At 41.8% G+C, this 72089-nt stretch overlaps 1 long non-coding RNA gene across 3 annotated transcripts; it reads right to left on the bottom strand.

Annotated features, from left to right (window-relative positions):
• Window positions 1–33136: 33136 nt before the first annotated feature.
• Window positions 33137–63108, bottom strand: LOC133803705 (uncharacterized). Of its 3 annotated transcripts, none has more exons than XR_009878109.1 (4): window positions 62793–63108; window positions 62592–62636; window positions 62304–62455; window positions 33137–33453 (listed from the first exon to the last, which is right to left on the bottom strand). It is a non-coding gene; the product is annotated as an uncharacterized LOC133803705 (long non-coding RNA). The 3 variants fall into 3 exon arrangements; XR_009878108.1 differs by lacking the exon at window positions 33137–33453 and adding an exon at window positions 55988–56314; XR_009878110.1 differs by lacking the exon at window positions 33137–33453 and having other exon boundaries at window positions 55987–62455.
• Window positions 63109–72089: the final 8981 nt, after the last annotated feature.

The following is a 72089-nucleotide window of genomic DNA, read 5'->3' as shown; positions in this document are numbered from 1 at the left end:
GATTGCTATGGATGAATCCCCCAGTAAGTTCAAGATGCCAACATTGCCAAACTTTGACGGGTACGGAGACCCGGTATCTCACGTTAATAAGTTTGAGATACAAATGGATATACAAAAAGTGTTGGAAGATGCCCGCTGCCGGATCTTCCCTACGACATTGTCTGACACTGCCCAGGAGTGGTTCTTCAAGTTCCCTCTTGCTAGTATAGTATCTTGGGAAATGTTCGTGATGGAATTTTACGGACAGTTCTACGCGGGTCGCGTACACCCCACAAAGGCCAACCTGTTGATTCCGGCAATTGCAAGTGGCAATTGATGCTCAGGTCCACTCAGGTGATAATGTCACCAAATAAGGCGTCGCCCAAAGCGAGGATAGAGACTTGGATCCTCGCTTTGGGGATTTTGAGGAAGAAATAGGACCCATCGAGGACCTTGAAGAGTTCCAACTCGATGAAGAAAATCCGACCAGGGTTGTGAAAGTCGGTAAAAACTTAGAGACAACAACAAAACAAGCACCGATGGAGTTTTTAAGGAGGAACTAGGAAGCCTTTGCCTGGTCACACAAAGACATGGTCAGAATAGACCCTGCAGTCATCAGCCATGTCCTGAACATCGATAAGAGTTTTCCACCGGTGCAACAAAAAAGAAGGCTTCTCGACAAAGATAGATCAAAGGCCTTAAAAGAAGAAGTTGAAAAGCTGAAGGAGAATGGATTCATCAGGGTGGTGTTTTATCCATTGTGGGTCTCTAATCTCGTGCTAGTTCCCAAGCCAAATGGCAAGTGGCGCACGTGCGTGGATTTCACAGACCTTAATAAAGCCTGCCCCAAAGATTGTTTCCCACTCCCAAGAATCGACCAGCTGGTCGATGCCACTACAGGGCATGAGATTCTCTCATTGATGGATGCATACTCTGGGTATAATCAGATTAGTATGCATCCCCCTGATGAGGATCACACTAGATTTCGGACTGATACAGGGTTTTACTGTTACAAAGTAATGCCTTTCGGTTTGAAAAACACTGGTGCGACTTACTAGTGACTAGTCAACCACACGTTTAAAGAACTGATCGGCACAAACATGGAGGTCTACGTCAACGACATGCTGGTCAAGTTGAAGAAGGTAGAAGGGCATATAAAGGATTTGCAGGAGTGCTTCAACGTCTTGAACAAATATCAGATGAAGTTGAATCCCCTTAAATGCTCCTTCAGAGTAGGATCAGGGAAGTTCTTGGGATTTATAGCTAACTCGAGAGGAATTGAATCCAATCTCGAGAAAATTAAAGCCCTGATCGATATGAAATCGCCAACAAAGATTAAGGATGTTCAAAGTTTAACCGAAAGAATTTCCCCTCTCAGTAGATTCATTTCGAAGTCAACGGACAAGTGCGTCCAATTTTTTAATCTACTTAGAGGCAACAAGAAATTTGAATGGACGGAGGAGTGCGAGCAAGATTTCCAAGCATTAAAGACTCACATGGCGTAACCACTCATCCTGTCAAAGTCGGTCGATAAGGAAACTTTGTTCATCTACCTGGAGATCACGGAATATGCTGCTAGTTCCGTTTTAGTAAGGGAGGAAGAAGGCATAGAGAAGGTTGTTTATTATGTATGCAAGAAGCTAATTGGAGCGGAGCTGCGGTACCCACCTATTGAAAAGTTAGCCTATTGCTTAATTTTGGCCTACAGGAAGCTGCGACCTTACTTTCAAGCTCACCCAATCCCGGTTTTGACCGACCAGCCTCTACGGCAAGTCCTGCAAAAACCAGAGGCTGCAGGTAGATTGTTAAAATGGGCATTCGAACTTGGACAGTTCGAAATATCTTACCTGCTGTGAGCAGCGATAAAAGGGTAGGCCCTGGCTGACTTCATTGCAGAGTTCACTGAACTTACCAATAGCGAGCAGACTGAAGAGCGTAATGAGCTTGAGTCTCAAAACCAAGCTCCCTCATGGAAATTATTTACAGATGGTTCTTCTAACGAGTGCCATGCCGGAGCAGGAGTGATATTCATAATTCCGGAAGGGCATCGATTTCACTGTGCAATCAGGTTTGACTTCACTGCTTCTAACAACGAAGCCGAGTATGAAGCATTACTCGCTGGGTTGCGGTTAGCTAGAGACATGAATATAAATGTGCTCGACATCTACAATGATTCTCAGCTGGTGGTGAATCAAGTCATGGGAGAATACTAGGCGCGAGGTTTAAAGATGGTTGCCTATTTAAACAAAACAAAAGATCTATTGGTTCAGTTCGACAAATACACCCTCCAGCAAGTACCTCGCGACCAGAATTCCAATGCAGATGCTTTGGCCAAGTTAGCAAGTGCGAAGGATACTGATACTCTGAATATAGTACCGGTTGAGCGGCTGTCTATGCCAAGCATCCGAGCAGAGGAGACCACTATGGTGATCCAGATGGCAGATACATGGATGGCACCATATATAGAATATCTGACGCAAGGCGTGTTACCAACGGACAGAAACAAAGCTAGGACCCTTCAGCGGCAAGTTGCTAGGTATATCCTGGTCGATGGAATCTTGTTCCAAAGGGGATACTCAATGCCACTCCTCAGATGAATTTCAAAATAGAAGGCCAAAGAATTGATGAAAGAGGTACATGAAGGCTTCTGTGGAGACCACGCTAGGGGGCAAAGCTTGTCAAAAAAGATCCCAAGGCAAGGATATTTCTGGCCCATGATGAATGAAGACTCGATGGAGTTTTTATGGAGGTACGACAAGTGCCAGAGGTTCTCCAAAATCCCACGAGCAGCCCCTAATGAGCTTAAACAGATGCAAATTCCGTGGCCGTTTGTAGTTTGGGGCATAGATCTAATCGGATCTTTGCCCACAGGAAAGGGCGGCGTCAAGTATGTTGTGGTTGCCGTCGACTACTTCACTAAATGGGCCGAAGCCAAGCAACTCACAACCATAACGACCAAATAGGTGCTGGATTTCGTGATCAAAAACATCATTTGTCGCTATGGATTACCAAGGAAAATCGTCTTGGATAATGGCACCCAGTTTGATAGTGATTTATTCACAGACTTTTGCGAACGGCATGGTATTATCAAGAGATTTTCTTCAGTCGCTCATCCCCAAGCAAATGGATAAGTCAAAGTAGTCAATAAAATGCTAAAGGATACTCTGAAGAAAAGACTAGAAGAAGCTAAGGGGGCATGGCCAGAGCAATTGCCTGAAGTCCTTTGGTCGTACAGAACTTCCCACCGAACAGCAACAGGCCATACTCCATTCTCTTTAGCTTATGGGTATGAGTCTATGTTGCCTGTTGAGTTAGATCCACCTTCGCATCACAGAATAACGTACGATCAAGGTTCGAACAGATAGCTATTGATGGAATCCCTGGACTCGATCGATGAGAAACGTAAACAAGCCCAACTCCAAGTAGTTGCGTACCAGCAAAAAGTTGCCCTGTATTTCAATTCTAAAGTGCGAGAAAGGAAATTCAATGTCGGAGATCTAGTACTTCGAAGAGTTTTCCTAAACACCCGCGACCAAGCTGCTGGAGTACTCGGACCTAATTGGGAAGGGCCTTACCAGATTGAAGAAGTCCTCCATCCAGGCACCTACAAACTTGCTCGCCTAAATGGAGATCTCATTCCTCACTATTGGAATGGAGAACACCTGTGCAAGTACTATCAATGAATAATCCTTCTTAAAGGATTGGCTTGTATTAATTTTACTTTTTACGAGTTATGAAAAAGGGTTAGTCATTTTATGTGACTAATCGCTTATAAGTGTAAGATCTTTTTTATCACTCGTACAGACACGTTTTGTCCATTTATTACGAGAAATATAAGGGACTGTGCACAGCCAGTCAATCTTGCAAATTATTGTATTTTATACAAGTATTTGCTCATTACGTGTGTTGTTTTGCTGTATTACAATTTTAATTATTTTGCTCCGAGCAGTATTGTTCGAACAGGTTTTGGTCAAGGCAAGTGACCAAGGACCTAAAGCTCCTCACTTGGGGGGAACATAAGGTATCTAGTAAGCAAAGCATATCGAACGGTATGTAAACACATGAGCAAAATAAGTGAAAGCATACTAGGGAACTTAGAGTATTTTTCAAAATTTTGTATTTTGTTAAATCAAACCAAAGTACTATGCTAAGTTCGGTCATGTGAACAGATGTTATAATAAGATGCAAATATATTATAATGTCAAAATGGATCCTTTTACACCACGAGCAGTCGCTGCTCGGATGTAATTGTTCAATTAAAAGTAAAAGGTGCCCGTGCAGCAATAAAAAGTCAACTAGAAAATAAAAGTGTCTTTACATCACGACCCGTAGGCCGTGTACTTAAAAAATTAAAGAGAAAGAAAAATAGCAGACTACAAGGCTGGAGGATCTTGAGGGGTGCCCTGGTCGACGACAGTTGTAGCTTCATTGTCCGCCTCGTCCACACCAGTTGCCAAGGAGATTTCCGACGAAACAGATACCCTTGTTCTCTCTTCTTTCGCCAATCGAGCAACGCAGCGGGCTATCTCAACATGTCTTGCGCACTCGGGAAGATAGCTGAAGTCAGCCTCTTGGTTGTGTTTCCAGAAGTCATAGAAACACTTAACCCTGGCGTTCTTGTACCTTTCCAAATTGATGGCATTAGCTTATTCAAGCTTCTCGATCCGGCCCTCCAATGTTGCAGTCTCCTGTATGCTCGCGGTCAAGTTCTCCTCGAGCTTTTTAGCCTCGCAGTAGTTGACGCGGTTAGACTCCTTGAAGATGTCTCTTTTCTCGACAGCCTTATCCAGAGCAGTCTGCTTCTCCCTTAACTCCTCAGCCAGTTTGTTCTTCTCCTCAAGCACTGCCTCAAGCTGTTCAGCGTATTTCGCTTCGGCAGCTTTGAGTTCATCAACGTTTCGTTGCTCCAAAGCCCTAGACTGCTCAGTAATAGCACCCAAGCGGAGCTGTCCGGCAGTAAGGGTCAGCATTGCCTGCGGTCAGAGCGAAAGTTAAACTGACTGTAGAGTATAAAAAGGGTTGTCTCCGCAGAAAAAGATAACTTACACTGGCAAACTCATTTAATGTGCGGGTTAAGATCTGATCGACGTCCATCGTCTCCGTCCCAGCCATCGCCTCTCAGCAACGTTCGTGCTTCAAAATTTTGGCCACCCTGTCTTTAACCGATCTTAAGGTACGACTCGATATGTCGCCCCCTGTAGAAGCAAGAGCAGCCTACTAAGTCTGTTCGATTGGGGTCGGTGGAGAAGGTGTCGACTAGACAGGAGCAGGAGGAGTTTGCTGATCGAGAGAAGAAGGAGGTGGTGTTACATTTGTTGAAGGTCCGTCTGTAGGAGGGCCTGTAGTACGGGTTTTCTTGGCCGGAGGCGCTTTACTGCTTTCCCCGAGATGCCGCTTACTCATTTTCTTCTTGTTCGAGGGAGCTTCAAGAGCCTCAGGGGCACTGTATATGTCGAACACATTCTCGGAGTCCATGTCTGTAAGAAAAGAAAACACACGAACAGTGAGATAGTATAAATGATTGAGTATGTTATGTCAGGAAAAGAAACAAAGAAAATTGTAAGTGAAATACTCGAGCTATCATTACTGGTCGCTACATTATATACTCTACTAGTGTTACACTCACTCTCTGTCATGAAGAAGTCTGAATCTAAATTGGGAGTGTACTTAAAGTTGTCGTCCCCATCAAATAAGTGACAGGGAATTGGCAAACTATCTAAGCGTGAGAGATCAGTACCGTTCTCATCTAAAGATTCGTCGAGGGGCTTGAGAGGTTCGATGGCTTTCTTTTTTCCTTTTCCCGTTGGGGCGGGGGGAGCAGCAACCCGTAGGGTACTGGAGGGTTCCCTAATTGTCACTCTAGTTGCCCTCCTCGAAGGGGGTTGTGGCACGTTTGGGTGCTGCCTGGGAACCTCTCCACTAGTGGCACTCCCCGCTGTTGACTCCCTCACATCCTGGTGAGGGGCCAAAAGGCCGACTAGTCTCAAATTGGCCTCTATGACCAGCTGTTTGACATTTTTCTCTATGTCGGTCATGCTGGCCAGGAGGGCTGATCGGATCTCCATGTATGGAGTAGGCTCTGGTCGCAACCATGGGCCTGAAACGCATTAAATTTCTAAGGGAAATGCAAAAAAAAATTGAAGAAAGATAAACGACCAATGGTACAAAGACTTTACCTCCTTGTGTGAAGGCCAAGTTGTTCGCGACCATGTCTGTGGTCAGAAAGTATTCCAAATGGTACTTCCCCACGTTCGAGATATAAGTGGTGTCAATCAGGAAAGTGCGACCTGTTTCCTGGTGACAGAAGTGGAAAAACCCCCGTATTTTCCTGGTTGGGGTTAGATTTTAGGTCGAACAGGTAGTTGACCTCATGTGGTGTGGGGGCGGGCCATTTCTTATGGCTATTGAGGATATAGAGTGCAGTAAGCATTCTATATTCGTTGGGAGTTATTTGAAAAGGGCCGACCCCGAAGTAATTGGCCACCCCTGGAAAAAAGGATGAAGAGGCAGGATCGCTCCTGCCTCGATGTGATATCTCGACCAGGCGCTGAAAGCGCCCCCAGGAAAGTTCGCCCATTGGTCTTTGGTGGGTTGGACTAGGGTCACCCCAGGAAGTCCGTATTTTTTAATGTAATTAGTGATCATCCTGATCATTACTCGACTAGAAGGGGCGATGTACCATTCAACATCTGGTTGAACGGCGTTTCGAAGCTAAGCACGAGTTTGAATGTTGGGGTCAGGGATATTTCTTTCCCGACCACTGGTCGAGGGAATTCCAGCCTGAGGAGCAGGCTGATTTAAAGGGTTGGAAGGTTTCTTTTTCTGGGCAGTGGATTTTACTCTACCCATGGTTGGAAGGTTTGACTGAGGTCTATTGGGTGGGGTTCGAGAAAAAGGAATTTCTGGTATCAACAGTGATGGTTGCTCCTTGTCTTCAAGTAATTGGGCAAGCAAGTCGTCATCGATAGGCCTTTCACCTCCCCACAGATCTTGCATGAAAAGCTGCGAACAGAGAAAGGGGGAGGTGAGAACGTAAAGCCTAAAAATCTGTGTCGAGAGTTAGAATAACGTTGCTCGAGTATAAAAGTTAAGCTTTTATACAGCCAGCAGCATTCTAGCAAAAACACTAAGTTTTATACGAGCAGTTTGAAAAACATATTGAAAAGCGGAAGTAAAAAGTTTTTTGGGGAAAAAGCTTTTTCGACTCTGAAGGGGCGGGAAAAACCCAGTTTTTCAACTAGCCTAAAAATTGAAACTTCGATTTTACGCCCTAAATCTACAATCTCGACTACCAAACTGGCTCCTAACTCCTACGAGACGTTACTTCACTACCCTATCAAGCATCTATTGATATACACACAATCCCCATAACAGTTTCAGCCAAGAGCATGCAAAGGTTCAGAGATAAAAATAAGTATGAAACAGTTTTGCATGGAAACTAAAACGTCTAAGAAGTTCGTGAAACTTATTTAGATGAAGCACGAAGTCTAAACACGAAAGCTTTCGAGCATCCGGATGTGAGTTCCTGGGAATTTCTAGGCTCTGAGGATGGAAGTTCTTCGAAGTTCTTGGAGAGGAGATGGCAAGTGAAAAGTAAAAAGTAAAAATTTGGATTTGGGGTATTACTTACAGTGGCTTCAACACGGTAGAAGAAGTAATCATGAATTACCTTTTTCAAAGCATGGGGAAGTGTAATAGCCGCCAGAAAAATTATTGGGAAACTAAAAAGACTTGATTGGACCTTATTGATCACTTTTTTCAAGAAAGCACGGGCGGCTCTGATAGATTTCATGGGGTATTCGAAGGGTCAGTTTCCTAAGTATACTTATTGCTGGTCACAATAAATAAACTTGGGGGGCAAATGTTTACCCAAAAAATGGTTGTTGATGATGTGGCAGGGATTTCTCACACGCGGTTAACATGTGGCAGATGTGTTGTTCGACTATCGACCAGAGGCACATCGCTTCGTCAGGGTTTAACTTTTAGATACGACTAGGTTGGTCGTATAATTTGATTTGTTTCATTCTAAAGTTGTAATCTTATAATAATTGCATTGAATATTTCCTCATTATTACCTTGATACGCGGTTATTAAGGATAGATATGGCCTGTTGGCCCGTGTAACCCTCCTTGAGCCTATAAATATGCATGAAATAGCTCAAGGAAGGGACTTTTGATCCCTGAATATTTTTGTTAAGATAGAGAGAGAAAGACAGCTATAGTGCAATTATCCATCGTTTCATTGTATTTCTTCCAAGGTTTGTGAAACTCAAGAATGCTAGTTCTTTGATCACGGCTTTGAGATTCAATATTAATAATAGCACTAAGTGGACGTAGGTCATTACCAATCTTTGGGGCCGAACCACTATACATCCTTGGTGTTTTCTTCTTTTCCATTGGATTAGATTCTTAATTGTCATCTTATCTTTTGTCGTATATTTGACTCCATGTCGTTGGCCAAATCAAGGGTCAACACCTATCAAGAATCCATGAATCTTTTTGTATAAATCAACGATCTTCCAATCCAGATTCTGAATGCTCACACCTTGATCTTCTAGACCAATTTTCAAACACACAAGGACGTGTGTGGGCACGTAGGATTCAAAATGTTGATTTAGAACTCTCTAGATGTAATGCCCTGAATAGCCAAGATCGTTACACTGTGTACTTATAAAGGTGCAAGACTCGCTAATCAAGTCATTATTTTAAAAACGTGTCACTAAACATGTAAGAACTAGGGTTGAAAAGGTTTTGGTCTCAAAAGACTCAGTTCATATATTTAAACTATTATAAACATGGGATCCCATAAGAAAATAGAGTTAAGATAAGTTTACAGACTCCCAAAAGTACATGAGTGATCGCTAGCCATATTAAGGAAAAACAGACAGTCTTCAGGTCTCGCGTCCCTGCCTACACCTCAACCGTGGCTGCTGGGCAGCTGGCTATGTACATTCAGCTCGCTGAGCTCTCCAATCAAGGCTGGTCTAATTTGCCCTTGCCTTTACATGCACCACATATGTAATGCCCCAAATTTACTAATAAGGTTTTAGACCTTGATTAGGAGGCCGGGAGGGCCATAATTGATTTATTATGCTACTCAATGATTAAATGCATGTTTATGTGAATTATATTATAATATAATGTTATATACATGCATGTGGGTCCACAAGTGTTTATTAAACTGTTTTGGCAATTTTGGCCATTTAGAGCATAATTGTGAATTTTGGTGCATTTTGTGATTTGTGAATGAGATCCCATCATTATGGAGATATGTTTGAGCTTTTCGGCATGAGACAATCATGAAATGCAAGTATTCGGTCTAGTCATAACGGGTTTAAGTTCGGGGCTCGGGGTGAGTCTTGGGGTGGTTTTAATGATTAGAGCATTACCGGGAATTAAAGGGTAATGGGATATGGACTATTGGTGTTTGAAAATAGTGGGAATTGGAGAGTGTTAATTATGATTAACGAAATAGGTGCGAAAGGACAGTTTTGCCCTTGGTGGCTGTTAAGGTTTTATTTTAGGCTTGAGGGCATTTAGGTCTTTTCCCCTAAAGGATTTATATAAACCATTAAGGCTATAGAAGAGAAGCAAAAATAGAGTATTCTTCTCCTTCTCTCCCGGTAGGTTTTCTCCTTCATTTCTCTTTGGATTTTCAAGCTTCTTTTGAGGAATTAAGCCAAGGAACCAAGCTTTGCCAAGCTAGGGTTATGCTCCACCATTGAAGAGGGTGTGTTGCTGAAATTGAGGTGAGTTTTTAACCATTAGAACTATAGCTTTTACTCTGTTTTCTGAGTTAAGTTCCAGCTGGTTTTTGAGTTGGAAAGTTGAGTTTCGATGGGTGTTTTGGCTAGGGTTCTTTGGGTTGTGATGCTTAGGGCATGTGAGGATGGTTTTTAGGTTCATTTGGGACTGAATTTGATGTTTGGAAGCTTTTGATTTGGGTTGGAAATGGCAGAATTGAAGGAGGAAATTTCTGGGCTGAAGCTGGCTGAAGGTAGCGCTACAGCGCCCAGTGTAGGGCGCTACAGCGCTACCTGCAGAGGAGGTTGGGCGGTTGTGATTCTGAGTAGAGCGCTGGGGCGCTAGGAGGGCAGCGTTGTAGCGCTACCCTGTTTCTTCAGAACCCTGTTTTAAGTGTTTTTAAGGGTTTTTGGCTCAGGGTTTCAATCCTTAAGGCCCGGGATCGAATCTACTCACCGTGTGGGCATGTTTCGAGGTCCCGAGAGTGGGGTTTAGACCAAGACCCTATCATTGTTGATTTTCATTAATTGGAGATTATATTTGGTTATGACTAGGTGACCACTAAGGGATTAAAGGATCGATCATTCTCAAGGGTCGTTCTCGCTCGAACCAGAGGTAAGAAAACTGCACCCCATGTGTGACATGCATAGTCATTCTTGATGCATGTTGGATGTTTAAATGTAAACATTGATAGCATATTGAATGCTTGGCAATCTTTCCCATTTGCATATGATTATTATTGAGGCATGCTGGATGATTAAGTGTGATGCATGTGATGCACGAGAAACATGTGATTAGGGCATGCCATGAATGATGAATATGAGATTGGTCAGAGCTTGAGCCTCTGTGTTTGTGCACGATCATGATTATGCTGGCAACTGTTAAGTAAGCATGTTGAATGCCCTACTCTTGGATAATTGGCATATGATACACATTGATAGCATTGCTTACTTGTGCATGGCACTGACTAATTAGTCAAATTTGGCAAAGGTGTTAGTATCAACTGTGAAGCTGTGACTCACTAGTCAAGTTCGGCAGTGGTACTGGGCACTGGTCACATTGTGCTGACTCACTAGTCAGGACGGCCTTAGCGTGTTTAACGCAAGCCATGTCGATTAGACCTAATCGACCTTCTGCATTGAATGACTCAAAGAGCATTAATGCAGGACCGACCTCAAGTTCGATGAATATAAACAAGCGCTTATCTAGCCAAAGGCTAGTCATTTAGAGCCAGGGCCAGCGAGCCCCGTGACTGTTAAGTCACATGGCTATGGGCACCGGCCCTCAGTGACATGCTTGTCAGTCACTCATTTGATAAGAGCCATTGCAGGAAAGCCTAGGTAACGGTGTCGTTACACGGCTATGGGCACTGAGGCCCTAGTGACTTGTTTGTCAGTCACTCAGTATGGTTTACCAGAACCTCAAGTGATATTCACTCATCTGATCAGAGCTATGAGCTCTGTATGATCATTTTGATCATCATATGCATGGCTTTGGGCACTGAGGCCCCTAGTGACTTGCTTGTAGGTCACTCAGCATGGTTTATTGGAACCTCAAGTGTTGCGACACTCATCTGATTAGGATTGACTTGATAGTCATTCAATCAGAAGGCCAGGATTTCTTATCTGAGCCCCTAGTGACTTGTTTGGCAGTCACTCATCTGATTAGGTGTGACTTTAGGGTCCTCCAATCAGAAGGGCACGATTTCTTATCCTGGATACCCCAGCATTGTTTGAAGTCATTTGCATGCTTGAATTAAGCTATGTTTGCTAGGCATGCCAGATATGATTTGATATCATGATATGACTATTTATGAGCATATGAGTTTTCTTGCTGGGCTTCGGCTCACGGGTGCTGTGTGGTGCAGGTAAAGGCAAAAGGAAGTTGGACCATCCTTGAGTTGGAGAACTTAGGTGATGATGTGTACATATGCAGCTGCTCGACCAATACTTGGGCGAGGTTTGAAAGAGGAACTAGGGTTAAACCCTGTTTTTTCGCTTAGAACGGCCTGTTGTAAATATTCTCTTGTAATAGACTCTGAAATTATATTTTTGGGATCCCAATGTATAAAGTAAACGTTCTAATGAAACGTTATATCATAACCAAGATTTTTAAATCCCTAAACCGCTAATCATACTTAGTTACACGTTTATGGCCAAATGACTCGATTAGTGGGTTTAGCACTGTTTGCAATGTGCACTGTAGCGGTCCCTGGAGTTGGAGTGTTACAACGTAGCACCCGTGAGCCAAGGCCCAGCTAGAAAACATCTTATACAACTCAATCAATGATAACAGACAGTTAATTCATTAAGCATGTGTTCCCATCAGATAATCCACAACAGGTATTCAGCACGTACATTCAGATTCAAGATACAATCAATCACATATTACACTCATATCACATAATATTCAAGGCCGACGACTTAGGCCGCACCCTCTGTTTAACCCACTAACTCCAGCCCGCTTAAACCGAGCTCAGTGCATAATAAGCTGTCCTCGGCTACCAGTGGCCGAGCCGCGCCCTGTGCGCTAGTGAAACCCTTGGCACCCTTAGACCGTTGGCTCACTAAATGGCTTGCATGGCATAATACCATCTTTTCAAGCGTTTACAATAGGGAGCCCTTAGTCCCGTCACATATATTCAACCAGGTGCAGTTTTCTTACCTTTAGTCTGTACGGTTATTGATTACGAGCCACGCCCCTCAAGCACAATCCGATCCCGAGCCTAAGCCTTTATCACCTAGTCACAACCAAAGTATAGGGTTCCATTAATACTCAAATATAGGTTTCCGGTTACAAAACTAACTCCCGGGAATCCAAATTCCACCAAGCATGGTGGTGAGACCAATCCCGAGCACACTAGACCACTTTCCCGTGCCTAAAACCCTCAAAAACTCATGTGCACACCCAAGGGCTACGGCCCTTGAAGCTTAGCCGCGGCCCTAGCCTCAAAACAGAACCAAGCCCATCCTGAACATAACACACGCCGCGGCCCTTGTTTTGGGCGCCGCGGCGCCCTCCCCTGGCCGAGCCTCCTTAGCCTTTATTCATCCTAGGGCCGCAGCACTCTAGAACAGAGCCGCGGCCCTCCCCTTCATGCCCAGAAAACCCATCATTTCTAAGCTTGAAACCTCACCTTAAACCATCCCAAAGCTCCCCAACACATAACCAATTAATCCCAACTCCTTTAGCATGACTTAAACAACATAATTCCACAGAAAACACAACCCAACACACACTAATCTTCTCTTTTCAATTTCTGAAACTCAAGAGCTATAAACACTCAAACCAGCCATTCAAATCCAATTCAAAACCTCTAAACCATGAGTTGAAACTTACCTCTTCTGTTGAACCACTTCACCAAGCCAAAGCCAAGCTAAGTCCCCAAGTTTCCTCCTCAATTCTGCCTTAAAACATCAAAACCATGTTTGCCTCAAAACTTAACCAAAACCCAGAATTTCCAACCACAGAAGAGAAGATTAAATTGCTTACCTTAACCCTGACTCAGGTCTTGATTAATCCCTGAGCTAAGCCTCCAAATCCCCACCTCAATCCTCAGAGATTCCAGCTTGATTCCCTTAAGATTTCTGTGTTTTCCTTCCCTTTGTTTTCCTTGAGAGTGAGAGAGAACTGAGGTAAAGAGTTTTAGTCGGTTTATCTTTTTTTCTAAAAGTTTCCTTAAGTCTATCTTATTACTAAGTCAATCACGAGGCTCGCAGTGCCGAAACCGTCCCCGAGGCCAAAACGGTAAAATCCCCCAATATTCTCGCCTAGACATCCTATCCTCAAATATATCTCCATATATTTATTTTCGTAACCCGATAGTCCAAATCACTACCCGATACCTAAAATACCCCTGACTTGCCCAAAATCATATCTTAAATCTCGTTGTGACTTTTCCCACTATCTGACCCTAGGATCGTCTCGAGTCGTGCTCTGCGAACCTGCCCACATAATAATGTGGTTCTCACATATATCACATATTTATTTCATATTATCACATAATATCATCAACTATCATATAATCAACATTAATCACATATTCACACATTTAAGTCAACAGTATCCACTCTAATCCCATTTATGCCCTCCGGGCATGCTAATCAAGGCCCTTGAGCCTTATTAGCAAATTTGGGTCGTTACACCCAAGTTCTATACCACCAGCCAAACCGAAAGCTACTACCCCACTACCTTTGCCTTCCCCAGTCACTGTAAATGACCCTACTCCTACCATCACCAAGCCCGCAACTAAGACAACACCCACCATACAAAAATCCAAAAGGCTAGTGAGAATCCCAGGAGCTCCATGCACATCATCAATAAATCTCCATCTGCAACTAGCTGCGCCTCACCCAAGCACCGAGTGATCCAGCTACGCATCCCTTGAGTAGAGCCTGGATATTCGTTGAATGAGCATTTTTTAAATCTACTCCCCAACTTGATTTTGTTTATGTCTGTTTCTTTGTATTCTCTGTTTTAGGTGTAGTTCTTACTTGTTGGCAATTTTTTTGTGTTGTGTTATATTTTGGTCTCAAGTGTTGATAATGAATTTTGTGTTTTGTGTACTGGGTGCTCTGTATTGTACTTAGTTATGTTTCTTTGGTGATTTTGTGTAGCGAGCACCGTAATTTGAGTCATTTGCCTTGTGTTTTGTTGCTAGGAAGGTACTTTGTTGGTATAGTTATCTTTGTTCTGTTTTTAGTTTGTCTTTGTCTTGTTGTGTTGTCGTTCTTTTGAGGTTAGTCTTTGCTTTTGTTAGTGTTTAACGAGGGGGCTTGATGACGACTTTGCAAACTTAAATATATATACATATAATCAATCTAAGTTGCAGCTTAATGTCTTTCTTTCTTAAATTTTAAACTAAATTCTTTGGGTGTGAATGTTGCTAGCAATTGGTTGATGAGAGTGTTTCTCTTTTTAGTATGTGCATAGCTTGATTAAATAATTTTGAGACCCTAGAAAGAGCTAGTTTCTTGGGAGAACTTAAGTTTCTAGAATTACTTAGTGATTTTCCTTGAGGCAAAATCCTAGACAATACCACACCGATTAAATGATTTAGGTTGTCTTTGGACCGTTTGAGCCTTTGAAGCTTACCTTGTATGCATTTTTATCCCTTGTCACCCCATTGAGCTTAAGTGTCATTTTTTCTTTCTTAGTCACTCATTAGCTTAGCTTAACATATATATAATCACCTCTTTTCACCACACCCTTTTAGCACCTTGATCTTTATAGGATTTAATCGTTGTGCATTTTGGGGGGTTGAGAGGGGTTGAGTGTGAGAGAGAAAATTGGGTGAGAGTTTTCCTTTTCTTCTTTTGCTTGTTTTCACCATTGGGGACAATGTTGATTTTAAGTTTGGGGGGAGAGTGTATTCTCATTTTTCTTGTTCTCTTGCCATCTAGTTGTTTATTTTCATTAAAAAAAATAGAGCATCAAAAAAGAAAAGAAAAAATTAAGAGTGCACTCCCTTGCATCAAAGCATCTAAAAAAAATCAGAAAAGAAAAAGAAAGCAAAAAGTATGTATGTTTGTAAATAAGTTTGGGGGTGTAACTCTTCAAATAAAGGAAAAGTTGTTTTAGTTTTTTTCTTTGTATGTTAGTAATAAAGGCTAGTGGCAAGATTTATATTGTGTTGTGGGGTTTTCTTTGGGGAAAATTAATGTGTGCATTTATGTGTGGTGCCACATTCACTGTGCAATGAGTGTGCCGCACCACACTATTAGGGCTCTCCCTAATTTTCTCATTTATTTGTTTAATCAATATTTAAGACAATATATTTATCCCAAAATAAATATCAGTTAATTCAAAATTACCTTTTACTTAAAATATTATTTTAAATAATTAAATATCTTATTATAAATAAGATAATTATTAATTTCTCTCTTTATATTAATCCAAACATGATTAATATTTATTTTAACATATAACTTTTCAACATAAAAACTATATAGTGAAATAATTAATTAAGTCATAATTAATCAATTGCGCATAATTATCACATAATTATTTCCTTGCCTTGGAAAATTAATTCATTTGCAATTAAGTCATTCTCTCAACAAATCTTTCTCTTGACATCCTTACCCTTGACAGTGTAGGACAAAGGTGAACTGAGGACCATGGACCTATATTACGAAGTTCCAATAAACTAGACTATTAATTAAACTCTTTAATCTATAATCTTATTTATTAATTCCATGATTACTCCACTATAAATATGGAATTTCACTCTAAGTATTTATAGAATTATATTTACAAAGTTTTCTTTTGTAGTCCATTGATATAATCAATAAATGTAGTCTTGTCCTCTATTTATTGGTTCGTTAATTAGAGCTGGTTAGATTGTCGTTTTACCCTTCTAATTATCTCTTGATCCTTAAGTACAATTAATTCACTAACGAATAATTAATCTATAATCAAATCATAGATTTGAGCTCAATAACTATTCAGTTCCAAAATTACCCTTAAGAAAACCAATATTCGATCTGTTAGGGAAGTATGGATTCCATTATTACAAATCACGTTCTCAGCACTTTGTGATATTTAATCTCCAAAACAAAAGTCATTAGCCTCATTATACTAAGAAACTTTAACGAGTGAATCAAAAGATCCAATAAACACAAACAGGAGTTCATGAATACTCATGATTTAGACTAAGCTACAAATGATCATCTATTATGATAAGAATTAAATATTTATGTCAAACGACAAGTTTATAAAGATAATTAATTATTACCAGTCACGTCTTATATAATATCTATTATATACAATACATTTACTAAGATGTCTATCCACATCAATAATTCGAATCTAGATCACTTGCATCCATTATGCTTAGTAAACTGCACTAGTATCCATTCATTAAAGATTCCTTACTTTAATATGTTACTGACTATTTTATTCATTATATATGATCTTAATTCTCTCGTACTAATACAAGATCATATTCTCATGAATGAATAAGGATTTTCTTGATAATATTATATAATTAATTCAAACAATAATTATAACATTCAAATATAATAAAATTACATTTTTATTTAAATCAATAAAATGTCTTTACATGCTTTTAGAGCATTAAACCTAATAGGTCTGCCTCGCCTAAAGTGTCCATTTGGCAAGGACCATTACTAAAATTAATTAAAGCATCAGTAAACAAATGAAACTTAAAGTTAACAAAAACAGTGAAATTTTTTAATTAGGAATAAGTTTAGGATTGAAGTATCTCATTCTCCTAATATGAGGATACCTCATAAACTAGCAGAATGCACTGGGACACATTTAGAGCTATAATTGAAAAAACTTGGTAATAGATATACATATATGGATTTTCTTTTTGGCTTCCTATACTTGGAGTTTTCATGTTTGTGAGTGTTTTGTGCAATGCTTTTGTTATCCAAAAAACAGGCACGGGTGACGTGGCAGGCATTTTTAAACACGTGGTTGACACCTGGCAGAGTTCTGTTCAAACATCGACCAGTAAGACCTTCCTGGCGTGGCAGTTGAGTTTTCCTTATGACCAGCATGATCGTACACTCCGCATATTTCAAGATGATCTTGTGGAGATCATAATCAATTCTGAGATTATCTCCAATGATTCCTGATTATCCGATTAGTTAGGAGAGAATATATGTAACAAATTCATGTAATCCTCCTTGAGCCTATAAATAGAGAAAGATAGCTCAAGGAAGGGACTTTTTGGCTTTTGGTTAATTGAAGTTATACACTTACAAAAGAATTAGAGCTATTGTATTACGATTATATTGCTTATCCCTCTCAGGTTTGTGAAACTCAGAGAACCCTAGTTCTTTGATCACTCCTTTGAGATCTCATATCAATAATAGCTTAAGTGGACGTAGGTCATTACCAATTCCTGGGGCCGAACCACTATAATTTCTTGTGTTCTTTACTGTTTTTGTCATTATATTCATTCCAACACATCTATCCACATCAAGCGTTTTGACTCCGTGTCAGTTGACCAAAACAAGGGTCAACATTCTGGTGCTTTCATTGAGAGCTTGATTCAAAATTGTTGAAGCAGTAATGGCGAAAACAACAAAGAAAATTGGGCAGACAGTTGGCGCTGCACCATCTCAACTGCCTCCTCCTCCAAACATGGCTGAAAATGAGCCACATTTGGAATTTGATGAGGAAGAACTGGATTCTGAGACGCTGAGAAATACCCTGGGGGTATTGCAGGATGAGTTGGCCAATCTGAGGGCCAGCCAAGAAAGTGCTGCGGAGATTATGGCGCGGCAGCAACAAGAGATAGAGCGACAGCGCTAGGAGCTAAGTGAAAGACAGGCGGAGATGGACTGTCGTCAGAGGGAGGCCATGGCAGCCCTCGAAGCAGCCCTGCAGTTGGCTAGGAATCAGGCTGCACCTACCTCACAGCCTGATCAACCCACAAATGGGCCACCCCAAAGGGATCCCAATCCTAGCCCGCCGATCCAGCCTTCGAGCCCCCAAAGGCCCGAGCAGCTGCCAATGCCTCAAGATGATGTCCCACTAAGAGATCCTGAAGCGCAGCCTCCATCCCAGGCTGGTCGAGGCAATCCCCCACAACCAAGGCAGAATAGGTCCGGGCAGCAGCCTCGTAGTCCTAGACGCCATAGAAGCGAATAGTCGAACCCACCGAGCAGGGGGCAACGTCCTTCTAGCAACAGAAGGAACTCAGAGATAAGCTCTACGGTCCGGGGGCCCCCACGGCATGATAATGCACGGGGACCTACCGACCAACGTAGGCCACCCTCTAACGCTCGGGAAGTTCCGGCCCAAGGAGGCAACCGAGGGGACAGTCGATCCCACCATAGCCAATCGAGGTTCAGAGATGGCCATGGTTACAATGAGGTTGACTTAGGTAGAGGAAATGCCGGTCGGAGAAATGAAGAGAGAGGTGGGGGCAGAAGCCCACCACCTAGGGAAGACCAACCCGAAAGACGTAACACTGGGGGGCAGCCCAGACAAAATAACGTTTTTAACCGGCTCGGAGCAAGCGAGCAACAGCGAAGAGACGAAGACTTAAGAGATGTACTCAAGGACCGCCGGGAACAGCATGATGAGTACATTCCCCCAGCAGCAGAGGCCCCGGCGATTCCTGACGTTGTGCAAGCCCAAATAGATGCCCTGAACCAGGCAGTACAACAGCTGGTCGGGGGAAGGACGTCTCATATCGAGTACGTCAGGAGAAGGGGCACTTCTTTCGTTCAAAGGATAGTTGTGGCAGAAACTCCCAGCAAGTTTAAGATGCCCACGCTTCCGAACTTTGATGGGTATGGTGACCCGGTATCTCATGTCAACAAGTTTGAGACACAGATGGACATCCAGAAAGTGTCCGAAGATGCTCGGTGTAGGATCTTTCCTGCAACACTTTCTGATGCTGCACAGGAGTGGTTTTTCAAATTCCCTCCTGCAAGTATTGTTTCTTGGGATATGTTCATAAAGGAATTTTACAGACAATTCTATGCAGGTCGTGTGCACCCAACTGAGGCGAATCAGCTGGTGGAGATACGCCAGCAAGAAGGAGAGCCACTGAAGGATTACGTCCAGCGCTTTATGCGAGCAACGGCTAGAGCTTAAATAGTGGGAGATGAGGGCAAGATGATGGCCCTAATTGCAGGAGTTAGGTGTCGCACGCCTTTGTGGAGTAGCCTTAGAAAGCATGGAGTTAAGACTACTCAAGAATTCTTGGATCGAACTGATCGGTACATCAAGCTCGAGGATGCCATCACCAGCGAGGGAAAGCACCCAGGCAAAGATAAGGGGACTGCCGAGCCCGCCAAAGCCGCCAATGAGTCAAAACCCAATGGGAACGACAAGGGAAACGGGAACGGCAATGGCAAGAATGGGGGGAAGCGGTCTCATAATAAACCTTCCACCTTTGAAAACAAACGTGCTAAGAGCAATCGTTATGAACCGCGGTTCACTAACTACACTGCCCTTGTCGAGTCTCGAGGAGAGGTATATAAGGCCACGAGTTCTAGTGTGCCTTACAAAAGACCCGCTCCCATTCGAAAGGATATTTCGAAGAGAGATACTACCAAGTTCTGTCATTATCATAACGACTACGGACACGATACAAACGAGTGCAACCAGCTAAAGGATGAAATCGAGTTCCTTATCAGACAAGGACACTTGAGGAGATACGTACGGGCCTTAGGAACTTCCCAACGAGAGGCTCCATGTAGCAACGAGCAGGTGCCCGCACGCCAACGCTCGCCACCTTTGCAGCCTGATCCCGTAGCTGGCACTTTACTCACCATCTGTGGAGGCCCGCACCTTGCGGGAAGCAGCGGAAAGGCAAGGGAACGATATGCTCGGACCCTATGCCACGACCAGGACATCAAGATGATGACTGTGGAGGACCGAACATAAAAGAAGGCTCGGTCAGAGGACAGTGAAATTACCTTCTCTGATAGCGACGCCCAGCATGTCTGGTTCCCACATTCCGATCCGCTGGTCGTGGATGTTCAAATTTCCAACATGATGGTGAAGAGAGTGCTAGTCGATACAGGAAGTTCAGTAAACATCCTGTACAAGTCTTCGCTGGAACGCATGAAGTTGTCCATCAAGGATTTGGAGCCCTGCAACCAAACAATTTACGGCTTCTCTGGTGAGGGACTCGGCCCAACGGGGTCAATCAGACTTCCAGTAATAGCAGGTACAACGCCTGCTACCAGGACCTTACTCGCTACTTTCATAGTAGTCGATTGTCCTTCGGCGTACAATGCTGTAATCGGAAGGCCCATACTGGTTGACCTTCGGGCCGTCACCTCAGTATGGCACTTGGCCATGAAATTCCCGACAGACGCAGGGGTAGGACGCGTGTTGGGAAATCAGAGGGAAGCAAGGGAGTTCTAAAATGCCTCGATCATGAAGGCAAAGAAGGGAACGTCGAAGAGCACTCCCCCAGAGAGGTTGCAGATGGCCATTGATACACAAGCCCAATCCAGTGATGGAGTCACCAAATAGGGTGTTGCCCAAAGTGAGGATAGGGATTTAGATCCTCTCTTTGGGGATTTTGAGGAAGATGTTGGACCCGTCGAGGACCTTGAGGAGGTCCTACTTGACGAAAAAGATCCGACCAGAGTTGTAAAGGTCGGTAAAAATTTAGAAGCAACAACAAAGCACGCACTGGTGGAATTTTTGAGAAAGAACCAGGAAGTTTTTGCCTGGTCACATAAAGACATGGCTGGGATAGATCCTGGAGTTATCAGCCATGTCCTGAACGTTGACAAGAGTTTTCCACCCGTAAAACAGAAAAGAAGGTTGCTCGATAAGGATAGATCGAAAGCCTTAAAAGAGGAAGTTGAAAGAATGAAGGAGAATGGGTTCATCAGGGTGGCGTTTTATCCATCGTGGGTCTCTAATCCAGTACTCGTTCCCAAGCCTAACGGCAAATGGCGAACCTGTGTGGATTTGACAGACCTTAATAAAGCCTGCCCAAAAGATTGCTTCCCACTCCCAAGGATCGACCAACTAGTCGATGCAACTGCAGGACATGAGATCCTCTCTTTCATGGATGCATACTCAGGAAACAATTAGATCAGTATGCATCCCCCTGACGAGGATCACACTAGCTTTCGGACCAATACAGGGTTATACTGTTATAAAGTAATGCCCTTCGGACTGAAAAACGCTGGTGCGACTTACCACTGATTGATTAACCACATGTTTAAGGAGTTGATCGGAGTAAACATGGAGGTGTACATGGACGACATGCTGGTAAAGTCAAAAAAGGCAGAAGGACATGTGAAGGATTTACAGGAGTGTTTCAATGTTTTGAACAAATATTAGATGAAGCTAAATCCTCTCAAATGTTCCTTCGGAGTAGGATCAGGGAAATTTTTGGGGTTCATTGTTAATTCAAGAGGAATCGAGGCCAACCCGAAAAGATCAAAGCCCTGATCGACATGAAATCGCCGGTGAAAATCAAGGATGTGCAAAGTTTAACTGGAAGGATTGCCGCACTCAGTAGATCTATTTCAAAGTCGAAGGATAAATGCGTCCCTTTTTTTAATCTACTTAGAGGCAACAAGAAGTTCGAGTGGACTGGAGACTGCGAACAGGCTTTCCAAGCCTTAAAAGCCCACATGGCACAGCCTCCTATTTTATCAAAGCCTATAGATGGAGAAACTTTGTTCATTTACCTGGTGATCACTTAATATGCTGCTAGTGCGGTGCTAGTACGAGAAGAAGAAGGCGTACAAAAGGCAGTTTATTATGTTAGCAAGAGGTTAATTAGTGCCGAATTGAGGTATCCTCCCATCGAAAGATTAGCCTATTGCTTAATTTTGGCCTCAAGGAAGTTACGTCCTTACTTCCAAGCCCATCCCATCACAGTCTTAACTGACCAGTCCCTTTGTCAAGTTCTACAAAAACCGAAGGCGGCTGGACGTTTGTTAAAATGGGCAGTCGAACTCGGGCAATTCGATATCACATATTCACCGCGAGCAGCAGTAAAGGAACAAGTCTTGGCTGATCTTATCTCCGAATTCACTGAGTTCCCAGACAACGAGCAGTGCGGAAAACCTAGTGCGCCCGAGCCCCAAGTTGAAGCTCCTTCGTGGAAGTTATTCACGGACGGATTGTCCAACGAATCTCACGCAGGAGCAGGAGTGATATTGATAATGCCGGAAGGGCATCGAATTCACTGCACTATTAGGTTCGATTTCACCGCATCAAATAATGAAGCTGAGTATATAGCACTCCTCGCTGGGTTAAGGTTGGCCAAAGACATGAGTATAAAAGTGTTGGATATTTACAGTGATTCACAGCTGGTAGTGAATCAGGTCTTAGGGGAATATCAAGCACGGGGCCTGAAAATGGTGGCCTACCTGAACAAAACCAAAGATTTGTTGGCGCAATTCGAGAAGTATACCCTCCAGCAAATACCTCGAGATCAGAATTCAAACGCAGATGCCTTAGCCAAACTCGCGAGTGCAAAAGATGCTGACACCTTATATATAGTGCCAGTGGAACGGCTACGCGAGCCAAGCATACGAGCAGATGAAACCAGTATGGAAATTCAGATAGAAGATACATGGATAACATTGTACTTGGAGTATCTCACGAATGGTGTACTACTAGCAGATAGAAACAAAGCCAGGACTCTTTAGAGACAAGCTGCTAGGTACATATTGGTCGATGGTATTCTATACCGAAGAGGATACTCCATGCCACTGCTCAGATGTATTACACCAGAAAGGGCTAAAGAGCTAATGAAGGAAGTACATGAAGGCTTCTGTGGGGATCACGCTGGGGGGCAGAGCTTATCGAAAAAGATTCTGAGGCAGGGTTATTTCTGTCCGACTATGAACGAAGACTCAATGGAGTTTGTGCGAAAATGTGATAAGTGTCAGAGATTTTCTAAGATCCCACGCGCAACTCCCAACGAGTTAAAGCAAATGCAAATTCCATGGCCCTTTGCAATATGGGGTATCGATTTAATTGGATCCTTGCCAACGGGAAAAGGTGGAGTAAAATACGCAGTTGTAGCAGTCGACTACTTCACCAAATGGGCTGAAGCTAAGCCGCTCGCTACCATAACGACAAAGAAAGTTCTGACTTTGTCATCAAGAACATTTTTTGCCGGTATGGATTGTCTCGAAAGATTGTCTCAGACAATGGCACCCAGTTTGACAGCGACCTATTCACAGACTTCTGCGAAAGGCATGGAATCGTCAAAAGCTTTTCTTCAGTCGCGCATCCACAAGCAAATGGGCAAGTCAAAGCAGTGAATTAAACACTTAAGGATACCCTGAAGAAAAATCTCGAAGAAGCTAAAGGTGCATGGCCGGAACAACTGCCTGAAGTACTCTAGTCGTATAGAACTTCTCATCGAACAGCAACAGGTCATACCCCATTTTCCTTGGCATACGGGTATGAGGCTATATTGCCAGTCTAGTTAGATCCGCCCTCACATCGAAGAATCACATACGACCAAGACCAGAATAGCCAACTGTTGATGGAGTCCCTAGACTCGCTTGAGGAGAAATGAGAAACAGCCCAACTCCGAGTAGCTGCGTACTAGCAAAAAGTCGCCCGGTATTTTAACTCAAAAGTAAAAGAAAGAAAGTTCAACGTCGGATACCTAATACTTCGAAGAGTTTTCTTAAACACCCGTGACCCAGCTGCTGGAGTACTCGGACCAAACTGGGAAGGACCTTACCAGATTGAAGAAGTCCTTCATCCAGGCACATACAAACTTGCACGCTTAAATGGAGATCTCGTTACGCGCTATTGGAACGGAGAACACCTGCACAAGTATTATCAATAAACAGTCCTTCTTAAAGGACTGGCTTGTATTAATTTTTACTTTTTACAAGTTTTGAAAAAGGGTTAGTCATGTTATATGGCTAATCGCTTATAAGTGTAAGATCTTTCTAAAAGATCACTCGTAAAGACATGTTTAGTCCATTTTAATACGAGAATTATAAGGGACTGTGCGCAGCCAGTCATTCTTGCCAACCTTTGTAAACTTTTTTACAAGTATTTGTTCATTACGTGTGTTGTTTTGTTGTATTATAAGTGTTGCATTTTATACCGAGCAGTAATGTTCGTACAGGTCGTGGTCAAGGCAAGTGAGCAAGGACCTAAAGCTCCTCAGTCACTTGGGGGGCATATAAGGTACATCGATAGCAAAGCATACCAAGAGGTATGTAAACACATGAACAATATAAGTGAAAGCATGCTACGGTACTTAGAGTATTTTTCAAAATTTATATTTTGTTAAATCAAGCCAAAGTACTATGCTAAGTTCGGTCATGCGAACAGATGTTATAATAAGCAGAAATATTATAATATCAAAGGGAATTCTTTTACACCGCAAGTAGTACTGCTTGGATGTAATTGTTCAAAAGTAAAAGTAAAATAAGCTGCCCGTGCAGCAAAATTAAAGAAAATATAATCATTCTTTACATCACGACCCGTAGGTCATGTGATCAGAGAAATATAAAAGAAAATTTTTACGGAGCTTGAGGAGCAGGAGGATCCTGTGGAGCATTCTTATCGATCACGCCTCCTGCAGCTTTTCCTCCCTCCACTCCGACGGCCGGCAGAATGTCTGGGGAAGCAAGAATCCTGGCTCTCTCTTCGGCAGCCAACCAAGCAGTACAGCGGGCTAGCTCGGCCTTCCTAGCGTCCTCTGGAAGGTAACTGAAATCGGCACTTTGGTTGTGTTTCCAAAAATTGTAGAAACACCGAAGTGTCGCATTCTTGTACCTCTCCAAGTCCTTGGCATTGGTAAGCTTAAGTCGCTCCACCTGGCTCTGAAGAACAGCAATGGTCGTGTCCTTAGCAAGGTGCTCCTCCCTAAGTTTTTTGACTTCACGCCATTGGATTCGGGTGGATTCCTGGTAATCATCCCTCTGCTTCTTGAGAGTTTCCAGAGAAGCTTAATTCTCTGCCAGCTCTGCCACCAAGGCATCCTTCTGCTGGGTGACCACCTCCAACTCCCCAGCATGCCTAGCCTCTGTGGCTTGAAGCTCCTCAATGACCTTCGCCCGAGACTGCTCGATGCTAGCACCAGCGCGAGTACGAGCAGCGGTCATTGTCAGCATGGCCTACAGTCAAAGAATAAGAGTTAGGCTATATTACAAGAAGAAAAAATAAAAACCAAGATCGCAAAAAGAGAAAGAGTGCTTACACTGGCCACTTCATTAAGAGCCCTGTTGAGGATCTGATCGACCCCCATGTTCTTAGCCTCAGCCATTGCCTCCCTACAATGGTCATGCTTCAGGATATGAGCAAGGAAATCTTTAGCTGATCATAGGGAGCGGCTCGAGAGTCTGGCCCCAGGAAGTTCAGCTTGCTGGGCTTATTCTTTTGGAGCCACAGGCGAAGGATTTGTGGCGGCAGGCGGGGCCTCCTTCTCAGCAGGAGCAGATGGTTGAGCAGAAGGTTGGCCAAAGGGCCCATCCTTTGAAGGATCAGCTGCTCGACCCTTCTTGGTCGAGGGTGTTTGGCTAGACTCGCCATCTTGTCTCCTGGCCAATTTCCTCCGTCGAACCAGGGGAACTTCCTCCTCCTCCTGAGTCTGGTACAAGTCGAAAACGTTGGGGGAGGCCATTTCTACAGAAAAAGATAAGCATGCAGATAATAAGACAAAAATAGATGACAAATTATGGCACATCAGAAAAGAAGTGAAAAAATCACAAAGTCCAATACCCGAGCTACTACTACTTGTCGCTACACTACTGACTCTACTAGTCATACACTCACTCTCTAGCACGAAGAAGTCTGGCCCTAGATTTGGAGTATACGTAAAATTTTCGTCCCCGTCAAATAAGTGACAGGGAATTGGCAAGCTATTTAAAAGCGAAATAACAATATCGTTTTCGTCTAAAGACTCATCCAAGTCTACGACAGTTTCTGCTGCCTTTTGTTTCCCCTTCCCTTGGGGATCAGAAGGCCTTTCTGCTGAGGGGGCGCCAGTCGGTTCCCTGATCGTAACCCCAGTCGGTCTCCTTCGAGGAGGGGACGCTGGGGGTTGCAGCTCAGGACGCCCCTCGACAGTGGCATCTGCCACCATGGGTTCCCTCGTTTCCTGATGAGGGGTCAGGAGGCCAGATAGCCTCAAGTTTTCATCAGTGACCAGAGACTTAACGCTTTTTTCAGCGTCAGTCATCCTGGCCAATGCGTTGGACCTCAACACCATGTCTGGTGTTGGGTTTGGACGTCCATGGTCCTGAAAGGCACAAGATACTTTAGAGAAGTACAAAGAAATTTGCTATGAAAAAGTAGCGACCAGTGGAAAAGGACATTTACCTCCTCGAGCGAAGGCCAAGTTGTTCATAGTCATGTCGGGCGTGAGGAAATACTCCTGGCTGTATTTCCCCACATTGGAGATATGGGTGGTGTCACTCAGGAATGTTCGGTTTGTTTCCTGGTGACAAAAATGAAAAAAGCCCGTCCCGGACTGTTGAGGGTTGGACTTAAGGTCAAAAAGGAAGTTGACCTCGTGAGGAGTAGGCTCTGGCCATTTTTTGAGTTTGTAAAGGATATAGAGTGTAGCAAGAATTCTATATCCGTTTGGAGTAATTTGAAAGGGGGCAACACTGAAGTAGTTTTCCACCCCCTGATAGAACGGATGTAGAGGAAGGGTAGCCCCTGCCTCTATGTGGTACCTCAACCAGGCGCTGTAGACGCCCCCAGGCAAGTTAACCCTCTAGTCAGCAGCAGGGATCTTGAGATTGACCCCAGTGAGAGGATACTTCCTAAGGTAATTGGCAAGCATCCTGGGAGTCACCTGGCTGAGGGGAGAAAGATACCACTCGACATCAGGAAGGTTTGAATGCCGAGGGCGAGCCTTGACCTGAATGCGAGGGTCCGGGGCAGTGTTTTCTCGACCACTGGTCGAGGGAACCCTAGCCTGCGAATCAAGCTGGGTAGGAGGATTTGGATTGTTTTCAGGGTTGGGTTTCTTTTTGCCTGGAGATTTAGAGCGAGCCATTTTAGGTGGTGATGGTTGAGGTCTATAAGAAGAAAGTCTTGAGAATGGAATCTCGTGAACACGCTGAGCCAATTGTTCTTCGCCTTCAAGCAGTTGCGCAAGAAGATCGTCTTCGATTGGCCGCTCACCTCCCCACAAATCTGGCATTAAAATCTGCGAACGGAAAAATGGGGAGGTGAGGATGGAGAATCTAGAAAGTCGGTTAGAATAACGCTGGTCGTGTATAAAGGTCAAACTTTTATACAACAGCATTCTAACAAAAAACTAATTTTTTCACACGAACAGTTTGAAAAGTATATCAAAAAGTGAAAGTTAAAAGTTTTTTAAAAAGCTTTTTCAACTCCTTTAAGGGCGGGAAAAACTCAGTTTTTCAACTAGCATAAAAATCGAATGTTTACTTCGGTTTTACGTCCTAAATTTATGATCTCAGTTATCAAACTAACTCGTAACTCCTAAATGGCAAAGAAACATCATCCTATCAAGTATCACCCGACAAATCCCCTACTTTCATGCATCTCAACCCAGGAACACAGACAACACCAGAACTTAACAGTTAACTCACAGAGGCATGCACGGCAAAAATAAAGAGCAGAAAGGTTCTGAAACTTACCAAAGCAAAGATTGTGGAGGTTTGAAGGAGTTTCAAGCGTAGACGAACAGATGGCTGGTTCTTGAAACGCTGAAAGATGGTCTTCAGAAAGAATGATGGTTCTGATTTAGGGTTTCTTGAAGGAGAAATAACTTGCGTAAAAAGGAAAAGAAGACTCTGAGAAGGCTATATTTTTTTTTCCGTGCCATGAAAGAAGAAGTAATCATCAGTTTCCTTTTTTCGAAGCATGGGGAAGGGTGATAGCCGTCAGAGGGGCACTTGGGAACCGAAAAGCCGTGATTAGACAGGGGTAGGTTACTTTTCCCAAGGATGCACGAACTACTCTGACAGATCTGGTGGGGTAATCGAAGAGTCATTTTCCTTAAAGTTTATTTATTGTTGGTCGTAATAAATAAACTTAGGGGGCAAATGTTATCCAAAAAACAGGCACGGGTGATGTGGCAGGTGTTTTTAAATACGTGGCTGACACCTGGCAGAGTTCTGTTCGAACATCAACCAGTAAGACCTTCCTAGCGTGGCAGTTGAGTTTTCCTTACGACCAGCATGGTCGTACACTCCGCATATTTCAAGATGATCTTGTGGAGATCATAATCAATTCCGAGATTATCTCCAATGATTCCTGATTTTCTGATTAATTAGGAGAGAATATCTGTAACAAAATCATGTAATCCTCCTTGAGCCTATAAATAGAGAAAGATAGCTCAAGGAAGGGACTTTTTGGCTTTTGGTTAATTGAAGTTATACACTTACGAGAGAATTAGAGCTATTGTATTACGATTATACTGCTTATCCCTCTCAGGTTTGTGAAACTCAGAGAACCCTAGTTCTTTGATCACTCCTTTGAGATCTCATATCAATAATAGCTTAAGTGGACGTAGGTCATTACCAATTCCTGAGGCCGAACCACTATAATTTTTTGTGTTCTTTACTGTTTTTGTCATTATATTCATTCCAACACATCTATCTACATCAAGCGTTTTGACTCCGTGTCAGTTGACCAAAACAAGGGTCAACAGCTTTAAAGGGTAAACATTTTTTTTAGGTATTTCTTCCATAAGGCAATGCTATTTTTAGTACTTTTCTCAAAATATTTCATTCATCATTATTTTGGAGTTTTAGATTAAATACGTGTAATAGATATAAAGAATATCATAACTAGAAGCTATTGCAAAGAATAGAACAAAATTCCTTCTTTTTTTTTTCTTAAATAAAATCAATTATTTGTCATCATTACTAAATCATACCAATATATATATATATAAAGACAATAATTTTTTTAAGTAAAATGTGAAATGTTAGTCTACCAACCATTTTAGATGTATCATTACTAAGGACTCTATTTGATCTTAGATTGCTCAATCCTACTTTAGCCAAATCATTTCAAATGCATTGGCTTTCATATAAGTTTGTCTATTTCTCCAATATTAATTCTAATTTGATCATGGTTATTAATTCTAATTTCTTATAATCTTGTTAGAGAATTAGCTAGCCATGACAACGCGCCTGCTACAAATTAGTATTTATATATATATATATATATATATACTAGGTAAAAATAATATGTAATTTTGTAGTGCACCAAAATATTTTTTTTTAGTTATTAAATTTTTGTGTTTTATTTTATTTAATTGTTAAGTATTGTGAATTAATTTATTTAATTATTTGTTTGTTTAAATTAATTGTTAGAATTTGTTTGATAGAATTTTGTGAATTTAATTGTTAAATGTTATTTATTTATTTATTTTAAAAATGTGATTATTTGAGTTTTGGTTGAATGCACTAAGGTGCATGGTAGGTAGTGATGCACCCTAGTTATTGAGTGTGTGCATGTGCATGATGCACATATGTAGAATTTTCTACACACTTTGTAGTTGCATTTTATTAGATTTATTTATTGAATTAATTAGAAAGAAAAAAAATAAGAAGAGGAAAGGAGAGTGGCTTGTAGCATAGTGGGAAAGGAGAGATTTATTTACCATTTTTTATTATTTAGGTGATTTTAGATAAAATAGGAAAATATGCTATCATCTTTATTTTTCTACCAATTAAGATAAAATCAAACAAATTAAAATAAAAGAAAAATAACAAAAAAGGGGAAACTTACCTTTTCTTTCACCAGGCTATTATGGGCTAGGTTAGGATAAAGAGGGAAGGAAAGAAGAGAAGAGTTTTATGCTCATTTGGAACCCACGGCCATAGAGAGAAGAGAGAGAGAAGGTGGCGAGCTAGAGAAAGAAAGGGAGAGAAGGGGCTGCCATTTTTTAGAGAGAATGAAGAAGAGAAAGGAGGAGGAAGAAGAATGTCTTGGAAGGTCATAGGTATGGTTTCTAGTGTTATTGATCTATTGTTTATTTTCTAAGTTTAAGGTTTCTCTCCCCCACAATCTTAAGATCTTGTTGTTCTTCTTTTCTTTCTATGGGTTTCAAAAACCCTAGGGTATTCAAGGGTGATTGTCATTTGGATGTTGGTTCTATCAAGGAGGTAGTTGATCTCTAAACCTTATGCTTGATTTTTTTGTTGTTTATTGAAAGGATTTTGAAGTTTTGATGTCTATTGGAATTCTTGCCATGTGTTGATTTAGTTTGTTATGAGATACTTGAATATGATACATAATGATTTATGACTGTGATTTTTGTTATTTAAGGGATGTGTGATTAGGTTTGTCAAGGGTTTTTGTTTTGATCTATTAGAATATGAGGATTGTTGATATTTGATGTTTGTGTATATGTAGGTTCCAGCCTATGCATGTCTAAGGATCCCCTCTATATTTTGTTATTTTATTTTGTTTTAGGTTAGATCCATGTTCTAGGATCCTCTGTAAATATTGGCATGATAAATTATTTGGATTTCTTCTTTTAGTCCATGAAGGTTGATGAATATGCTTATGAGAATTTTGTGATATATTTTATTGTGAAATCTGTGGACGCGGTTCTTCGCCAACAGGTAATTTAAGAAAAGAAGAGAAAGGGATTAGTGCTAATAATGAACCGAAACAGATATGTGATCTTTCAAAAATGAAATGGTGGCTCAAGAAACGGTTTTTAAGTGGTTCAAAGGTTAAAATCATTCTACTCCACTAGTCAATATTATTGCTCTATTCTGGGTATATGATTACAGGATATTTCTTACAAGAGATCATCCAACCCCTATCAACTCCCAGGGTCCCCATATTTATAGGAGAAGGCACCTGGGAGTTGGTAAGAAGGTCATCCCGTGACCTTCTTACCTATCATGTCAACTCTGTGACATTCATGATTAATTCCTAAACCTGACACATAAGTGTGGTCAAATCAATAGGTAAGGAGGTAGTGGGCCGCACGGCCCAACCCAGTCGTGGGTGTCTAAATACGCACGTTCCTGCTGCGTGTTCGAGAAGTCAGGGGCATATCAGACACGTGATGTCTGATATATGCATGTTTAACTTGCGTGTGTTGACTTTACAAAGGGTCATAGCCTCCATATTCTGCTAGTACCACGAGCTGGATACTTAACTCGACCTTCGGCCTTCAGAGTCCAGGCTCAAGTCTTAAGCAATCTTGGCGAACCCTTGGGTTACCCCGAGCTTAGGAGGTACGACCTTATGACGGAAGCTCCGGTCTTGGGGAGGTCCACGAGATAATCATGATTAGGCCGTAGCTCAGCATGCTAATCAGCCCGTGGGAAAATCAGGGCGTACAAAATCTTGGATGTGTTTCGGCCTATAGGTTGTGATGCATGTTGTGATATTTTTATTTTTGTGTCACTTTTATATGTTAGAAACATGCTAGGGTTTGTGTTGGAATATTGTTAAATAAACATGTATGAATTTTGTGAAATATGATGAAAAGAATGAATTTCATGATTATTGTACTTGCTGATTTTTGTGTATGAAAGTGTCAAAATGATGAGAAAAATATTTTTGAATGCTTAAGTAAATTTTGCAAGTGCTTTGATGATTTAAGAAGTTAATGGGAGATTTTAAAGTGCCTTGAAGTGATATTTTTGTGCAAATAATTACCTACCATTTTTTATATATTTTTTAGAAAATATGAGTTTTTAAAAATAAAAATTGTGATTTTAAGGATATATTTGGTTGCTGGAATTTTAGTAAAAATATGAAATTATATTATTAAATAAAAGGAATTTGATGTGTATGTTGAAATAAATTAATATCCTAAATTATGAAAATATTAAAAGTGGTATTTTTAATATAACATGAGTATCAATTTTAATAGTTATGATTTTTTTTTTATTTTAATTAAAGAAAATGGTGAATTTAATTTATTTGTGAATCTTTAAGTAAATCAAATAGTGGCTGAATGTTTATTAAAATATTTTAAAAATAATTATTGAATTATCACTTATGAATTAATTCTGTTTAAAAATTAAGTCTTAATAATAATACAAGTAAAAATGTATTTTTCCACATCTAAAAATTATACTTTTCTCACATTAAATTTGTAAATTGGTTAATTGGATTATAAAGTTATTTTCTAAATAAACACGTTAAATTATGAGTATTTTACATAATTTTTAGTCTTTATTATTTTATGGAATTTAAAAGTAAGTAATGAAGTTGTTATATTTTAAATGATTAAATAAATTATTTTATGAAATAAAATAATGTCTTGAGAGGTTTAATCAACCTAGTAATTTTAAGAAGACAAACAATGGTTATCAAAGTAAGTTACAAATTCATTATTATTTTTTTAAATGATAGAAATAAGCGCGTAGGAATTATCGTTTTTAACGCTATTTTATAACAACGTTCCCACGTATGCATGTCGCATGCAAATACACTTTTACGTTAAAAAATATGATTTTTATGCAACCATATGATTTTTATAGAAAAACCATGCATGTAATATAGATATAATTTGCTTTATTCTTTTGATGCCTTTATGTGTAAATATGCCTTGTTTGAATGTTGTGAGTAGTTTTCACCATGTGTGCATGGCCCATGCACACATGGGTTATATGAGTGAGCAAAATAGAGTTTTATGTGATACTAAAAGATATTATTTTGTTATGGCATAGGCTCGTTGTGAAGTTGTCATTTTGCTTTGCTTGGATCTGAGGTAAGGAAGTTAGATAAAATTTTTGTTTATTTATGTTGTGAATGATAAGATTGTGTGTATGAATGAGAATGTTATGATTGATGATACTTTTGCGCTATGAATTATGAAATGTTTTATTGCGATGATGTGACTGGATTGTATGTCATTTTGAATGTTGTATGCTATGAATGGATGTTAGCATGATGAACGCGACGTCGCAACTGACTTGTGGTATTCTTTTTTTTTTCTTCATATTAACCTATATTTTTTTCGTATTAACTTATAGAACTCTCACACTATTGAAATCGAGCACCAAATAAAATAGAACCAATATCAAAATTACTAAAGTCACAAATAAATAAAAAATACACATAACATCAACAATATATATCAGTAAATTTACAATCTTCAGATTTATGAAAAATCATACTTAAATCTGTAAAATTCTATAATATACAATATATATATATAACACAAATATAAAACACTCAAATATATGCAAATTTACATATACAACACATAGTACAAATACTCAACTCCAACCAAAAGAAGCAGAGCAACAGACTTCATGACCACAACAGGCACTACGATAGGCGCCAACATCATTCTTTGTTGTGCCATTGATGGCTCCCATACCTAAGAAGCTAGAAGAATTCATGATCAATAAACAAAGCAATAATCTTATCACTTAAAATTCATAAAAATCTAAACTTAAGCAAAACACATAGCTCATAAAAAATTCAATTGTTGATGTTACTCAAAACCTACGACCATGAGACAACCTTAATAATTATAGTCATTGGTATGGCATTTTTTTGCATACACACATATCTTGAGGTACCAATCTTAGACTTGAAAGTTCAAAAAATTACATTGTTTGTCAAACCAACACTTTTCTCTCATAACTCAAATATATATTCCTGCAAAATTAATAGAGTAGGCATGATGACGCTAAACTAGTAAATGGTAAAACAAAAATAAAGCTATCTTCAAGCATGATAGCTTTCATTGAGATTTATGATTTAAAACAAAATTATTGTTTGACTTTAAATTGTTCGAAAAGATTTATGATTTACCTTATTTATAGCCTTAACTTCTACTAGAACACTACTACAAAATTGGGCTTTCATTAAGAAAAAATAATGCATGTCATACGAAAAACTAATTCCTACACATCTCTACTATAATGACGCAATTTCGTTAATAAGGCTTAGGGCCTTGATTAGCGTGCCTGGAGGGCAATAAGTGATTTATTGTTATAATGTCTGAATTTGTGTGAGTATGTGATTAGAAATGCATGTTTAGGTGAATTAAATATGCATGTGGGCCCCATTTGGTTATTAGGGGCATGTTTGTAATTTTAACCTGTTGAGGGCATAAATGTGATAATTGTAATAACTGTGATATACTTGTGATGCACGTTCCGAGACGATCCTAGGGAGCTGTTTTGCTAAAACTCACAACGGGGTTAAATACCCGGCTCGGGAGGAGCCTAGGGGTATTTTGGGAATATTATAACTTGAGTATGAGAATTATTAAGAAATGGTTAGTGACACTTTGGTAACTTGGGTAACTATAGGTAACTCTTGAGAATAGTTGTTTTAAGTGGGAAAGTAGTATTCTTGCAAGAGATTAAGGAAAAGTCTAGGACGCCCTTGAGGATTAGCTAGAATCTAAGTTAAAAAGGAGGGCAATTGAGTCATTTGTCTTAGGTGATAGATAAGCTTTGGCTGATGAAAAAGTTTAGAACGTTCTCACATTTTGGCTTATGCAAGAATTGTGTTTTGGGAGCTCTAGAGAGAACTAGAAACCAGGAAATAAGTAAGGAAGATCTCTGGAGTTTTGTGGGATCGAAAGGGGAATCAAGCCAAGGAAAAACTAGAGGATTGTTCTGCATATTGAGGTAAGGAAATCTAAATAATTATTTTGTAGAATTCAGCTAAGAATGTTATGGTTTGAGAGTTGAATTGTGTGTTGTCTTGTGGATTATTGGAGTGAAGTTCATATTGGGATCAGTGGAATTGAGCTTGGAATTGGATAGGGAAAGAAGCTCAAGGTCGAATCTCCATTTGAGGTGAGAGTTTCATGCATTTCTGAGGTTATGCTCTGTTATGGTTTAAGTTTTATGAAGTTTTAAACCATTTGGTGAATAATGGGTTTGAATGTGTATTTAAGCTAGTTGTTGATGTTTCTGGGTTACTATACTATCTATTTGGGGTTTTAAGTTTATTTGGGACTTGGGAGTATCTTAGGGTTGATTTGGAAGAGTTTTGGCTTGGGAAAATATTGGGGAAAAATCCAGTTTTCTGGGTTCGCGTATGAGCGTCGCGGTCATGTTCTTCCGCACCACGGCGCTAGGTTGAATCAGGAGGAGGGCATCATTCTGGGCGTCGCAGCCCCTATAGGGTTGTGCTGCAGCGCTAGGCCAATTTCTGGGCAGGGAAAAAAATGTGTTTCAAGGTTTTGGCTTAAGGGGCTTGGGGGACGCTTCCGCTACCTTGTGCGGGGAAACGGGGGGCCCGAGAGCACGGGATTTGTTCCGGGAGATGATTATGAATTGATTAGTGATAAGAGTGCTATGTATGTGTTGTGACTAGGTTTCCAGCGAGGCTCGGGTTAGGGGTCCGTGCTCGAGATTTCGGTGCACAAGAAGCTTGGGACAGAAGTAAGAAAACTGTTGTACCCCTAGAGCTTGTGTTGCAGGGCACGACCCTATATGATTGTGTTGCAGGGCGTAGCCCTTTAATTGAGTTTATTCATGTTTAAGTATATGCTTAATTATGCTATGTGTGCATATATGTGCATGAACTGCAAGAGCCGAAAATGGCGAGGGCCAAGAACGGCAAAGGCCGAGAGCGGCAAGGGGCCGGGAGCAGCGTTTAGCACACGGAGTGGGAGTTGCCAGGGCGAGACCCTATAGGATACATGGGATATTCTCACGGTGTGGACCGCGAACCCAGGGCCTGGTAAAGCACCTGGGACAGCATGGCCGTACGTGGTTAGCCTGATGATGGCTTGTTTATATGTTAAGTATTTGATATGCATATGTTATTTGCTTGTGAGGGTTTTCTTGCTGAGCTTCAGCTAACGGGTGCTCTATGGTGCAGGTAAGGGCAAAGGGAAAGTCGACCAACCATGAGTACAAAGAGCATGAAGCGGCGCGTACATGTTTGGCCTACCTGGCTGCCACAACCAGGGGTATTTTGGGAGATGATTGTACTAAACCCAGATGTTGTCGTTTAGTCGACTTTAGTTATACTTTTGAGTTGTAAATATTTTTAAAAAGTATTTTGGGATCCCAAATGTTAAACGCTTTATGTTTTTCAGTAAATGGAACTATTTTCGAAGTTTATGACTCTGTTTATGGTTTAATTACACTTTTGTCTTAAAACCTCAATTAGCGAGTTAAATGCACATTTTAAACTCACTTAGTAATGGCTCTAAGGATGTAGGGTGTTACAACTTGGTATCAGAGCGAGCCAAGGTTTATGCTTCCTAGAGATTGACTGAACATGTACGCTCGCTGTCAGTGACAAGCTCGACTCAGGGTTGGTTGGTAATAATTGATTTACATGCTTGAATATGTGCTTACATGCCCTGTTTGCCTGCTTATTTCATATAGAGCATGATGAATGAGTTAACATATGCATGATGCCAGGGCATGGCCCGTTGAGTGTTATATGCTATTTGTGTTATATGGACTTCTGGTTATGGTTGGCTGGTGTAAATTGGGAGGTGGTTTTGGATTTTGTTATCATGCCTGATGACCAACGTCGTTGATTGCAGGCATATAGTTGAGATGCCTCGACAATCATCTAGGCTCCGCAGCAATCGGGCCGAGGATGACACTCAGGGTCAGGACCCTCCACCTGCCCCACAGAACTGGCAAGAGATGTTTGCCGAAATGGAAGCAAGATTGCAACGAACAGAAGAACTTCGACAGTTGAGGCAACAGGCCCCTCCACAGGTCACTGGGCTGCCAACAGTAGGTTGTGGTGCCAATGTCGGTTCAGCCTGTGATGGAGAACAGGTGGCAACCTTTGTATGAAAGGTTCAGGAAGTAGCATCCTCCCACCTTTGAGGGTGGACCAGACCCACTGCGGGCAAAGTAGTGGATGAATATGGTTTCCTCCATCCTGGATTTTATGGGGGTGGAAGGGAACGAGAGGGTAGCTTGTGCCAGCTACATGTTCAGAGAGGATGCCTGTAATGCCCTACTTCCTTAGAGCCGTTACTAAGTGAGTTTAAAAACGTGCATTCAACTCGCTAATCGAGGTTTTAGATCAAATAGTGTAATTAAGCCATTAACAGAGGAAAAACTTTAGAAATAATTCCATTTCATTGCAAATCGTAAAAGTTTAACACCTGGGATCCCAAAATACAGTTTAGAAATAATCACAACATATAAATTGAACCAAGTCGACTAAACGACAAAATCTAAATTTATTTACAAACATCTCCCAAAATCCACTGGCTGTGGCAGCCAGGCTGGCCAAACATGTACACGCCACTTCATGCCTGCTACACTCATGGTTGGTTGGCTTTTTCCTTGCCCTTACCTGCACCACAGAGCATCTGTGAGCTGAAGCCCAGCAAGAAAACCCAAAACAAATAACATATGCAAAACATACACCAAGTATATAGAATGGCCATCAATAGGCTAAACACATACGGCCTAGCCGTCCCAGGCGCTTTACCAGGCCCTGGGTTCGTGGTCCACACCGTGAGGATATCCCAGGTATCCTTTAGGGACTCGCCCTGGCAACTCGCACTCCACGTGCTCAACGCTGCTCACGGCCACTTGCCGTACTCGGCCTTGCATTCAACGTGCCTAACACCGTTCCCGACCCTTTGCCGTTCCCGGCCCCTGCCGACCTCGGCCTACACCGTTCCCGGCTCTTGCCGATCATTCACATAATTGCACTCATAGCATAATAAACAAGTACAGAATACTAGCAAATACAATCAAAGAGGCTACGCCCTGCAATTCAAACACATTGGGCTTAGCCCTGCATACAAGCTCTATGGGAACAAGGGTTTTCTTACCTGAGTCCCGAGCTTTCCGAGCACCGATGTCCAGAGCACAGTCCTCTAACTTGAGCCTCGCCGAAATCCTAGTCACAACACAATAACAATATCCATCCATCAAGTTCTAATCCATTAAATAACTTTGAGCCATAACTCCAACCTCCGGGACCTTGAATTCTATCAATCTAGGTGATAAAATCCATCCCGAGCCTTAACCATTGGGTTCCCAAGCCTAAACACCCTTAAAAACACAAGCTGGCACTAAGAACCGCGGCCCTACCCTCAAGTGTCGCGGCTAGCCTCGAAACAGAGGCTAGCACATCCCTGGAGCACACACGGGCCGCGGCGCGCCTCTAGCATCTCGGCCTCCCATGGACACGCGCGCACACAGGCCGCAGCGCGGCCCTAACCTCCAAACCCAGATTTCTCCTTCTTTTCCTACACTTTCTTCAAACCAACTCATCCATAATCAACTTAACCCAACAATTTAACCTAAAAAATCAAGCTTAAGTCTCCCAACCACACCATCTAAACTTTTGCTATAAGTTCACACAGCCAAGAAACCCAGCTCACAACCAAACCTAACATCATAATCTCAATTCACATGCAGCTCATGATTTTAACTTCAACTCAACTGAAACCCAAGAGATTTAAAGGTTAAACTCCTTACCTCAGCTGATAATCCCTAGCCTTCTTTGCTCCTCCACCTTCAAAGCTCTCTCACAGCAAGCCTCAAGCCTTGGTTTTCTACTGAAATTCTCCCAAGCTCACACACCACAGTCCAAGACAATAAACCGACCTTGAGAGGATTAAGCTAAAAACTGATTCTCCCTTTTGGTTCCAGCAGTTTCCTTACTTAACTACATCTAACTTTATACTTACAAAATGACCAAGCTACCCTTAAGCTTAGCCCCTAACCTTAATTGACTCAAGGGCAATTTAGTCATTTACCTAATCCCGCCAAGTCCTCGAGGTCCAAAATATTAATTTTCCCAATATCCCCTACTAGACATTCTATCCTCAAATATATCTCCAAATATTTATTTTCATAACCCGATAACCCCGTATAATAACTAATGCCCAAACCACCCCTCGACTCGCACCGAGTCGGATTCTCAACCCCGTTGTGACTTCCTGGCTAACCGCTCCCCAGGACTGTCTCGGATCGTGCTGCACAGATATATCACATATATATCGCATTTATCACATATATACCCCTAACATCCAGACGGGGCCCACATGCATATTTAACTAAACTAAACATGCATCATTATCATATTTTCACATTAATTCATATATTAACACAATAATTTATTTATTGCCCTCCAGACACACTAATCAAGGCTCTAAGCTCTATTAGCAAATTCGGGTCGTTACAACTATCCCCTCCTTACAGAAATTTCATCCTCGAAATTACCTAAACTCGGGATACCGCTCCCTCATCTCTGACTCAAGTTCCCATATCACCTCCTCAACCTTGATGTTTCTCCACAGCACTTTCACCAAGGCGATGGTCTTGCTCAGCAAGACTTTATCCTTCCGGTCAAGAACCTGAACCGGCTTCTCCTCATAAGACAAATCCTAATCAAGCTCCAGATTCTCAAAACTTAGAACATGCGTCGAATCTGACATATACTTTCGGAGCATGGATACATGGAAAATATCATGAACCCCTGATAAAGTTGGAGGCATCGCAAGTCTGTAAGCTACCTCTCCAACTCGTTCCAGAAACTCAAAGGGGCCAACAAACCTAGGGCTCAACTTGCCCCGAACACCAAACCGTTTCACACCCCTCATGGGTGAAACCCTAAGAAACACATGATCACCAACCTGAAATTCCACGCTCCTGCGTTTCGGGTCTGAATAACTTTTCTGTCGACTTTGGGAGGCGAGTATACGCGCTCTAATCTTCTCAATCGCCTCATTGATCCTCTGAACCATCTCTGGACCCAGATAACTCCTCTCACCTGTCTCATCCTAATGAATAGGTGATCTACACTTTCTTCCATAAAGCATCTCGTATGGAGCCACTTCGATGGTCGCCTGGTAACTGCTGTTGTACGAGAACTCGATCAAAGGAAGATACTTATTCCACAATCCCCCAAAGTCTAGCACACAAGCTCGCAGCATATCCTCCAATATCTTAATCGTCCTCTCAGACTGTCCATCCGTCTGAGGATGATAAGCGGTACTAAACCGTAACTGCGTGCCCATAGCCTTCTGCAGGCTCTCCCAAAACTTGGAAGTGAAGGTGGGGTCTCTGTCGGATACTATCGACCTCGGAGCCCCATGAATTCGAACAATCTCCTTCACATATAACTCAGCGTACTGCTCCACAATATAAGTTATCCTAACAGGCAAAAAGTGGGCGGACTTGGTATACCTATCCATAATTACCCACACTGAGTCATGCTGTCCCACAGTTCTCGGTAATCCAACCACAAAGTCCATGGTAATATCTTCTCGCTTCCACTCTGGGATCCCCAGAGGCTGCAGCAACCCTGCTGGCCTTTGATGCTCAGCCTTAACCTGCTGGCAAGTTAAGCACTTGGCCACATAATCCACCACATCCCTCTTCATGCCCGACCACCAATACAGAGCTCTCAAGTCCTGGTACATCTTCGTCGTACCCGGGTGCAAAGAATAGGGAGTGGTATGTGATTCATCCAAGATCTCTCACCGGATATCAGAATTCATCGGAACGCAAATCCAGCCCTTGTACTTCGGTAACCCCATCTCTGAAATGGAAAAGTCCTTAGTCACTCCGACTAAGGCACTCTCCCTATGACCTCTCAACTAGGAATCTTTCCCCTGCGCTTCCATGATCCTCTCAAGGAGTGTAGACTGAAGAATGATGTTGGCCAACTGACCAACCACCAACTCTATACCTGCTCTAGTCATCTCCTCAGCTAACTTATCAGATATTTGCCTCGAACTAAACAACTGTCCTGGGCCTTTCCGACTCAATGCATCAGCCACCACATTAGCCTTCCCAGGATGATATAGGATATCACAATCATAATCCTTAACCAACTCCAGCCACCGCCTCTAGCGCATATTCAGGTCCTTCTGAGTAAAGAAGTACTTTAAGCTCTTATGGTCGGTGTATATCTTGCACTTCTCACCATAAAGATAATGTCTCCAAATCTTAAGTGCGAACACCACCGCTGCCAACTCTAGATCATGCGTAGGATATCTCTGCTCATATTCCTTTAACTGTCTCGATGCATAGGATATTACCTTACCAACTTGCATCAGCACGCACCCCAAACCCTGTCTGGATGCATCACAGTAAACCACAAAGTTTTCATTCTCTGTTGGCAAGCTTAACACTGGCGCAGTGATCAGTCGCCGCTTCAACTCCTTAAAACTGTTCTCACATCTGTCCGTCCAGACATACCTTGTCTTCTTCTTTGTCAGTTCTGTCAATGCGTAGCTATTCTGGAGAACCCTTCAACAAATTGCTGATAATACCCTGCTAAACCCAGAAAGCTTCTAACTTCAGGAACACTGCTCGGTCTAGGCCAATCTCTGACCGCCTCAATCTTACTTGGGTCAACCAGAATCCCCTCCTTACTGACAATATGGCCCAGAAATGTAACTTGTGGTAACCAGAACTCACACTTACTAAACTTAGCATATAACTTATGCTCTCTCAACTGCTGTAGAACCAACCGTAGATGTTACTCGTGCTCTGTCTCTGACTGAGAGTACACTAGGATGTCGTCAATGAATACAATCACAAACTTGTCCAGATAATCCTTGAAAACCCTATTCATCATGTCCATAAAGGCTGCTAGGGCATTGGTTAATCCAAAGGACATAACCAGAAATTCATAATGTCCATACCTCGTTCGGAAAGCAGTCTTTGGTATGTCCTCCTCTTTAATCCTTAACTGATGATAACCTGATCGGAGATCTATCTTGGAAAACACTGTTCTTCCCTGTAACTGGTCAAATAAATCATCGATCCTAGGCAGTGGATACTTGTTCTTAATGGTTAACTTGTTTAGCTCCCTATAATCAATACACATCCTAAGGGATCCATCCTTCTTCTTAACGAACAACACTGGAGCACCCCATGGTGAGAAACTCGGTCTGATGAACCCCAAATCAAGTAACTCTTGCAACTGAATCTTCAATTCCTTTAACTCCGCTGGAGCCATTCTATAAGGTGTCCTAGATACTGGCTCCGCTCCTGGTACCAACTCTATAGCAAAGTCAATCTTTCGCTGCAGCGGCAACCCTGGCAGATCTGCTGGAGACAAATCCGGAAACTCACACACCAATCTAGTCTCACCCGGTCCAACCGACACCACCCTAGAGGTATCCACAACGCTCGCTAGGAATCCTATGAAACCTTCCTGCATCAGGTCTTTAGCCCTCAATGCTGAAATCATTGGAACTCGCGGTCCACTAACTGTCCCCATAAACACAAAGGGCACCTCCCCTTCTGGTTCAAAAGTCACCATTCTGCGCTTGCAGTCAATTGTTGCCCCATACTTTGATAACCAATCCATCCCTAGAATCATATCAAAATCACCCATCTCTAACTCAATCAAATCAACAGACAGTTCCCTACCATCTACCTCTACTGGCAATGCTCTAATCCACTTCCTAGAGACTATCAATTCTCATGTTGGCAACAAAGTCCGAAATCCCCTAGCATACACACCACTAGGTCTACAAAGCTGATCTATCACTCTAGCAGATACAAATGAATGAGTATCCCATGAATCAAACAATGCAGTATACAGAGAACCAGCACTAGAAATCTGACCTGTCACAACTGAGGGGCTAGCCTCCGCCTCGGTCTATGTCAAAGTGAATACCCTGGCAGGAGCAAGACTGTCACTCTGCTTCTGCTCCTCCTTCTTAACCTGAGGGAAATCCCTCTTCAGATGACTGGCACTCCCACAAATAAAGCAGGCCCTGATCCTGCACTCACCCTGATGTCGTCGCCTACACCGCGGACACACTGGAAAACTCCTCCAGTTGTCACTGCCACCCTGATGGCCAGTGGAAGCACCCCGTGCCCTCCTATCTGAACTGGGAGGAACAAAGGAATCTGGGGCCTTCCTCTTCTACTCACTAGAACCACCACCACGACTGGACCCAACGAAAGGAGGCACTGTCCTCCTGGCATCGCGCCTAACAGCACTTTCCTTCCAAATCTGATCTTCAGCCCTCTCAGTTGTAAGAGCCTTATCCACAACCTGGCCATAAGTAGTAGTCTCAGGATCCAAAGTAATATTCACATCGCGGGCAATCATAATGTTCAACCCCCGCACAAACCTGTCCCTTCTTGCCGCATCAGTCGACACTAAATCTGGCGCAAACTTCGCCAATCTGTCAAACTTTATAGCATACTCTGCTACTGTCGATCGGTTCTAAGTTAGGTTAATAAACTCATCAACATTCGCAGCTCGAACTGCCACACTGTAATACTTCTTATTAAATAAGTTTCTGAACTCTTCCCAAGTCATAAATGATACATCCCTTCTCTGAACCAGCACGTCCCACCAGATGCGGGCATCCTCTCTAAACATGTAGCTGGCACAAGCTACCCTCTCATTCCCCTAAACTCTCATAAAATCCAGAATTGAGGAAGACATATTCATCCACTGCTCTGGCCGCAGTGGGTCTGATCCACCCTCGAAGGTGGGAGGATGCAGCTTCCTGAACCTCTCATACAAAGGTTCCCACTTATTCTCCATAGCAAACTGCACTGGCACTGGCGCTGCAACCTGCTGCACTGGCAGCCCAGTAACCTGAGGTGGGGCCTGCTGCCTCAACTGTCGCAACTCTTCCTCTATTCGTTGCAGTCTCGCTTCCATCTCGGCAAACATCTCTTGCCAATTCTATGGGGCAGGTGGAGGGTCCTAACCCTGGTTGTCATCCTCGGCCCTACTGCCGCGGAGTCTAGCTGATTGCCGAGGCATCTCAACAAATATGCCTGCAACCAACGACGCCGCTCATCAGGCATGATAACAACATCCAAAACCACCTCCCAAACACATCAGTCATCCACAAACAGTAACTCATATAGCATATAACACACAACGGTCCATGTCCTAGCATCATGCATATGTTAACTTATTCATCATGCTCTATATAGGATAAGCAGGCAAACAGGGCATTCAAACACATATTCAAGCATATAAGTCAATCTTACCAACCAACCCTGAGTCGAGCTTGTCACTGACAGCGAGTGTACATGTTCGGTCAATCTCCAAAACCAATAACCTTGGCTCACTCTGATACCATTTGTGACACCCCACGTCACTATGGCTGCTTCCTAGAATGACGACTGGCCCTACAAACCAACACGAGTCTTTCCAGCGTGCTTTGTCCTCACTCGCACGCTTCCTGAGAAAACTTCCCAAGAGGTCACCCATCTTGAGATTACTCCAGGTCAAGCACGCTTAACTTTGGAGTTCTCAAGTGATGGGCTACCGAAAAGAAGATGCATCTTGTTGATATAGGTAGTACCAATCAATCCATTTAAGCCCTCTTCAACTGTGTAGTCCCATACCTACATAGTCTTAGAATCATCACACTTGACCTTCCCCAGGCGGTGTAGGAATGCACAGCTTTACCCGGTCTTTCCCCTTACAGATCACGGGATTCTGACTGTCACAATGCCCGCATCTGGTGGGATGTAGAGGTTCAAAGAAGGAATGTGGCAGTTATGACTTGGGAAGACTTCAGGAACATCTTCAATGAGAAGTATTATAGTGTGGCAGTCCGAGCAGCGAAGGTTGACAAGTTCATCAACCAAACTCAGAATCGGTTGACCGTTACAGAGTACGCCTTGAAATTTGACCGGTTGGCGAAGTTCGCACCGGACTTGGTGCCAACGAATATGGCAAGAAGAGACAGATTTGTACGGGGGTTAAATTTTATGATCGCCCGTGATGTAAAGATCACCTTGGATCCAGAGACTTCTACCTATGCTCAGGTTGTGGACAAGGCCCTTACAACCAAGGGGGTCGAGGACTAGATTTGAAGAGAGAGCGTTGTTAGGCGCGATGCCAGGAGGACAGTGCATCCTTTTATTGGATCCAATCGGGGTAGTGGCTCCAGTGAACAGAAGAGGAAGGCCCAAGATTCTTTTGTTCCTCCTAGCTCAGATAGGAGGGCACGGGGTGCTTTTAGTGGCCATCAGGGCGGAGGTGACAACTGGAGGAGTTTTCCAGTGTGTCCCCGGTGCAGACAATGACACCAGGGTGAGTGCGGGATCAGGGCCTGTTTTGTCTGTGGGAGTGCCAATCATCTGAAGAAGGACTGCCCACAAGCTAGGAAAGAGGAGTCGAAGCAGGGCGACAATCTCGCTCCTGCCAGAGTGTTTACTTTGACTCAAACTGAGGTGGAGGCTAGCCCCTCGGTTATGACAGATCAGATTTCTAGTGCTGGTTCATCTTTTACTGCGTTGATTGACTCGGGAGATACTCATTCATTTGTATCTGCTAGAGTAATAGATCAGCTGTGTCGACCTAGTGATTTGTATGCTAGGGGTTTTCAGACTTTGTTGCCAACTGGGGAATTGGTAGTCTCTAGGATATGGATTAGAGCTTTGCCAGTAGAAATAGATGGTAGGGAGTTGTCTATTGATCTGGTTGAGCTTGCGATGGATGACTTCGATATGATCATAGGGATGGATTGGTTATCGAAGTATGAGGTGACGATTGACTGCAAGCGCAAGATGGTGACTTTTGAACCAGAAGGGGAGGTACCTTTTGTATTCGTGGGAACAGTCAGTGGACCGCGAGTACCTATGATTTCAGCGCTAAAGGCTAGAGACTTGATGCAGGAAGGTTGCATAGGATTCCTAGCGAATGTTGTGGATGCCTCTAGGGTTGTGACGGTTGGACTGGGGGAGACCAGATTGGTATGTGAGTTTCTAGATTTATTCCAGCAGACCTACCAGGGTTGCTGCCGCAGTGGGAGATTGATTTTGTTATAGAGTTGGCGCCAAGGGCGGAGCCAGTATCTAGGACACCCTATAGAATTGCTCCGGCAAAGTTGAAGGAGCTGAAGATTTAGTTGCAGGAGTTACTGGATTTGGGGTTCATCAGACCGAGTTTCTCGCCATGGTGTGCTCCAGTATTCGTCAAAAAGAAGGATGGACCTCTTAGGATGTGTATTGACTACAAAGAGTTGAATAAGTTGACCATTAAGAACAAGTATCCACTGCCTAGGATCGACGATTTATTTGACCAGCTACAGGGAAAGACAGTGTTTTCCAAGATTGATCTTCGATCAGGTTACCATCAGTTAAGGATCAAAGAAGAGGACATACCAAAGACCGCTTTCCGCATGAGGTACGGACACTATGAATTCCTGGTTATGTCCTTTGGATTAACCAATGCCCCAGCAGCTTTTATGGATATGATGAATAGGGTTTTCAAGGACTATCTGGACAAGTTTGTGATTGTGTTCATCGACGACATTCTGGTGTATTCTCAGTCAGACACAGAGCATGAGCAGCATCTACGTTTGGTATTGCAGCGATTAAGGGAGCATAGGTTATATGCTAAGTTCAGCAAGTGCGAGTTCTGGTTACCGCAAGTTACATTTCTAGGCCATATCGTCAGTAAGGAAAGGATTCTGGTTGACCCAAGTAAGATAGAGGCAGTGAGAGATTGGCCTAGACCGAGCAATGTTCCTGAAGTGAGGAGTTTTCTGGGATTGGCAGGGTATTATTGGCAGTATGTTGAGGGGTTCTCCAGGATAGCTACGCCGTTGAAAGAATTGACAAAGAAGAAGACAAAGTATGTTTGGACAGACAGATGTGAGAACAGTTTCAAAGAGTTGAAGCGGCGACTGATCACTGCACCAGTGTTGAGTTTGCCGACAGATAATGAGAAGTTTTTGGTTTACTGTGATGCTTCAAAACAGGGTTTAGGGTGTGTTCTGATGGAAGCTGGTAAGGTGATAGCCTATGCATCGAGACAGTTAAAGGAGTATGAGCAGAGATATCTCACGCATGATCTGGAATTGGCAGCGATGGTATTTGCACTTAAGATTTGGAGACATTATTTATATGGTGAGAAGTGCGAGATATACACTGATCATAAGAGTTTGAAGTACTTCTTTACTCAGAAGGATCTGAATATGCGCTAGAGACGGTGGCTGGAGTTGGTTAAGGATTATGATTGTGACATCCTATACCATCTGGGGAAGGCTAATGTAGTGGCTGATGCATTGAGTCGGAAAGGCTCGGCACAGTTGTTCAGCTCGAGACAGATATCTGATAAGCTAGTTGAGGAGATGACTAGAGCGGGTATAGAATTGGTGGTTGGTCAGTTAGCTAACATCACTCTTCAGTCTACACTTCTTGAGAGGAACAAGGAATCGCAGGGGAAGGATTCCCAGTTGAGAGGTTACAGAGAGAATGTCTTAGTCGGAGCGGCTAAGGACTTCTCAATCTCGGATATGGGATTGCTGAAGTACAAGGGTCGGATCTGTGTTCCGATGGATTCTGATATCCGACGAGAGATCTTGGATGAATCGCATACCACTCCCTATTCCTTACATCCATGTACGACGAAGATGTACCAAGATCTGAGAGTTTTGAATTGGTGGTCGGACATGAAGAGGGATGTGGTGGATTATGTGGCCAAGTGCTTAACTTGTCAGTAGGTTAAGGCTGAACACCAGAGGCCAGCGGGGTTGCTGCAGCCTCTAAGGATTCCATAGTGGAAGTGGGAAGATATTACCATGGACTTCGTGGTTGGCTTGCCGAAGACTGTGGGACAGCATGACTCGATGTGGGGGATTGTGGATATATATACCAAGTTCGTCCACTTTTTACCTGTCAAGACAACTTATATTGTGGAGCAGTATGCTGAATTATATGTGAAGGAAATTGTTCGACTTCATGGAGCTCCGAGGTCGATAGTATCTGACAGGGACCCCACCTTTACTTCAAATTTTTGGGAGAGTCTGCAAAAGGCTATGGGCACGCAGTTACGGTTTAGTACCGCTTATCATCCTCAGACAGATGGACAGTCTGAAAGGGCGATTCAGATACTGGAGGACATGCTACAAGCCTGTGTGCTAGACTTTGGGGAATCTTGGAGTACGTATCTCCCTTTGATTGAATTCTCATACAACAACAGTTATCAGGCGACTATCGGAGTGGCTCCGTATGAGATGCTCTATGGGAGGAAGTGCAGATCACCTATCCATTGGGATGAGACGGGTGAGAGGAGTTATTTGGGTCCTGAAATGGTTCAGAGGACCAATGAGACAATTGAGAAGATTAGAGCTCGAATGTTCGCCTCCCAGAGTCGCCAGAAGAGTTACTCGAACCTGAAACGCAGGAGTATAGAATTTCAGGTTGGTGACCATGTGTTCCTTAGGGTTTCACCTTTGAGAGGAGTGAAACGGTTTGGTTTTCGGGGCAAGCTGAGCACTAGGTTTGTTGGCCCCTTCGAGATTCTGGAACGGGTTGGGGAGGTAGCTTACAGATTGGCAATGCCTCCAGCCTTATCAGGGGCTCATGATGTATTTCACGTATCCATACTCCAGAAGTATGTATCGGATTCGACGCATGTACTGAGTTATGAGAATTTGGAGCTGGATCAGGATTTGTCATATGAGGAAAATCCGGTTCAGATTCTTGATCGAAAGGATAAAGTCTTGCGGAGCAAGGCCATCGCCTTGGTGAAAGTGCTGTGGAGGAACAACAAGGTTGAGGAGGCGACATGGGAACTTAAATCAGTGATGCGGGAGCAGTATCCCAAGTTGTTTAGGTAATTTCGAGGACGAAATTTCTGTAAGGAGGGGATAGTTGTAACGACCCAATTTCGTTAATAAGGCTTAGGGCCTTGATTAGCGTGCCTAGAGAGCAATAAGTGATTTATTGTTATAATGTCTGAATTTGTGTGAGTATGTGATTAGAAATGCATGTTTAGGTGAATTAAATATGCATGTGGGCCCCGTTTGTTTATTATGGGCATGTTTGTAATTTTAGCCTGTTGATGGCATAAATGTGATAATTGTAATAACTGTGATATACTTGTGATGCACGTTCCGAGACGATCCTAGGGAGTTGTTTTGCTAAAAGTCACAACGTGGTTAAATACCCGGCTCGGGATGAGCCTAGGGGTATTTTGGGAATATTATAACTTGAGTATGAGAATTATTGAGAAATGGTTAGTGGCACTTTGGTAACTTGGGTAACTATAGGTAACTCTTGAGGATAGCTGTTTTAAGTGGGAAAGTGGTATTCTTGCAAGAGATTGAGGAAAAGTCTAGGATGCCCTTGAGGATTAGCTAGAATCTAAGTTAGAAAGGAGGGCAATTAGGTCATTTGGCTTAGGTGATAGATAAGCTTTGGCTGAGGGAAAAGTTTAGAACGTTCTCACATTTTGGCTTATGCAAGAATTGTGTTTTGGGAGCTCTAGAAAGAACTAGAAACCAGGAAGGAAGTAAGGAAGATCTCTGGAGTTTTGTGGGATCAAGAGGGGAATCAAGCCAAGGAAAAACTAGAGGATTGTTCTACATATTGAGGTAAGGAAATCTAAATAATTATTTTGTAGAATTCAGCTAAGAATGTTATGGTTTGAGAGTTGAATTGTGTGTTGTCTTGTGGATTATTGGAGTGAAGTTCAGATTAGGATTAGTGGAATTGAGCTTGGAATTGGATAGGGAAAGCAGCTCAAGGTCGAATCTCCATTTGAGGTGAGAGTCTCGTGCATTTCTGAGGTTATGCTCTGTTATGGTTTAAGTTTTATGAAGTTTTAAACCATTTGGTGAATAATGGGTTTGAATGTGTATTTAAGCTAGTTGTTGATGTTTCTGGGTTACTATACTATCTATTTGGGGTTTTAAGTTTATTTGGGACTTGGGAGTATCTTAGGGTTGATTTGGAAGAGTTTTGGCTTGGGAAAATATTGGGGAAAAATCCAGTTTTCTGGGTTCGCGTATGAGCGTCGCGGTCATGTTCTTCCGCACCACGGCGCTAGGTTGAATCAGGAGGAGGGCATCATTCTGGGCGTCGCAGCCCCTATAGGGTTGTGCTGCAGCGCTAGGCCAATTTCTGGGCAGGGAAAAAAATGTGTTTCAAGGTTTTGGCTTAAGAGGCTTGGGGGACGCTTCCGCTACCTTGTGCGGGGAAACGGGGGGCCCGAGAGCACGGGATTTGTTCCGGGAGATGATTATGAATTGATTAGTGATAAGAGTGCTATGTATGTGTTGTGACTAGGTTTCCAGCGAGGCTCAGGTTAGGGGACCGTGCTCGAGATTTCAGTGCACAAGAAGCTCGGGACAAAGGTAAGAAAACGGCTGTACCTGTAGAGCTTGTGTTGCAGGGCATGGCCCTATATGATTGTGTTGCAAGGTGTAGCCCTTTAATTGAGTTTATTCATGTTTAAGTATATGCTTAATTATGCTAGGTGTGCATATATGTGAATGAACAGCAAGAGTCGAAAACGACGAGTGCCGAGAACGGCGAAGGCCGGGAACGACGAAGGCCGAGAACGGCAAGGGGTCGGGAGCAGCGTTTAGCACACGGAGTGTGAGTTGCCAGGGCAAGACCCTAAATATACATGGGATATCCTCACGGTGTGGACCGCAAACCCAGGGTCTGGTAAAGCGCCTGGGACGGCATGGTCGTATGTGGTTAGCCTAATGATGGCTTGTTTATATGTTAAGTGTTTGATATGCATATGTCATCTGCTTGTGAGGGTTTTCTTGCTGGGCTTCGGCTCACGGGTGCTCTGTGGTGCAGGTAAGGGCAAAGGGAAAGTCGACCAACCATGAGTACGGAGAGCGTGAAGCAACGCGTACATGTTTGGCCTGCCTGGTGTAACATGTCGGCCTTGATGGCATGTTACAAGCTAGGATGGCGCTCGGTCAGATGCGCACACGAGGGTGCAGGCTGGTGAGCATGCTGATGCCTAGTTTGTACGGCAGTGGCATTTTCGTAAATATCTTCAATATTGCCCGGAAATGGACGGGACTTGGTAGGTTCCATATTGAAGGGTCAATGAACGCAATGGTATGATCGGATTTGGGAGATTCGGAGAATTGGCGAGCTGGAAGCCAAATATGTCTCCCAAGCGAAAATCATATATGTTCCTGGTAGAAGGCTAAAAGCTCAGAAGGCTCTTTGTAGGGGGAGCACCTGATGTCAGCTCTCCACCACCCCCTGGCGCAGGTGCGTCAAGTGAGCTACTACTAGTTGGGAGGACTAGTAGGGCGGGCATATGAGGACCACGAGGGGACTCATATGTCTCCATGAGTAGGAGTACTCATGGACATTACCGGGCCGCCCCGGTAGTGCGTCGAAGTATGCTGCCAGAGGTTTAAGGGTATGGTTCCCTTGGCTTGCCGGGATGCCGCTTGCATGGAACGTGGCCCAAACCTTCGAGAGATGTCGTGGTGCGCCATGGCCACGAATCTCGACACGAGATGGCACGTGAAGTCATTCGTGGGACTTGTTAGCATGCAAGCATTAGAGGGTGCCCTATGCTTGAGTAGGACAGAGGTCCAGTGCATGTTACTAGTTTGGTAGCCAGTCTCGAGGGCCTGCCAACATGCACGATGGTATGGTGCCTTGAGGATTGGACCATGGACGTATGGGAGTCCTTGGTCTGTGACGTGAGCTAATCGGATAGTATCGAATGGGACATGATGGGAGGGGTTGGCACGTCAGCTTGGTGTTGGCTCTTAGCCACACATGCTACCTTGACTTGCGAATGTCTGGGTGAGCATCGGTGTTGGGATTTGCCTTGCCATAGTGAGAACCTATGGACAGTGTGAGTGTCTTGGCTAGATAGCCTTGATGCATGATTGCACTCATAGATGCTTGAGAGCATGACTCAGCGAGAGTTGTTCGAGAGACGGAAGTGTGCAGAGGCACACGGTCGCGCGAAAAATGTGCCCATTGTTATTCGAATGGCTGGAAGGCTGACCTTGGCTCAGAGGAGTCAAGGTGCTGCACGGGCATTTCCGCTGTCAAAATGTCAGCCCGTGACAGTTGGTATCAGAGCCAGGTTCATCTCAAGTTGGGGTGAACTTGGTTGGCCCATCCTAGAAAGGATGTAGGCATGCAGAAGGACCAGAAAGGTCTGGATGCTTGGACAGATGTCGTTGAGCCTTTTAGTCACCTAGAAAGGATCAGTAGGCTGATACGGGATGAGACTTGGTTGCTCTTCTTCGTGGGAATACTGGACATCCTAGAGAGGGGACAAGTTATGGTTGCTTCGAATCAAAAAGTTCAGTGATGCTAGAAAGACAACAACCACGTGCAATTATGGAGAGGTGCTACAAAAGTGTTAGAACTCATTGACATGAGACAAGGTTTGATCGAGAGGTCAATGTTTTATGCTTGGTTCACTAGTTCAGGTTTGCCTGAGTGACAGTGTAAGTCGCATGGAGCGCTGTTGTTGAAAAGGGAACTTGTACGCAAGAGTGGGTGAGCATAATGGTGGCCGTCAGATGCTTGTCAGTCACGACAAAAGTCGAGAGTTGATAGCTTTGGGGAACTAGATAAAGATGAACATGGAATGCTTCAGTTGCTACTTGTGTGCCAAATGGCATCACAGGGAGACCAAGGTGGCCGTGGCCGCGATCGTCAGAGGGCAGTCGTACTTGGAGGTGTCTACATGTTATCTTGTTTCGCCTAAGAAGGGAGGCGCCGAGACAATTGAGTGGGACGTGTTGGCTCACAGAGATGTTAGCTTGTGTGAGCAACACTAAGACATTGTAAGATATGCTATGTTGTGGAATATATGCATCATAGGCCAGCAGGGCCGAGTAGACCGCGCGCAGTGGTCAGAATAGTACTAGAGTTTCGAGAGCGCTGGAGGGCCGCGTCAAGGAAACTTAGTACTACAAGAAGGCTTAAGGAGGCAGAGATGGTGCTTGAGCTTCAATGTGGGCCGGAGGGCCTTGCTATTGGGACTTAGTGACCATAGAAGCCAAGAGAAGCTACCCGGAGGGGTGAGATGCTAGTATAGAGCAGTTGGATAGCTATGTGGACGATGCATGCATAGGGGAATCGACAGTGGTGCTACACGAAGTAGTTGACTCGAGAGTCACATCCTACGGGGGGCACTTCTAGATTTGTTGTGTGCATGAAAACTTGGGGCGGTCAGATGTTCTTGCGTGTGGGCAAGTTGTCGAGGACGCCAACTGTTGAAGTGGGGGAGAGACCTTCACGGTTCAAACATCCAAATAGCAGACCAATGTTCCATTACGAAAGCATCGAGATGAGTTATCATGGAGATCGTTAGTTGTTCAGAATGTAAAGTCAAGGAGACTCAGAGACAGAGACAAAGCCAGTTACCTAGGGTGAAAGTCGTCATGACTCAGGTACTAAGGTAAAATCAGTGCAACGTTTGCCTAAGGTGAAAGTCAACAAGACTCACGTACTAAGGTAACGTAGATATGTCGAGGGGCGAAGAGTCAGAATGGCCGAGACATTAGTTCAACATCATCTTCAAAAGTGATAAATGGAACGAGGGACCGCACGAGAGAAAGCGGTTAGCTTGCGAGCTATACCTTGAGAGGTACACCTCGAGAAGAGAAGTTATTCCCAAGTTGAAGTGGGGGAGCCCACTAATTCATATGTTCGAAGGTTCAGGGTACTTGTTCAGTTTTGGTATGTGAATCTGGAGAGAAATACAACAACAGATGGGTTGTACAATGCGAAGACATGCATGACTGATGCGAGTAGGTCAGGTGACCAATTGAAACTGTAGATAGACAGTATGCATGGGCATAGGCTGAGACCAAGATTGGGCAGGTTTTGCAACATGTTATGGGACATGCTTAGTGTTTTATGGGGACACGTGTTTATGGGAACACAAGCCGAATGATTCAGAGAACATATGCCGAAGGGAGATAGCGGATTGGGACAACTTCAGACCTCAAGGGTGAGGTAGAGTGCAGTCAAGTTGGTCAAGATTCAACATGCCGTCTAGAGTTAGGCAAGGTTGATTTAGGGGCAGAACTTGAGGCACGATGCTGAGAGTCAGCATGAGCACGAGCCAGAAGGCAGTGTAGTGGTTTCGAATGATGTCAGATCATTGACCACATTGTAGAAGCTCAGAGGAGCAGTGATGCTTATGGTCAGGAGTGGCCATTTCACATCAAGCCTTGGGTATGCAGTAAGGCCGGAGGGCCAAAAGTCTGAGAGACTACTTCGCGAAGTCTATGTGCAAGGATGCACTAGATACTGCATAAAGGCTACAGTTGGCATGAGTGCCACGTTGAAGAGAGACATGCCTTCAATGGAAGGATGTTTCGTAGGTGCCGTTGGGAACAGTTGGTTTGCGAACCTCACCCTGAGGGGTGCACCTTAATTTCGTCCTTGTCAATAAGAGTATGCATTGGACAGTTGGCGGGGAAGCTTCAATCAAATGATGTGTTTGCTTTGGGGTCAGTGTTACAAGAGCTACTTGGTTGACTGGAGGGACATCGTGATGGACTCGGAGGAGTTCATGTATGCAAGGAGTATTCGAGTGTAGCGGCACTACTTCATGGGAGAATTCTGAATTGTGATGGTGGCATGGGGTCCTTGATCGATTCCAAGGGTGGATGTGGGAGATCATCACCAAGTTAGTGGTTCGACAGTGGTAGAGGGACTAGTGCAGACTCAAGATTCGGAAGAAGCATGGAGTGAGCTTAGGAGTCGAGGTAGGAAGATTGGCCAGCGGTCTGTCGATGAGGGCATCGACAATTGAAGTGTGGGAGAGTGTAACATGTCAGCCTTGATGGCATGTTACAAGCTAGGATGGCGCTCGGTCAGATGCGCACGCGAGGGTGCAGGCTGGTGAGCATGCTGATGCCTAGTTTGTACGGCAGTGGCATTTTTGTAAATATCTTCAATATTGCCCGGAAATGGACGGGACTTGGTAGGTTCCATATTGAAGGGTCAATGAACACAATGGTATGATCGGATTTGGGAGATTCGGAGAATTGGCGAGCTGGAAGCCAAATATGTTTCCCAAGCGAAAATCATATATGTTCCTGGTAGAAGGCTAAAAGCTCAGAAGGCTCTTTGTAGGGGGAGCACCTGGTGTCAGCTTTCCACCACCCCCTGGCGCAGGTGCGTCAAGTGAGCTACTACTAGTTGGGAGGACTAGTAGGGCGGGCATATGAGGACCACGAGGGGACACATATGTCTCCATGAGTAGGAGTACTCATGGACATTACCGGGCCGCCCCGATAGTGCGTCGAAGTACGCTGCCAGAGGTTTAAGGGTATGGTTTCCTTGGCTTGCCGGGATGCCGCTTGCATGGAACGTGGCCCAAACCTTCGAGAGATGTCGTGGTGCGCCATGGCCACGAATCTCGACACGAGATGGCACGTGAAGTCATTCGTGGGACTTGTTAGCATGCAAGCATTGGAGGGTGCCCTATGCTTGAGTAGGACAGAGGTCCAGTGTATGCTACTAGTTTGGCAGCCAGTCTCGAGGGCCTGCCAACATGCACGATGGTATGGTGCCTTGAGGATTGGACCATGGACGTATGGGAGTCCTTGGTCTGTGACGTGAGCTAATCGGATAGTATCGAATGGGACATGATGGGAGGGGTTGGCACGTCAGCTTGGTGTTGGCTCTTAGCCACACATGCTACCTTGACTTGCGAATGTCTGGGTGAGCATCGGTGTTGGGATTTGCCTTGCCATAGTGAGAACCTATGGACAGTGTGAGTGTCTTGGCTAGATAGCCTTGATGCATGATTGCACTCATAGATGCTTGAGAGCATGACTCAGCGAGAGTTGTTCGAGAGACGGAAGTGTGCAGAGGCACACGGTCGCGCGAAAAATGTGCCCATTGTTATTCGAATGGCTGGAAGGCTGACCTTGGCTCAGAGGAGTCAAGGTGCCGCACGGGCATTTCCGCTGTCAAAATGTCAGCCCGTGACACCTGGCTGCCACAGCCATGGGTATTTTGGGAGATGATTGTACTAAACCCAGATTTTGTCGTTTAGCTGACTTTAGTTATACTTTTGAGTTGTAAATATTTTTAAACAGTATTTTGGGATCCCAAATGTTAAACGCTTTACATTTTTCAGTAAATGGAACTATTTTCAAAGTTTATGACTCTGTTTATGGTTTAATTACACTTTTGTCTTAAAATCTCAATTAGCGAGTTAAATGCACATTTTAAACTCACTTAGTAACGGCTCTAAGGAAGTAGGGAGTTACATCTACCATTCCATAATCCAATATCATAGTATAGTTTAATATGGTGCATTTTGTAATGAGACAAAATTACCATTATCGTATATACATTCTTTCCCATCCTGTAATATTTTTTACAAGATAAACATAAGCAAATATTGTAGCTTTTATATGTAGAAAAGTTAAAACATAAAAATAACAATGAAACTATACTCTTCTGATTGATACACCACAAAATTGAGCTCTACAACTAGTGATAATGGTACTACTGCAAACCTCAAATAATACTGTAAGCTGAAGATTTCAGAGCGTTGGCACTGCAAATCTATTATTAGTACAAAAGATATACATTGGGTTCAGCAGAAGTCATAATCATGAGGCCCAAACATAATAAAACTAAGCAATCTAGTAATCTAAAAGCACGCAAGATTAAAAGAAGAGAAAAATATCTTGAAGATTAAAGTTACATTTTCTTTCAAGTCACCAAAGTTATTTATTTTATTTACTAATTCAGCTTTAGGAATAAAACCTCTCAAATTGTGCAAAATAAGATTTAAGATTGGTACCGACTGACTAAAAAAGAAAAAAATTAAATAAAATTCACAACTTTTTTCAGAGGACATACATTCTCAAGTATTTTGAGCCCATTCACATATGTTTTATTCTCTCTTCATCAAGAATCAGAATTTCACAGTGTAGAATTTATCAATGGCCAAATATATATGTAATTTTTACACCTCACATTAACCTAATTCAAGCTTGAACAAACAATAATGTAGAAGAAAACTACAGGCTACACTAACATTATCATTGAAACATATTTGGAAACAGATGGTGTGCAGCGTCAATATTCTCATAGAAATAAAAAATTATACTTGAACAAAATAAGAATCAAAATTATACAAGAAAATAATAACGACCAAGAAGCTGAAGGGTCGGGTTGCTCTCTTCCATGGCGAAGCGGAAGAAGCCGATTCGTAGGCCTGAAATTCTTTCTGATGATCGGACTGAGAAGTTATCGCCTGTGGCCCAAGCGAAGGATGTGCTTTGTTCAGAGGGAGATGGTTTCGCTAAACAAGAGCATGTCAATTTGATGGAATTAGGAATGCCTGGGTCTGGGGTTTTGCAGACTGGTGAAATGGATCGACAGTGTAAGAGTGCCCAGCCTGTTGAGGTTGTGGACGATGGATTGGATACAGATATGAGGAATGCTTCTTGGGCAGATAGGAGTGAAGGAGGGGATAAGGTCACGGAAGGAGATTTTCAGTCAGAGGCCCAGCATCAATGGCAACAATTTAGAATGAGTAAGCTTTCCTTCTCTGAACCGAAACTTGAATTTACTGAACCTATATTCAGAAATGGGCAGAAGCTGGCTCAAGTTGATATTGAAGAGGTGAAAATTCAGTCAGCCAATTGGAGCTATGCTGTGGTTTGCATGGTGCTTGGAGCAAACCCTCCAATGGCATTGTTTGAAGAATTTATAAAAAGAGTCTGGGGTCATCTAGGGATTGCCCAAATCTCTAGAATGATATTGGGGCTAACTTTGGTGAAATTCAATGATGAAGCAACAAGAGATCATGTTCTAGATAATGGAGTGCTTCAATTTGATAGAAAGCCTGTCATCATCAGGCCGTGGACAGCAGACCTTAGTGCTATTCGTCTCATCCGTTCGGTTCCGCTTTGGATATAGCTACACGACCTTGGCCTGCAGTATTGGGGTAGAAAATGTATAAGTGCTTTGGTGAGCACGATAGGCAAACTTCTTTTAGTAGATAAGTTTACTAGGGAGCGTTCTCAAGTTCAGTTTGCGAGGGTTCTAGTGGAGATGGAAATTACTGATAATCCTCCTCGAAGTTTTCAGTTTATCAATGAGCATGGCCAGATTATTGAACAAGGAATAGAGTATGAGTGGCTGCCTACTAAGTGTAAGAGTTGCTCTGGGTTTGGGCATTCTATGGTAGACTGTCGCAAGGAGCATAAGACTATTTGGGTGGAAAAAGAAGCTAGTTCTAAAGCTGAAGTTCCTTTGGAGCAGCCAAAAGTTACTAAGGGGCTTAATGAAGAGGAACCAGGTGAGCAGGCAGGTGGGTCTAAAGTAGTAGAAAACTCAGTTCCGAATATTAGCGAGGTTACTCTTTTAGGGAAGGCCGACTCAGGTCCGGTTAAGGAGAGGAACAAGGAAGCGATATGGCAAACTCCTATGCGTGTTGCTACTCAGAGTAGACAGGGTCATACAACTGGTGGTAACTCTAACCTGGTTGTAGAGACTCAAAAACAGATCAACCAGTTTGTTGTTCTTCAGGAACAGGAAAAGGGTAGTAAGGTTGGGCATCTTGGAGGTAGTTCATCTAATGGATAAGTGCTCTATTCTGAGTTGGAATATAAGGGGACTGAACAATGCGAATAAACAAAGTTCAGTCCAAGATGTTTGTAGAAGGAATAAGATTGGAATTGGTGGTTTGTTGGAAACTAAATTGTAGGGGAATAAAATTGGTGAGTTCATAGAGCATAAATTTCCCAATTGGGAATTTTACTCTAGTCTGGTAATAGAGGGTAGACTGTTAATAATTTGGAGGAAAGAGATAGCGAGATTGACTATTTTGGAGGAGTCTCCTCAGCTGGTTCACTGCCAGATTAACTTGGTAGGCCAGAGGAGTTTATTTCATGTCACCTTTGTCTATGGTTACAACTTGGCAGAGAATAGAAGAAGCTTATGGCATGATTTAACTCGTATTTCGCTTTCAGTCAAAGCCTGGATAGTTTTAGGGGATTTTAATGCCCCTTTTTCTGGTGTGGACAGGTCTGGTGGTAAACATGTTTCAAGTATTGAGTTGGCTGATCCTTTAGGGTGGCTAACAGATGCTAAAATTGAGGCTCTTAAGAGCATTGGTTCTTATTTTACTTGGACAAATAACCAAGATGGCTCAGCTAGGATCTACTCAAAGATAGATCATGTGTTAATGAATGAGGATTGGTTGGACATGTTTCCTCAATCTTTGGCTGTTTTTAGATGGGAGGTGGTCTCCGATCATTGTTCTTGTGTAGTGTCTAACATTCCCATGAGGCTATGGGAATCAAACTTTTCAGATATTACAATTTCTGGTCTGGCCATTCAAATTTTAACCAGGTAGTCTTGAGCAATTGGAGGGCCCCTGTTATAGTTTCTAGTCTGAGAGCAATTTATATCAGGCTTGTGAGGTTGAAGCATAGGCTTAAGAAGTTTAACAGGGACTGTATTGGAGATGTAGGGTTCAGTTATCAGTCGGCTATGGTGGCCTATCAAGATGCTCAATTTCAAGCCAAAGAGAATCCTCATGATCTCAAGTTGCAAGAGGCAGTAAAGGAGAGGGCAACTGAGTTTCATCAACAAGAACACATGTATCATAGTTTTCTTGCTCAACAAAGTAAGATAAACTGGATTAGGAAGGGAGACATGAATACCTCATATTTTCATGCCTATTTGAAGAAGCGAAAAGCAGAGAACACTATAGTTTCTTATATCAATGATCACGGTCTGCTAATAGATGATTTTAAGGAGGTGGGAGCCCATTTTGTTGATCATTTCAAGAGCTATCTTGGTAGTCCTAGTTCTACTATAGGAAAAGTTGACCTGCATTGTATAGCTTTGGGCACTAAGCTTTCAGTAGAGCAACAGCTCTCTCTTTTAAAACCCTTTTCCAACAAGGAAATAAGAGCTGCATTGTTTAGTATCCCTAATACTAAATCGCCTAGTCCAGACGGATATGGTTCAGGTTTCTTTAAATCTCTTTGGCAGGATATTGGTCAGGATATATGCTCAGCAATCACACACGGTTTCTCCACAGGCCAATTCCCTAATGAGCTTCATGAGACTACTTTGTCATTGATTCCTAAGGTTCCTAATCCAGCTCAGGCCTTAGATTACAGGATTATTGCATGTTGTTCGACTCTTTATAAAGTAATGGCTAAACTGTTATGTTCTCGGCTGGCAGTGGTGCTTCCTTTTCTTATACAATCTAATCAAGGTGCGTTTGTTCGAGGTAGGTCGATTGCTCATAATATAATGATTCTTCAGGATCTAATCAAGAATTATGGAAGGGCTATTACTTCTTCTCGCTGTGCAATTAAGATTGACCTCAGTAAGGCTTATGACACTGTTGACTGGCAATTTTTGGAAGATCTTTTGAGGGCTTACTGTTTTCCTAGTAAGTTCATTGGCTGGATTATGACTTGTATCAGGAACACTACCTATTCTTTATTGATAAATGGTAGAGTTCAGAGTAGATTCAAGGGGGAAAAGGGCCTGCGCCAAGGGAATCCTATGTCCCCTCTTCTCTTTGTGCTCATTATGGAATATATGACAAGAAGTTTTCAATTGGCTGCCAGGTCTTCATTATTTCGTTTTCACCCTGTGTAAGAGCCTATAGCTTCTCAACTTGTGTTTTGCAGATGATATTATTCTGTTTTGCAAAGGCTCTCTTACGACTGTAAGTATTCTTAAGGATGCTCTAGGGAAGTTTAGTGAAGCTTCTGGGCTGTCAATAAATTCCAAGAAGTCTCATATCTATTTTGGAGGAGTTAGTGCAGCGGATAGAAGAGTGATAACTCAGGCCATTCAACTTCCTGAGGGGAGCTTTCCTCTTTATTATCTTGGGGTTCCTATGAGGCCAACTAAATGGAAACATGAGGATTGTGAGATCATTGTTCATAAAATAAGAATTAAGCTGTTTTCTTAGTCTAGTAGGCATTTATCCTATGCTGGCCGGTTATTGCTCATTCATACTGTCCTATTTGGCTGGAGAAACTACTGGATGAATGTGTTTATTTTGCCTCAAAGTATCGTCAAGGAGGTTGAGAAATTATGCAGATTGTTCCTGTGGGGGGCCTCAGGGACTCGTAGTAAACTCCATTTAGCTTCTTGGCAGCAAGTATGCCTTCCTAAGGCTTATGGAGGGCTCGGGCTCAGAGATGGGGCTAGCTATAACAGACCGCTTCTAGCTAAATATGTGTGGGCTGTCTCTGCTAAACAAGACACACCTTGGGTCAAATGGGTTCAGAATGTTTACCTGAAGGGGGTTAATTTTTGGAACTATGTTCTGAAACAGGATAGCAGCTGGTATTGGCGGAAACTCTGCCATTTAAGGAACAAGTTCAGTGAAAGAGAGGTGATTGCTGCTGGCATTTCTGGGAAATTCAAGACGTCCAAGCTGTATAACAGCTCAATAAACCAGCAACTTGTGGCTTATAAGAACGCAGTTTGGTGCCGAACAATCCTCCCTAAGCATCGATTCTTGTTATGGATGGTGGTCAATTCTTACCTCCTAACTAGAGACAATTTGGCTAAGTTCAACATACAGTTGAATAGCCTATACTGCCCAGTTTGTGAAGACCAATTAGAAAGTCATGACCATTTGTTTTTTGACTGCTACCTTTCCAAGAGGGTCTTGTCTTGTATTTTTTCTTGGCTTGGGTTTCAAGCTTGGGCCACCAAGTTTTCTGATTGGACTGTTCGGCTCAGTGTTGGGCAGAATGACATTATGGACATTATTCTGAATATGGTTTTAGCTGCAGTGATTTATCATATATGGAAGAATAGGAATAGATGCATTTTTGATGGGTTCTCTTTGACAGCAAACTGTATAGCAAAGGAAGTGATTACTTTAGTCAAGTACAGATTATACATTGTTCCTAATAGGAAGTTTTTACCTCATCTCAAGCTTTTCATAAGAAAGCTCCAATGTATGTAGAGTGAGGTTTGGTACTAGTTTGGCTGAGTTCTTGGCTGCGTTCTTGGCTGTTGTTTGGGCGGTCTGCCCTTGTTTGTATTTGTCTGTTTGTTTAATAAAGTGTTTCTTTCTTCTTGATAAAAAAAAAATAAGAATCAAACCAGAAATAATGTTTAATAAATAGTGTGATACTAAACAAGACCCAAAACAGAGAAATAAAAAACAATAAATTCATATCTAAAACAAAAATAATCAGAGTTATAAGCATAGACGACAGGGTTAACATATCCTTAGACACACACTTGAAACTATGTCTAACTGACTTAGAGTTTGGATTTCTAAGTCACTGCCTAACTTAGAGTTGTAATTTCAAGAGTTACAACAAAATATATTAGTTTCTCAACTCAAATTCAAGAACACCCCACATAAAGCTCGCCTTAACTAGTTTGAATGTAGTTTTATATATTCAGTTCTCAACCTAGATTTCCAACACTCAAAAGTCATTTCTAAGCCATGAAAGAACATAGAAAAATATTTATTTTAGTTGCACTACTAAGTAGAAATTACTCATGACAATGAAAACATAGATCAAAAGATAAGTGAGTTTACCTTTATTAAATTAAACGTATCTTGCCCTCTAGGACTCCAACTTGAGTTCTACCTCTTGAAAATATTTAGAGATGGCAAAGATAAATTGAGATGACTTTGACTTTTCAAAATAGAGTCTGGTCGTAGATTAGGGATAAGGAAATGTTTATGACCTGATTTGGTTAAAAGAGAATACTTAATATACATATGGAATAAAAGTGAAAGCACCTGATAAAGAAATTGTGTACAATAGTTCACTAATAACGCGTGTTATTGTATTTATTCAAGTAAAATTCCGAATTATTGTACCTATTTATCCCGTTTGTACCTATTTATCCCGTTCACCAACTTATCCTGTCACAATAAAGCCTAATAATCTTTCACTTATCTTCAATCTAATATTTCAGCAAGGAAGAATCTATACAAGCACAAAATAAAAAATAAAAATAGTAGTGTTATATAAACCAACAGTAATCAAAATACAATAAAGTAGCTGAACAAATTGCTTACCGAGTACAAAAAAAAATCACGAATCAATGTGAAGTCTGAATGATTCTTTGACTTGTTTCAATGCTAACAAACTATTATTTTCACTACAATACAAGAGTATATATATACACACACTACTATAGAAGTAATTTTAGACTGTATATACCCATCGCCATCTCCGTTGAGCCTCCCGCGCCAGCCACCTACAAGAGAAAAAGGAGACTTAGAGAGAGAGTTGATAGGATAGATAGATGTGAGGGAGACAGAGAGTTTAGAAGAGAAAGGGTGCGGCTGGGAGAAAGAGTTGAGAGAGAGAAAATGAGATAGGATAGATTTAGAAAATGAGAATACTAAGTGTTAATAAAATTTTAAAATATATGGCACAATTATTTCATTTGCCGCCTACTAATTCATTTGCTCCAAAATATATATTTTTTTTTATGTAAATTGTTTTTTTTTTTGTTTCAAAAAAACAAGTATTCTTATTTATAAAAATTATAATTTTTTTTATTTGAATTATCTTTTATTATTAATATAATATATATTATTAATTAAAAGTATAATATTATAAAAATTATAAATATTTTCTTGTTTATAAAAATTAAATTAATTTTTTAATTACAAATAATTTATTAATTTATTTATATTTAAAAAATTATAATATATGTTGTACGCCCTGATTTTCCAACGAGCTATTAGTGAGCTGAGATATGGCCTAATTATATCAGCCATGTGGATACCCCATGACCGGAGCTGCTGTCGTCAAGTCTTATCTCTTTAGCTCAAGGTAGCCAAAGGTTCGCCAAGATTACTTAAGGGTCGAGTCAGGACTATGAAGGCCGCAGGTTGAGAAGGCATCCAGCTAGGGATACGAGCTGGAGTTGGAAGCTATGACATTTTATAAAGTCAACCACGCAATGTAAACGTGCATATATCAAACATCACGTGTCTGATATATCCCCGAATTCTCGGACACGCAGCATGAACGTGCATATTCAGGCACCCACGACTGGGTTGGGCCGTGCGGCCCATTATCCCCCTTAAATGTTGATTAGACCACACTTCATTTGTCAGGTTTTATGAATTAATCATGAATGTCACAGGAGTGGCATGATGGGTAAGAGGGTCACGGGATGACCCCCCTTACCAACTCCTCGATGCCCTCTCCTATAAATATGGAGACCTTGGGAGTTAGAAAGGGTTGGATTCTATTGTGTAACGAAATACCCTGTAGAGAATACCAGAAATATAGCAATAATATTGGCTAGTGGAGTAGAAGGATTTTAACCTTTGAACCACCTAAAAACGTAATTGTGTCACCAGTCCATTTAAAGATCATTCATCTGTTTCGGTTCATTATTAAGCACTAATCTCTTTCTCTTATTTTCTTAATTACCTGTTGGCGAAGAACCGCGTCAACAGTTTGGTGCTTTCATTGAGAGCTTGTTAGATTGGTGCTATCACGAATATCCAACTATGGTGACCACTCGATCAAGACACGGTAAGGAGGCCGAACAACATGATGGGCAGGAGGCTCATCACGCCGCCATCTCCGATGAGCAAAATCTTGAAGTCCAGCAGCGGCCGGGCAAGCAGCCGATAGGCCAGGATGACACTGGAAGTTCGGCACCCCGGCCACCTAATCCAAACCCGGATTTTTACATTGCGGTAGAGATGGAGAACGCTCAGCTGAGGAGCCATCGCCTCGCCCCCGCTGCTCCGGGCTGGCCTTGAGGCAGAAAAAATATAGGATATCTGCAGGTTGTGGGGACCTCCCACTCCTGCTTCAAGAACAAATATCTCAACCCCGCCAACAAACGGTAGGAGTTGGGGGGGAGCTAGAAAGGCGCCAATTTCACATAGTTGAGGAAGTCAGCGAAATATTGGTCCAGCGGGAGAAAGGCCCCAGCCTTGAAGTGCTCGTCACTCCAGGCCGCATATTCCTCGTCGAGCGGCGCGCAGCTCCGCTCACCTTCTAGGGGAGGTCGGGCGATCAGGGCGCCCCTCCCCAGCTCGATGTTGTGGGAGAGGAATATTTTATTCACTCTCCCCTGGTCGGTGATCTTCGAGACGATCCTCTTGGCCTCGAAAAAAGCGTCAGGCGCCACCTCGAGCTCCCCCTCCACGGCCGGCCCAAAGACGGGGATTGGGGAGTCTGTCATCACCTCCTTTCCTTTGGACTGTTGGGAGGACGAGCTGCCTGCAGTCTTCTTGGGAGCGTTCTTCTTGGGTCCCATCTGGTCGCTTAGCGAACAAAAGAAGAAATTTCAGAAAGGGCGACCTACGCATAAGAAAGAGTCTGAAGGAATTTTTCCTTTGCACGGGCTAAGGTAAGCTCAGCCTGTGGAGAGTGAGACCACGTGGTTCTGTGAACACGCGCCTGTGCTCCCAACAGATCCCCGATTACTCAGAATTTGTGTGTCAGGAGGGTCAGGATAAAAGTTTGCCTTGGAAGGAAAGTTTCAGTAGGCAAGAGGTGCAAAACCGCCTGTGAAGCGTGTCCCCTAAGCTACCCGGTTTTGCACCCAAAATGCTGGATATTTTGAACAAGCATACCAAAAAATCTACCTAGAAGGTTTCCCCAGAAAATGCACCCTCTAAGCCATGCTCCTAAATGGTTTTCTTCTACAAGCGATACCCTAACCTAAAAGCTTTCTCCCCTCATACCCACAAAAAACCAACAAAACCTTGTATGCAGCTACAAGAACTATTTACCTAAGCTACAGTGAAAAGAAAATTTAAAGCGTGCACAGTCAGAAAACTTACGAAGTAGTTTGCTGTGGGAGGGATGAAGGGGTCGTCGGGGTTGGGGCCTCGATGGAGTGACTGGTTCCAAAACCTCAAAGGAACCCTTGCGCCTGATCTTCTGGAATGCTGGGAACGGTAACCAGGAGAAAAAGAGGGTTTTTTTAGGATGAGAAGAGAGAAGAATAAGGGAAATTCAGAAAATTTTCAAATAAACGGGTGGCCACCCCTTTTATATACGTGAAAGGCCACGTGAGGAGGGCTGTTGGATTGCCCTGATGTGGGATCCGAGGCTCTCCACTCGAAAGGCGAAATGACGGCTGGGTATAGACTAGGTCATTTAATGCGGTTCTAGGAAGACGTACCGTCACCAACCAAGATGTTCCACGTATTCGACACCTGCGTAAAAGGTGGAATATGGAGAGTCCATGGAGAAGCCTAAAAGCCCCCACTGTGGCCTTACACGACATCGTGTACCACGAGCAGGGGCTTGGGGGGCAAATGTACGCCCTGATTTTCCAACGGGCTATTAGCGAGCTGAGATATGGCCTAATTATATCAGTCACGTGGATACCCCATGACGGGAGCTGCTATCGTTAGGTCTTACCTCTTTAGCTCGAGGTAGCCAAAGGTTCGCCAAGATTACTTAAGGGTCGAGTCAGGACTATGAAGGCCGCACGTCGAGAAGGCATCCAGCTAGGGATACGAGCTGGAGTTGGAAGCTATGACCTTTTATAAAGTCAACCACGCAATGTAAACGTGCATATATCAGACATCACGTGTCTGATATATCCCTGAATTCTCGGACACGCAGCATGAACGTGCGTATTCAGGCACCCACGACTGGGTTGGGCCGTGCGGCCCATTATCCCCCTTACCTGTTGATTAGACCACACTTCATTTGTTAGGTTTTAGGAATTAATCATGAATGTCACAGGAGTGGCATGATGGGTAAGAGGGTCACGGGATGACCCCCCTTACCAACTCCCCGGTGCCCTCTCCTATAAATATGGAGACCCTGGGAGTTGGAAATGGTTGGATTCTATTGTGTAACGAAATACCCTGTAAAGAATACCAGAAATATAGCAATAATATTAGCTGGTGGAGTAGAAGGATTTTAACCTTTGAACCACCTAAAAACGTAATTGTGTCACCAGTCCATTTAAAGATCATTCATCCGTTTCGGTTCATTATTAAGCACTAATCTTTTTCTCTTATTTTCTTAATTACCTGTTGGCGAAGAACCGCGTCAACATATGTAATATTAATAAGTATATATATATTTTATACAAATTTCATACCCAAATAAATTATATATATATGTATTGGTTAAATAAATTAATATATTTTAAAATTTCAATAATATAAAACAAATTAAAGTTTCCTTAATAATGTATTCTTATAATGACATAGCAGGTCGGTTCTACACAATCGACCTACCATGTCTTCGAAAAAATTATTAAAGAGATACTCTAAATTATTTTATAAAGTTTTTATTTTAAATTATAAATACTATTAAATTAAAATATTTTATTTTTTTATAAAAATTGAATTAATTTTTAATTACAAATAATTTATTAATTTATTTATATTTTAAAATTTAGAATATGTGTACTATTAAATATTTAAATTGTAAATATTATTAAATTAAAATATTTTTTTATTTATAACATATAATTATAATGTAATGTTAACAAATATAAATTTTACATTATTTGAATTTTAAAATATATTAATTTAATTTAATTCATTTATTTATACTTCAAAGTATTATAATGTAATATTAATAAATATAATTTTTTTAAATTTATTTCATACTACATATATATATTTATAGTTTAAATAAATTAATATATTTTAAGTTCATATAATGTAAAATAAATAATAATATGACATGATAAGTCGGTTCACATAGTACCGACCTACCATGTTAGGAAGGTAGGACATGGTAGGTCAGTTTCCCAGGAACCGACCTATTATGTCTTCTACAAGCATGGGAGGTCGGTTCACATAGAACTGACCTACCATGTCCACATGGTAAGTCAATTCCCGCGCAACTGACCTCCAATGCTTAACTTTAACATACATGATAAGTCGGTTCTGTATAAACTAACTTATGAACATGTGTTAAGTCGGTTTAAGCATAACAGACCTCTCATGACCGATGGTTGATGTCCAAATTGTAGTAGTGGACACATCAAAAAGGAGTTGCTAAGGATATGAAGACGTAACCCGAGTTACTAAGGATATGAATACGTAGCTCAAAGGACGGACGCGCCAAGGTTATTCAAGGACTAGAGATCCTGTTTACCTCAAAAGGTGACATGGACAAGTTAGCAGGCCATGTTCACAAGGATATTGATGTTTATGTTATGATGATTATGATGGTGATGATGACTTTGTACATTATGCCAATGTTGTGATGGTTATGTTTATGTTTACGATAACAATGTTATGGTGTATGACGATGTATGAATGTCAATATGTTTTGTGTGTTTTACTTATGTGTTATTTGTACTTCCTTACTGGGCTTTTAGCTCACCCCCTTAATTTCCCTTCTAGGAAGCAAATAGGTTTCTCTATGGCACGCGTGGTGATGTGGGGAGTTCTATCGTCATGGTGTGTATGGCGTGGGGGCATCCTATGGACGAGAAATAATAAGTTTAAAATGTCATTTTTCTAAAATAATGTTATGTTTATTTTAACATTCTAAACTTATCAGTGGAACTTGAACTTTGGTTATTTTTAAGAACTTTGCATGAAAACTATTATTTTTCTTTTTAAACTATTGGACCAAACTTGCATGTTTTAGTAGGGCCCCACTGGGATTTTATAATAAGTGGTTTTTCTCCTATAAATTCATGAGTATGCGAATGTTTTATAAAGAACTAGATTATGGCATTTTACAAATTCCACATTAACTTAATTTTATTAAGAAAATATATTAATTTATTTTTATTATGTTTTTTTAGTTTTTATATAAATTTTAAATACATAAAAAAAATTCATATATTATAAAAGAATGACATAAACATATCTTTTTAAAAAAATAAACTAAAACATTATCTATAGTTTTAAAAAATAAAATATAAGATAATTTTATTTTATTTTATTTTTTATAAAATAAATAAAAAACTGTTTAACCAATAATCCATTAGATACATAATTTTTATATATAAAGATATTCTTCATTCTAGTTTTAAAATTAAACAATTTTTTTTTTAGAAAAAATATTATAAATTTCAATATAATAAAATATTAAAAAAATTCTAAATTAAAACTATGAATTTAAAAAGTGTATTTGATCAAATTTTAATTATTTAATTTAAAATTTTAAAGCCAACAAAAAGTTATATATAATATAAATATATATTATTTAATTAATGACTAGAGCAATTAAAATAAAATATTTAAAAAAATAAAATAAAAAAATGTATATTTATGTCTTATTTCACTATTACTTATATGTTTGGATAAACAAAATATGTTAAATAATAAAATAAATAAATAATAAAAGAAAGAAAAAAATAAATGTGATAAAATAAATATTTTTCGGATATTGTTTTAAAAAGATAATTGTTAGAGTTAAATACTTTAATTAATATGAATTTTAAAATAGGTTATTGTTTTGAAAATATAATTGATAGAGTTAAATACTTTAATTAATATGACATTTTAAAATATGTGATGATAAATTATTATAGCTCATTTATTATTATTATTTTTCAATTTATTTACCTTATTTAGATGACTTTATTACTTTTTTTATTTATTTATTTACCTTATTTAGATGATTTAAAACTAAAGATCTTAGAACGCAATAAAATAATGTTAAATTTAACGGGAAACAACAATTTCCGTTAAACTCACATTTATAATACTTAAAGATATATATATAGGAAAACTCTATAGTAAGGGTGTCAATTTAGCCCTTACCGGTGGGGGCATTTCTATTTTCAATATGTATAGAAATTATTAGGCCTACACACCAGGCTCGACACACCAGGCCCGCCTGAAGAACATGCCTGGTCTGATAGGCCCAAAGTCGTTGCCCGAAATTCGACACCCAATTCAAATTTAGCTCGCCCTATTCAAATGTATTTCAGATCGGATTTTAGTGGACTTTTTGAGATTTTTGGATTTCAAGTGAAACCCGAACATGACAATAAGTTTTTTTTGAAAAAAATATATGTAATACATATTTGAAAAATAAAAATCCTAATTTCCCGACCTCTCTTCTCTTCTCCTTCTCTCACTACCTAGTCGACTGTTGGTATTAAATGAGAAAAAAAATACGCAGCAGTATAGACTCTTTTAAAAAAAATTATTAATACCAGCTGGGATCATACATATATAGATATATTAAATAACACATTAATATATAAGAGATTATCTGTAGTAGCCTATCAAGTATCCTTGATTATTTTCATATAAATCAGCAATCTTCCTATCTTTTCTGAAAGCTCACACCTTAATCTTCCAAGTCAATCCTCAAACACACAAGGACGTGTGTGTGCACATATGATTCAAATGCTGATTTAGACTTTCTAGATGTACTCAGTACATGAGATCTAGAGAAGATTCAGAAGAGAGAGACTATATAAATTTCTAGAATTTCAAGTTTAGAAAATTCTATCGTTTCTTTTCTTAGAGAGTCTGACAATCAAAATTAACAACTTTAACGGAATCCCTTCTTTTCAGATTTATAAAGATAATTAACTAATTTAATTCATATTTATTTTATTAAAAAAAAAACTCATCAATTACATCTATTTGAATTATTTAATTTAAATCATATTTAAAAATAATAATTAAATATAATTAAATAAACTAATTAATTTGAAATTCAAAATTCAATTCTCAGAGATAGGATATCCCTGAAAGTGGCGCCTGTAACGTCCCAAATTCCCTAATAAGGCTTAGTATCTTGATTAGGGGGTCAGGAGGGCAATAATTGATTGAAATGCATTATTATGTGATGGTATGCACGATTATATGAATTATGTGAGTTATATTATATTATGACTGTATTTGCATGCATGTGGGCTCGTTTCTTATTAGAAGGGTATTTTTGTGATTTTGGCCCGTCGAGGGCATATTTGAGTATATATGTGTTATATGATTGAGATCACATTATTATGTGGATATATTTGGATTTTCGACACGAGGCGATCCTAGGGAGCAAGTTAGCGGTTTAGTCATAACAGGATCAAATACCAGGCTCGGGGCGAGCCTAGGGGTATTTTGGTAATTTAGGGCATTGTCGGGATTTATCAGGTAATGGGAAATTCTTTGGTAATTATTGGAGGATATTAGAAGTAATGGGAATCATGAGGCATTAATTTGGATTAGCGAGAAAAGTGGCAATGACGGTTTTGCCCTTGAGGGCATTAGAGAGTAAGCTAAAGGGTAAGGGGTATTTTAGTCATTACTTGCCTAAGGGAGAGATATACTCAGCCAATTCAGAACCTAGTAAAACCAAGAAACACTCTTAGCTCTCTCCCTCTCTCTCTCTCTCTCCTCTACGCTCTCTCTCCCTCTCTCTATGTTGGCTTGGATTTTTGAGGAAAATTAGTGGAGTTTAAGGCTTGGAAGCTTGAAGGCTTGAGGCTAGAATTGCATTAACTACAGCTGGGAGGTCCTAATTTACAATTGGGGTAAGGTTGTAAACCATGTTTTGATTAATTTTGATTTGGTTATAAGAGTGTTCTTGAGCTTTGAGGCTCAAGGTGATGATTTTGAGTTTTGGTGGGGTGTTTGATTGGGTTTAAGGTTGGGTTTTGATGGTGATAATGTGTTGATGATGTCTTGGGACTCGATTATGGCTTTGGGACTGCCTTAGGGTGGATTAGGAGGAAATTGGCTTGGAGAAAAGCTTGGAAAAACTGGGTTCGTGGGGTCGCATCGGGGCCTTATTCTTGGGGCGCGCGACCCGCATGAACCCAGAGCCCAAGTGGCTCTCTGAATCGCATAGGCGTATTATGACCCTTTAGGGATGCACTGCGGCACGCATCCCTATGATTAAGGCAGGGGACTCTCTGACTTGAGGCGCGCCACGACTCGTCAGGGGGTGTCGAGGCGGTAATTGGGAGAATTGGCCAAAATAGGTTTTGGGTGGCGGGAACTCAAACCTAAGGGCTCAGGAAGGATTCTACTACCCAGTTTAGTAGAATTTGAGGTTCCGGAGGCTAGGTCTCGGTCCGGAAGCCTTTATTTACTCGATATTGATAAATATCATTTATTATGGTTGTGGCTAGGGTACCACTAGGGCTCAGGACATGATCATGCTCGGGGGTCATTGTTAATTAACTCGTGCTTGGACCATAGGTAAGAAATTGCACCCAATATGTGATGTATGTGATTAGGGCTTGGCCCAATTGTTAAATATAGTTATGATTATGTGCATGATTATGATTGGTCTTGTGATTTCTTGATTAAGCATGCTTGAATACTATGTATGTGGATAATGGTTAAATGATGTATGCATGTGTTGCATTATCTGATCGAAAGTCAAGGGCGGCAATAGCGCGCTGAGCATTGGTCGATATGGTTAGGCCTAATCAGAAGTGTATT

This window comes from Humulus lupulus, chromosome X (genome assembly GCF_963169125.1).
Source record: "Humulus lupulus chromosome X, drHumLupu1.1, whole genome shotgun sequence".
Lineage (NCBI taxonomy): Eukaryota > Viridiplantae > Streptophyta > Magnoliopsida > Rosales > Cannabaceae > Humulus > Humulus lupulus.
The sequence above is the reverse complement of the archived record's forward strand: the minus strand, read 5'-3'. Positions and strand labels throughout refer to the sequence as shown.